Source organism: Nuphar pumila, chromosome 8, assembly GCF_984573655.1.
Source record: "Nuphar pumila chromosome 8, dmNupPumi1.hap1.1, whole genome shotgun sequence".
NCBI lineage: Eukaryota > Viridiplantae > Streptophyta > Magnoliopsida > Nymphaeales > Nymphaeaceae > Nuphar > Nuphar pumila.
In genome coordinates this window covers 17,676,422-17,733,447 of record NC_143256.1, presented here as the reverse complement: position 1 = coordinate 17,733,447, position 57,026 = coordinate 17,676,422, and the positions used below count along the sequence as shown (strand labels likewise).

The 57,026-nt window shown below is 39.8% G+C and overlaps 1 protein-coding gene across 1 annotated transcript; it reads right to left on the bottom strand.

Annotated features, from left to right (window-relative positions):
* Positions 1-19,061: 19,061 nt before the first annotated feature.
* Positions 19,062-37,871, bottom strand: LOC149829697 (actin-interacting protein 1-2-like). Its single transcript, XM_090015258.1, has 6 exons — positions 37,628-37,871; positions 36,446-36,462; positions 35,833-36,255; positions 23,133-23,246; positions 22,527-22,934; positions 19,062-19,319 (listed from the first exon to the last, which is right to left on the bottom strand). Exons 1-6 carry the CDS (start codon positions 37,869-37,871, stop codon positions 19,062-19,064), a joined length of 1,464 nt encoding a protein of 487 aa, XP_089871384.1.
* Positions 37,872-57,026: the final 19,155 nt, after the last annotated feature.

The following is a 57,026-nucleotide window of genomic DNA, read 5'->3' as shown; positions in this document are numbered from 1 at the left end:
CAGTTAGGTGACACATTTGGAGCAGTTGGACGCGGTTCATGAGTTTTTGAACGTCTTTCCCGAGGACTTGCCAGGTTTGCTACCTCACAGAAAGATCAAGTTCTCAATCGAGCTAATGCCTGGCATGACACCAGTTTCCTGAATACCGTATCACATGGCACTTGCAGAGCTGGTTGAGTTGAAGAAGGAGCTGGTTCTGTAAGATAGATCTTTGTTTCGGGTACCATCAGTTGTGAATCAGGGCAGAGGATGTTCTAAAGACCACATTCAGGTCCAGATACGGGGACTATAAGTTTTTGGTGATGTCTTTTAGACTTACCAATGCCCCTGCAACATTCATGGACCTGATGAATCGGGTCTTCAGTTTATGGTTGGATTCTTTTGTCATTATATTCACCGATGGCATTCTTATCTACTCTGAGAGCGTGGAGGAGCACTGAGACCATCTGTGGATTGTGTTGCAGACACTGAGAGAACATCAACTTTATGTTAAGTTCTTGAAGTGTGAGTTTTGGCTCCACAGGGTGATGTTTCTCAGCCACGTGATCTCTAAGAAGGGCATTGAGGTCGATCCAGCCAAGGTGGAGGCAATGTTGTCTTGGAAGCAACCGAAGACAATTTTAGAGATCAAGCGTTTCTTGGGATTGGTGAGCTACTACTGTCAATTCATTGAGAACTTCTCTCGTATAGCGGCTCCAATGACTCGACTTTTATAGAAGAAGATAAAGTTGGTTTGGTCACCTCGATGTGAGGAGAGCTTTCAGAAGCTGAAGAGGAGGTTGACCACGGCCCCAATATTAACTTTACCTTTTGGGACAGGTAGATTCATTGTGTACAATGATGCTTCAGGGACCGGACTGGACTGTGTCTTGATGCAGCACAGAAAGGTGATCGCGTACGCTTCTCGACAACTAAAGGTGCATGAGAAGAATTACCCCACGTATGACTTGGAGTTAGCGGCAATTGTCTTTGCACTGAAGATCTTGTGTCACTACATGTATGCGAAATAGTTTGAGGTCCTCTCTGATCATAAGAGCCTCAAGTACATATTCACACAATGTGATTTTAATTTGAGGCAACACAAGTGTTTGGAGTTCCTGAAGGACTACAAGTTCTCCATCACCTACCACCCTGGTAAGGCAAATGTAGTGGCAGACACGCTTAGCAGAAGGCTTTAGTCATGAAACTTAGCTTAATAGGGCATATTTGGGATATGATCAAAGAGTTTGTGAGATGACAACCATTTGCAGATGATTCTGGATGCATCCTTTATGCGGGGATGCAGGCGTAACCTAAGATTATAGACCACATTGAGGAGCTTCAGTCAATCGATCTAGAGTTTGAGAGGTTGTGCATGAGTGCCCAGAAGCATGATGCATAGTTTTGTCGTGAAGAGGATGAAACCATCATGTTCAAAGACAAATGGTGGGTTCCAAAGGCACTGCAGAAGGAGCTGATGAGTGAGGCATACCGGTCGAGGTATTTTGTTCACCCAAGTTCTACTAAGATGTTCAAGGACCTCCAACGGATGTATTGGTGGAACAAGATAAAGCAGGACGTAGCAGAGTTTGTGTCTCGGTGTCTACCTACCAGTAGGTGAAGATCAAGCATTAGAGACCTGGTGGACTTCCTCAGTCATTAAACATTCCAGAGTGAAAGTGGGATGACAACTTAATGGACTTCATCATAGGGTTGCCGTGGACCCATTGTCAACACGATGCCATCTAGGTGATAGTGAACATGTTAACGAAGAGTGCCCACTTTCTACCGATCAGGATCAGTCAAAGCTTGGAGAGTCTAGCAGACCTCTATGTGGATGAGATAGTCTGGCTTCACGGGGTGCCACATTCGATCATGTCAGATCGATACCCTCATTTTATGTCTCATTTTTGGCACCAGTTGTAGAAGGCCCTTGGTGCCACATTGAAGTTCAACACGACTTTTCACCCACAAACTGATGGTCAGACAAAGCGCATGATACAAACACTAGAGGATATGCTTAGAGCATGCGCGTTAGATTGGGCAATAGAGTGAGATAGGCTGTAAAGCTTGTAGAGTTTTCATATAACAATAGTTACCCTGCCAGCATTGGTATGGCCTCATACGAAGCTATGTATGGCAGACCATGTAGATCCCCAGTGTGCTGAAATAAGGTTGGAGTGAGAGCAGTGGAGTCACCGGAGGCCATCAAGAACTACTCAGACCAGGTACGGTTGATCCGACAGAGGTTGGTCGCAGCACAAAGCAGGCAGAAGATCTATGCCAATCAGCGGCGTAGGAAGCTCAACTTTGCCATGGGTGACCACGTGTTTGTACAGATCTCGCCCACGAAGAGTGTCTTCCGGTTCGGGAAGAAGGGGAAGTTGAGTCCTCAATATGTTGGACCCTTAGAGATCCTTGAGAGTGTTGGGTAGACCGCATACCGTGTGACACTTCTCCCTTAGTTTTCTTAGATTCATAATGTCTTTCACGTCTCGATCTTGAAGAAGTATGTGACTGACCCCTCACATGTGATCCACTATGAGGCGGTTGATGTACAACCTGACTTGATGACATAGGAGAAGCTGATGAAAATTGTGGATCGCCAGGAGAGGACACTGCACAGTAGGACGATTCTATTCGTGAAGGTGTGTTGGCAACATCACAGATTGGATGAGTGCACTTGGGAGCCCAAGGTCGATATGCGTGAGCACTACCCACACCTATTCAGTACGTTCTAATTTTGTGAATGAAATTCTTTTAAGAAGGTAGGGATGTAATATCGTGTGTTTTTACACAGTCAAATTCAAAGATTTTGGTTGTGTTGCAGAAAAATTGATAAATCCTCAATTTTAGGTGGTGTCAATTGAGTTTGGGTTTGGCTCGTCTCATTGACAAGACCTGAACGAGCTAAACAAGATATGATAAAAACTTTTTTTTTTTACCTTTAAAATCAAGTAAAATTTAAGCAAAATTTGAGTTAAATTCATGTGAAAATCGGAGGCAAAATTCAAGTTATACATCATTGGATGCACCTTGAAATATTGAATTCAATGATATTTTATTTTCCTGAATTCGAACTATAGTTCGCCCAAAAATTACATTTTTTTAAAAAGTGCCCATCTCGATAGGATCGGGTTCGGGTTGGATCAGACTAGATCCGATCCGCATGATCCAAGTTAATATAGATCTAGACTCAGTCGAAGACCTATATTAATTAGGATCTGATTCAATTCAAGATCCATATGAATATTGAATATGGATTTGGATCTTGGATCCAAATTCAGATCCAAAATCTAGGTCCAACGAAATCAAAGCTTTAAATTTAGTATAAAGGTTTAATTTAAGAAAATTTAAGGTTAAAAACACTCCTAGAGGGATAAGACACCCTCTAGATTTTTTGAATAATTATTAATTATTAATTATTAATTATTAATTAATTATTAAAAATTAATTAATTTGAAATTTCAGTTAGATATGGTAGTTACCAAATAGTGGGGTCTCTATAAGAGCCCCTTTGGTTGCTTTAAAAAAAGTAAGTAATTAGAAAGAGGAAGGAGTTGGAAAAGTCAACAAAAAAAATCTAGAAAGATTAGGAAAGGAGGTTGGAGATAGAATCCCATATGGAAAATTCTATCTCCTGTCCACGTGAGGAAGCCCTAGAGGGGCGTCACCCTCTAGAGGCCCCCTCTGATATAAAACTTGAAAAAGAAAGAAAGAAGAAACAAAGAGAGAGAGAGAGAGAGAAACCGTGGGAGAGAAAGAAAGAGAAGAAAAAATAAGAAGAAAAGAAGAAGGAGAAGAAGGCTCTTTTTCTCTCCGATCATTCGATCTTTCTCCTGGTCTCTTTTGAGCTTCAAAAAAAGGTACAGGCTTCCTTCTTGATTCAAATGCAGAGAAATAGCACAGATGAGGTTTATGTAATGTTTTTGGTGGAATGAAAAAAGAAGAAAAAAATGAGAATATGATTTTACTAGGTATATATATATAGAGAGAGATTGATAGATAACATTACATTAGTTTTATATATATATATATATATATATATATATATATATGGTTATAATATATATATATATATATATTATAACCATCCATAAATTTTATTCTTTTACCCTATGCATGCTGTTTCGATTTTCGGTGCATATAGTTAGATTTGTTCCACTGTTCACAAGGATAAATCTGTCCTACCATGGGTATGGACAAATGTGGATAGATCTGCCTATTGTAATGGTGGACAGATCTGACAAGCCTCATAAACGTGCAAATTTGGTCCGGATCTACGGATGTCAATGATTGTTTTTTTTTTTTGGCCTGTTATGCGATAGATTTTCAACATGTTACATAACTAGATTTTTGGTCTGTTACATGATTAAGATATTGGTCTATTATATGGCTGGTTCTTGGTCTGTACATGATCAGTTCTCGGCCTGTGGCATGATAAGTGTTCAGACTGGTCATATAACATACTAATATAATTGTTTAATGCATTATATAAGACTGTTCATGTTTTACATTATGTCACCAAAACCCAAATTTCGTAAATTATGGTTTTAGGATTGATTTTCAAATTTATTTCATTTTTTTTATGAACTGTGAACAATCTAGATGACAAAAGTCGGCTGAGCAGTTTCTCTAGTACACAGGCCCATCCAAGTGTTGTTAGCTGAGCAGGGTTCAAAAAATAATACGAGACACTAATATGCCCAACCAACTGCAATCGACTAAGTATAATTCAAACACTTCTGTGCCCAACCAACTACAGTTGGCTGATCATATTTTATAATCTGTCATGCCTAGCCAACTGTAGTCGGCTGAGCAGTTTCTAAGCCTGTCAAGCCCAACTGACTGTAGTCAGCTGAGCAGATCTCATGTGTTACACTCCAGCTGACTGCAGTCAGCTGGGATAGACTCAAACAAAAAAAATGATGAAATGGAGCTGATGTCAGTGGGTTTTAGCCCAGTCAATTATCATCGTCTAGGACCCATATCCAACTTTGTTTGATGCTGCCATTTAGGCCAGCATCAAAACAATCTTTAAAGTTTCATCTTGAACTCTAAGTTAAGATCAGGTATGCTGCCACTGTTAGATTGAATATGGCTTGTTTTGTTGCTGCCACATGAACTGTAGTAAGTCTGATTTTTTTTTGCCTATTATATAGTTGATTTTTTGCATGTACATTACCGAATTCTTGGCCTGATATATGACATATTTTCAGCCTGTCATATAGCCAATTTATGGCCTGTTACATAATAAAAATTTCAACCTATTATATAGTCAGTTTATGGCCTGTTTCATAACAAAAATTTCAGCCTGTCATATAGTTGATTTTCAGCTGGTTACATGACAAATTATCGGACTGGTTAAATACATAATCATGTGACTGTTCATGTATGTCATGATAAGACTGTTCATGCTTTATAAAACGTTACATAATGTGTGCTTCTATATGACTGTTATGCACACTTTTACAGGATTGTCATGCCTTATGAATATTACTAAAAATATGTTATGTGACTGATTATGCATGCCTTTATGTGACTGTTCTTGTATCAAAAAATGTCACAAAATTTTTATATGGTTGTATCGTAAAGAGACACCACATACGTGGAGAAATTAATATGAGACTGCATATGGTTATCGGTTGAGGCTGTGATGGTTTTGCCTAAGCCTAACCGATTGCCAATGAGGTCTTAGTGTTATGCCGTGTATGATTAACATACCTTCGGGCTCAGTATGTTTTGATTGGTAACCCGAGCATACTCGAATTTGGTAAAGATGTGGTTGTTTACATATGCTCATGAACTTGAGTTTTGTGTTGGCTTAAATATGCGTATAGTGAACACGTGAATTCTGAAATTACAATGTTGTTGCATCAGCATGATCATGTGTACGTCTGTATATTATGCATGAGATGAATCATGAAAATAAAAATGTATATTGAAAGCATGTGTTCATATGCATATGTAAATTGTTTATTCATGCACATTCGTATTGTGTGTGAATGAATGTGCATTTGTGAACATGTTTGGATAATTATGTGATCACATGTTCACTTTGCATAAGATGCACCAGTGGTCAGATGTGATCCACTGTAGGCCATGTGGACCATGAGCAGGTGTTGCTCTAAGTTTATTCTATGCATTGCAAAAATCCATTTGAAACTATTGATTTCTGAATTAATTGCACTGTTAAATTTTGTAACGGGCCAAGGTCACATGTTGTATTTTGCATGTTGATTTGTAAAATAAATCTTTTGAAAAGAATGTCTTTTGATAAAAGATAAAAAAGATAAAATAGTGTAATTAATGTTTCTTCTTGAATGTTCCTTTTACATTATGGGAATCCTAGATGGCGGTTTTGGAGAACCGTAAGGATACTAAAACTCTGTGTGCGATTGTGCTCCTAAATATGATATGGTGGTTCACCTCTCAGCCACGATTTAGGGAGTTTCTGTCACTTTGCCTGAGGGTGGTGTGCAAACATAGTTATTATTGGTATACCAAGAAAGTGATATCAGTAGATGTTGATTTTCCTGGTGTTCCGACATTAAATGTTGATTTCTAATGTTCTGATGTATGACATTGATTTTTGATATCGGTCGAGGGCCAAATCTGAAACCCATTAATAAAACACAAATTATGTGTTAAGCTATAACTAGGATATCTTGAACTTCGGGAATTATTGTGCCCATTTTTTCATATCCGCAGGTTTTAATGAAAAGTGAAACTAAAATTGTGTACATTTAATAGCGACATGCATACAAAAGAAAACTCTGACAAGAATTTAATAAGCTATTCATGCATGTGCATTGATATCATGCATATTTACTATTCTGAAATTAGTTTATGCACCTTTACCTATTTTCATTTCATGTGAGATATTGTTGTTGCATGCTAATTGTTATTAAATGCATGATTGGTTGTTTGGATTATGAGATAGTTGTAGTCATGTTCCTCTAAAAATGTTATATGAATTGATTTATACTTCTCTTACCTATTTGTATCTTTAGAAAAATTCGTACACAGGATCTTTAATTTTGACCCTGTGCTCTTTATGTTTTTCATAGGTCCTGAAGCCCAATGATGAGGACATCTACTATATGGGGCTTATGAGGCTTCATGACTACTTTCTGATATTTTGTTTGGGACAGTGTGACTCTATAATTAAGGACATTTATTTGATTATGTTCTTAAACTTTAATTATTGATGAATAAAGTTAATTAGTCGATTGTTGGGTTAATGTAAGATCCCTTGTGGTTTGGATTGTGTTATATCTGTAAGGCTCCGGATCTCTGGGTAGAGTTTCCACAATTATAAAAAAAAAAAATCTACTTTTCAATAGGGATGAGTTTGGTTTGTTACAGATCTCTGGATTGAAGTCAAATTCGACAGATGCCAAATCCTTTTTTTTAGAAAGGCAAGATGGGGTTAGGCATAACCCCACCAGTTATTGTTCAATGTACCACTAAGGTTTTTTAACCTGCAACATCCCACCACAAGGAGACGTACACTGATAGCTCTTACCAACCACGTCGAGCCCCATTGGTAACTCATGCCAAATCCTCCAATTACTAAAATGAGAGATCTCAAATCCGTGGATCTAAAATCTTCAAAACTGCCAAAAATGCAAGGCTTTTTGGCAAGGGGGTCAAGCTAAAAATCCTTTGAGGATCCCAATTTCATAAGATGTTAGAGCAGTATTTCAAAGAATGGCTAAGTGCCATGGCTATTTGACACAGGCAAACACATGACAACATTTCACGTGGGGTCTAAACTTTGTAGTTGTGGGCCCCATGCAATGCTGTCATGTGATTGGCTAGTGTCATATAGTCATGGTTGTTAGCTGCTCCTTTAATCTCAAACTCAAAGAGACTTGTGCACACTTACATATTTTTATTAGTTTTTTTACACCTAATGGTGGGTTTGACCGATTAGATTGTGCCTTGCTGGTGATTGATTAGATCTTGGTACTAGCCCTTGTGTGTGGATGTAGAATTATTATGGACCAGCAACTCGAAAAATGATTTTGTGGATGTGCAATCATGTTAAGGGGGTGTTTGATTCACCGAAGAATCTCTTGGAGGAACACCACACTCCCTGCTGAGGTGTTGTCCCGCATTTGATTCACCTATCATGTGTGTTCTGTGCTCAATTTAATTGAGGGGATGCAAAAGTCCAAAACATTTGTCTCTCACTCAAGATTCTTATATCCAGAACATTTGTCGCTTTGCTTGTTCGACCGACAAATGTTCTACATGGCAAACACTTTTTAAGAGTGCATTGATGCCAATATGTTTTAAGAGGGGCAGAAAGGGAGATAATAAAAGTATGAAAAATTATCATAAGTATTGTACGACAAAAATGATGCATTTCACGAAAAACCTTATAATTTTCAAAAATTTGTTTGATGTCCAAAATTGCAAATATCTGTCATTAAAAAGACCATTTTAAAAAGACCATTAAAAAGACCTTATCACTGATTTTTTAACTAAAAAATAAATGATTTCAAAAACACACACAAAAGAACAAAGAAATTAGACACAAATACCATTTCAACGATACCTAATTCGCTGAAAAATTGTGAACAAATGTTGAGATACAACCCTTACAACATTTCTAAACAGGAGATGAAAAGGCACGACTGTGGTTATCCTTATTATTCTATGCTAATGACCACCTGCAGTAGAAATCTGAAAAAACAACAAAAGGGACAAAGACAAATCGAGGCATTAACTTTCCAATACCATAAAGATCACCTTAATCTAATGAGTGGTTGGGGAGAAATATCCTTTGAAAGATAGACTGTTTGGTTATTCTAGTCTGCAGAGCATGTTTTTGTTTCAGTTTTAGAACTCAAAAACGAGAATCCTAAAGGGGTTTTTAGTTGTAACACAAAACAAGAAAGTTACATGCATGTATCTCATTTTCAACAACTATAAAAATGTAAATTTTCAACATCATATCAGAGAGATACATATCAGAGAACAAAGACTGTCATGCAAAAAATATGCAAATTTTCTTTAAAATATGTGAATTTTCTCCTAAATATATGAATTTCCTCCTAAATATGTGATTTTCTCCTACATATGTGATTTTTTTTCTAAATATGTGTCAAAGTATTGCATTTAAGATATGTGTTAAAATTTGCCATTAATTTTTTACTTAGAAAATGAAGGATTTTTGAAAAATACATAAAAAAACAAAGAAACTTGACAAAACACATTTTCAACGATTCCTAATTCGCTAAAAAACAATGAACAAGCATTGAGAAACAACCCTGACATGATTCCTAAAATAAGAGATGAATAGGTGTGATTGTGTTTATCCAGATTATTCTATATTATTTTCTACCCACCTGCATCAAAAATCCAAAAAAATAATAAAAAGAAAAGAGACAGATTGAGGCCTTAGCTTTCCAACACCACCAAGATCACCTTAATCTGATGAAAGGTTGGAGAAAAATATCCACTAGAAGATAGATTGTTTGGTTGTTTCAGTCTGCAGAATATATTTCTGTTCTGATTTTGAAACTGAGAAAGGGGAACCCTAAAGGGCTTTTCGGTTCTGACTTAAAACAAAAAAGTTACAGTCTTGTGTTTTCGCTTTCCAACTATTATAAAAATATAGGTTTTCAACTTCGGATATGAGAAATAAAGATTTGAGAACAAAAACTATTCTGCAAAAAATATGTGAATATGCAAATTTCATCCTAAATATGTAAATTTCCTTCTAAACATATGAATTTCCTCTTATATATATGATATTTTTCTCTTAAATATACAAATTTCCTTCTAAATATATAAATTTTCTTCCAAATATATGCATTTTTTCTCAAATATACAAATTTTTTTCCAAATATGTGAATTTTCTCTTAAATATGTGATTTCTCCTAAATATTTGAGAAGAAAATCATATATTTAAGCAAAAAATCGCATATTTGAAAGAAACCCACATATTTATGAAGAAATTCACATATTTAGGAGGAAAATCATATATTTGAGAGGACATTCACATATTTGGTAGGAAATTTGCATATTTAGGAAGAAATTCATATATTTGAGAGAACAAATAAATATTTAGGAGAAAATTTATATATTTGGAAAAAAATTGCATATATAAGACAAAATTCACATATTTAAGAGAAATTTCTCATATTTAAGAAGAAATTCACATATTTAGGAGAATATTTTCATATTTGAGAGAAAAAAATACATATATAGGAGAAAATTCACATGTTTAAGAGAAATTTGCATATTCACGTATTTTCTGCAAAACCATTTTTTTTTCATATCTGTATCTCTCTGATCTAATAATGAAAACCTATATTTTTATAGTCGTTAGAAGAAGATATAGGCCTGTAACTTTCCTGTTTTTAGTAAGAACTGAAAACCCTTCTAAGGTTTATGTTTTTGAGTTTAAAAAATAGAACAGAAATATGCCCTACAAACTAGAATAATTGAACAATCTATCTTTCAAAGAATGTTTCTTCCCCACCACTAATCTGATCAAGCTGATCTTAGTGGCATTAAAAAGCGAACAGCATGATCTCTCTGCACTTTTTATTATTTTTTTAGATTTTTGGCACGTGTCTAGAAAATAGCATAGAATAATCAGGATAGGCACAATCACATTTGTTCATCTTTTATTTTAAAAATGTTATCAGGGTTGTATCCCTGCATCCGTTTATCATTTTCTAGCAAATCAAGTATCGTTGGTAATGTATTTATGCCTAGTTTGTTTGTTCTTCTTTATATTTTTTCATAATCTTTCATTTTTTGGGTAAAAAATAAGTGGTAAAGTCTGTAGCAAATCTTGGATGCAATACTTAGACACATATTTAAGAGAAAATTTAAATATTTGAGAGAAAAATCACATATTCAAGAGGAATTTTGCATATTTAAGAGGAAGATCGTGTATTTAGAAGAAAATTTGCATATTCGCATATTTACAAACTTTTGTTGAACATTCATTGTTCTCAGATATGTATCTCTCTGATTCAACGTTGAAAACATATATTTTTAAGTTGTTGGAAAGTTAAGATACATGTCAATAAGTTTTCTATTTTGAGTCAGAACTGAAAACCCCTCTAAGGTTCTCGTTGGAGTTACAAAATTGGAAACGAAACATGCTTTGTAGACTGGAACAACCAAATAGTCTAACTTTTAAAGGATGTTTCTCTCCAACCACTCATTAGATCATGGTAACCTTGGTGGCATTGGAAATATAACACCTCGATATGCCTCTATTCTTTTTATTATGTTTTTGGGTTTCTAGTATAAATGGCTAAAAAATAGTATAGAATAATTGGGATAGGAATAACCATGCTTGTTCAGCTCTTGTTTTAAGAATGTTGTCAGGGTTGTATCTCGTTCGTAGTTTTTCTGCAAATCAGGTATCATTGAAAAGGTATTTTTGTGTAGTTTCTTTATCCTTTTATTTAGTTTTATGGAATATGGTGCACACCGACAATAAGTCAGTTCGTGATCAAGACATCGAAATAAAATTCTATTGCAAAAGCAGTCAAAGTGAAATTTTATGGAATATGACAATGACTGATACTACTAGAATTTGACTTAGTAGGTCACTAAATTTGAAAAAACTGATTAACAGAGAAAACACAGAAAACAAAAATATCTTTCCAACGAATCAATAATTGTAATTTTTTGATATCGGGGTGCCATGATATGGTATGAATAACCGGTCTGAATGATGCACCAGAAATACAGTCACTCGAATGACTGTACTCTTTGTTCAGATCTATTTTTGGTGACTGCAAATACAAAATCTGTCAGCGGACTGAACACTGGAAATATAGGAGAGTTTATTAGATTTTCAACAAATCTAAGTAAGCACAAAAGAGACCTATATCTACGAAGATACACTCTGATTATCAGGACTGGGTCAGACAAACCAAAATGCATAAACACACATCAAGCACAAATGCACAAGTTTTGATTTTCGATTTTAATTTTTTGGTGGTTAAAATTTGACCTGCACAAAAAATATACTTCCAATGGTGATTTATCAAATTTTCAACTGCCCTTTCTCTGAAACCCAACTCCGGTTAGACAATGCTCAACTCAAACACGAAAGATAATCAACCACACAAGCTTTCAAGAAAATAACTTAACAAATCTCTATTCATTCAAAAGACATGCATGTTTCAAATATGGTGCAACACAATCCAACTCTAACAATGAGATGACAGTTTTAAGAAGCAATAACAACATCCACAACACAAATTTAATAGAGCAATTGGGTTTTAGCCAAACTGATGGAGACAAAAATTGGCCAGTTCAAGCCACAAACATGTTTCTTCAATCCTAGTGGTCACAAGATAAGAAGTGTAATCTAAAATTGCCACCAAGGAACACATGCAACATTATGGGTCACGAACAGTAGCAGAGATGCACTTAAAACAACAATGGTGGATGCCCTTCATGTCCATCACGATACCATGAGGATGGAAGGCATCCTACTCGGTTCCTCCAAGCTCGAATACTCCAAGTTTGGCTCAAAACACAAAAATTGCCATTCTTTCTCCAAGTTTCTTCTCAAAACTTTTGCAAAATTCTTCAAATTGTTGTACATATATTGTATTTGAATCGTTATACCAGATAATGTCCTTAAGTGATTTACACAATGACATCTATGTTGGAGACAACGATTTACCTTTGCTACAAATAATAGTCCAACTTATTGACGTGTTTAGTAAAATTAATTTTTATTTCAACCCAGAGAGATTTACATAATTTGTCTGTTATATGTTCAAACCACAAACTCATCATTTATAAAGAAAATGTCACTTCGTCTATTCTTTACTGACGAAGCAAAGCGAAGCGACACCCTCCTAAACTTGTGCGACCTGTCATTCATTTATAAAGGAAACATCGTTTCACATACCGCTCATTTTAAAAAAGCGCACACAAATAAATTGCATTGCACATTAATTAAAAAACATCATTTCATTTGCCTTTTGCAAAAATGAATTATAATTGATTGCAAGTCAATCAATATCAAGCAACAATATGCCTTTGTTTGTCTTTCTCAATGAAATCGATTTGTATTTATGAAGTTACCTCGATTTGTATCGCTGAAGTTACCTCAATTTATACTTTACTAAGTCTAAACATTGTGTCGATTTGTTTGTTGTTTTTCTTTTCTGCCTTTTATGAATCAGTCATTTTGTAAATCGCGATAGGACATATCATTCATATAGACAAAGCTCGTAAAGGCAAATCGTAATAGGATATTCAAATGGATTTGGTGGGATGAGATGTATTTGATTGTCAGATGGGTTTAGGTAGGGGAGTGATTGGATTGGGTTGGATGTGAGACCTATTTAGCTCTCATCAAATTTAAACCCAATCTAAACTATTATATATAGAGAGAGATACAAATTTACATATATATATTTTAATTAAATTTATTTGGGTCTCAAATGAACCCAAAAGTTATTATATTTAAGTATGATCCATTTGGAATTTAGATAGATCAAAAACTTATTATATTTTAGTAAAATTCACAGTACACTAAAATGATTCATTTAGATCATAAGTGAATCCAATTCTTTTTTTCTTAAGTAGGAGTTATTTGGACCTCGAATTGAATTCAGAACAAATTCATTTTACCTTCATGAGAACCATTTAGGTCTCAGGTAGATCCAAAAGCCTTATTTACTTACTGGAATCCAATTGGATCTCCAAATGGGTCTAAATGTTAATATACATAATGAGATCAAATTGAGTCTTTAAGTAGATTCGATATCTTATTTTCTTAGTAGGATCCAATTTGGTCTCTAAATGGATCTAAAATACTTTTACATTAGATTAGATTTATTTGGGTCTTAAACGGATCCAAATCTCTTATAGGTCCAGTCCAAACCCTGATCTGAGTCTAAACTATTTCCATATCTATGATGGTCATGTATTGTATCTAAGCCAAACCATTGATTATGATGTATTATAACTAAATACTCATATTTTTTGTAAATGAATGTGGTTGTAAATCACATCGATTTGTAGTTATGAAGTTACCGTGACAATGATATGTCTTTGTGAACGAAATCAATTTGTATTTATAAAGTTACATTGATTTGTATCATTGAAGTTAACTCAATTTGTTCTTTACTAAGTCTAAACATCGTCTCGATTTGTTTATTGTTTTTTTTTTTTTACCTTTTATGAATCAGTCATTGTGTAAATCGCGATATGACGTGTTGTTCACTTAGACAAAGCTCGTAAAGGCAAACCCAATCTAAACTATTATATATATATATATATATATATATATATATATATATATATATATATATATATATATACATTTACATATATATTTTTTAATTAAATTTATTTGGGTATCAAATAAACCCAATTTTTTTTTATTTAAGATGATCCATTTGAAATATAGATAGATCCAAAACTTAAACCCTAAACCCCAAACCCCAAACCCCAAACCCCAAACCCTAAAGCCTAAACTACAAACCCTAAAACCTAAAACCCTAAACCCTAAAACACTAAACACCAAACCCTAAACCCTAGACCCTAAACCCTAAACCTTAAATTCTAAAACCCTAAACCCTTAAAACACAAAAACCTAAACCCTAATCGTGATAGGGCATATCATTCTTATAGACAAAGCTCGTAAACACAAATCACGATAGGACAAATCATTTTTGCTTTATGTTCATGGGTGTACAGATCGTGATAGAACACTTCTTCTATAAAAAACAAATCGCGATCTCTTATAGAACTGATTGCAAGCCAATCGGTATCAAGCAAATCGCGATAACATGTAGCCTTTATACGTACAAATCCTTTCAGCCTTTTATCATTTTTTGTGTAAATCACGCTAGGAAGAAAGGTCGTAAAAGTAAATCATAATTTCTGTAGTACACAACGCTAAATGCTTCTTCAATTTTTTTTTATGAAGGCCGAACATTACAACAATTTATTCAGTAGCACTTGTGTGTTGAACTTATTAAAAAAAGAATTATATATTTATAGAATGTCACATTACAAAAAAGAATTATAGAATTACAACAAAGAATTATAGAATTACAATAAATAATTATCGGGATACAAAAATCACATAATGTTTATTCAGTAGCACTTGAAGACTCAGATGGACTATGATATACAAATCGTCTCTTTCTTTTCCTTGGTGGACTCTCTTTTCTCGGTGGCCTCTTGGTTTCCTCGAACTTATTCAAACCACTGGTAATCATCTCTACCAGTGTACCATATTGTGATCGCATTTATCTCTCCAAATTCTGCACCTACTTCCGTAACTCCTTATTCTCTCTCTCCAACATCTCTAACCTTGTGACAGAGACTACCTTCTTTTTTGTGAGTTGTGTTTGCTCCTCACCGTGTACTACAACTGAGGGAATCGTTGTTGTAGGCAGAGGGACACGATGAACATTTTTTCTATGCTGGGAGATGACATGTTGGGGGACGGGAGGGATGCATGGGTTCCCAATATTTTCACGTTGCTTCTTCTCAATCTCCAGATTTTGATGCATGGGTTCCTAATATTTTTTAAAATAGTTGAGGTCATATTGTCGTTCTTTATAATCATATGCTATGTTACAAACACCTCATTTGTTCCAGCTATCCAATTGTTTCCTAAAGCGTTCGTGCTAATTCTCGTTCCTGACCCCACCACTATTCATCTTCCTTCTCACTTCCACAAGCTGCTTTGGGGTAGACTGTCCCAAGCCAGCTTACAGGAGAACTTGACTACCATGCTGCAACTTGGCTTCAGATTTGCTAAATAGCCAAATATTGCAGCCAGACAGTCTCGCAGCCTCAGCAATAACCTCTTGGTCCTCGTCCTCCCCATCTTCATACAGTCTCCACACAACCTGTACATTGGAGATTATGGTTTAGGTATAGGCATAATTATTCATGCTAATGAATGCTAAATATTAAAATGATTTATAATAACGAGTGCTAAATATATTACAACGATTGTTGCTAATGAATGTTTTGTATTAAAATGATTTACACTAATGAATGCTACATATTACAACAATTTACAATAATGAATGCTAAAACGATACCGCTTTGTACTAACGAAGACAAAATCATTCAACGATCATTACTTAAGAATGCTAAAGATTATAACAATTTACACTAATAAAAGTTAAATGCTAAAGCGATAACGATTTATACTAAGGAATACAAAATCCTGCAACGATCATTACTTAATAATGTTAAACATTAGAACGATTTATACTAATGAATGCTAAATGCTAATACGATAATGATTTGTACTAACGAAGACAAAATCCTACAGCGATGATTACTTAAAAATGCTAAACATTTCAAAGATTTACACTAATAAAAGTTAAATGCTAAAGCAATAACGATTTGTACTAAGGAATACAAAATCTTATAAGCAATCATTACTTTAGAATGTTAAACATTAGAAAGATTTATACTAATGAATGCTAAATGCTAATGCGATAATGATTTGTACTAACGAAGACAAATTCTTGCAGCGATGATTACTTAAGAATGCTAAACATTTCAACAATTTATACTAATGAATGATAAATGCTGAAACGATTATAAACGATTTTAAACCATTTACCTCATTTAATTGCAGACCATCTAAAATGAACTTAGCATTATCCTCCTTGACATTTATTGTAGCCTATCGGTCGATCTTGGAAAAACCATAAATCGCAGGGCCACACTGAGGACAAAAGGCGACAATATGCTCTCATGCTCAGGCCTACAAAAATAATATATTAGTAAGACTATAACCTTCAACGACATTAGTCTATAACTACCAAGTATGTAATAAATATTTACCTTAACAAATGGCTAAAACCCTTCGACGGTTTTTGTACCCTTACTCACACGGTAAAGTTGACTGCATAAGAATGCAAGAATAGTAGCACCCCATGCATAGTTGTCTACTTCATCGAAGTCTTTCAAGAACTGCAGCCACAGGTAACTTAACCTCGAACCAGACAAATCCGAAAATAGAGTAAGTCCAAAAAAATAAAGAAGGAAGCTGCGCAACTCTTGGTCAGCTCTTTCAGATGCACATGTAGCAGACCGGCCTTCCCATTTATTACGAAAAGAAGAAACTTTCATTAATGTGAAATTTCTTTCACCAAAAATACATTGACCCCAATCCTCCATCGACATTCCTAGAAGGGTCGTGCACTTGTCCCTTGCATTATAGTTTGAATCTCATGCTAGGACAACAATTCTATGGCACTTAAGACCCGTAATTTGTGGCACATCTTCTAGGGTCATGGTGATCTCAAAAGAATCAAACTGGAATGTGTTCATCTTATGATTTCACTTATTGACCGGGTGGGTCATAGTGTTCCAATACGAGAAAGCCACTGAAGTGCATATTTCATAATTGATCATTCTGATATTCACTCAGATGTCCATATTACGACAGAACTGCAGGCCACTGACACCGCCCTTTGAGCTTTTCACCTGGTGCTCTACTTATCTTCTGACCTCTGTGTAGCACAAAATAACATATTATTTGTATCAAATCAAAATTACTCTCATTTGTACTTTTACATGTCGCTATACACAGTAATTCCTATATATAATAATCGTTGCACACTCGCTATCACTGTAATCATATACACAATAATCAATATCAAAGTAATCGCTATACGTACTAATCGCTATACATAGGTCACAATAATCACTATACATAGTAATCGCTATCACAGTAATCACTGTACATAATAATACCTATCACAATAAATCATTACGTAATCGCTATATGTTACATATAAACAGATTCATATATCCTTCAAATTTGGATATTTATCAGATTTGATAGCAAAATCAGAATCGAATTATACTCGAATAGTTTTAGCTTATCAAATGCAACTGAACAATCAAATTTGGTCGGATATAGGATCAAAAATATGATTCACTGAGTGGCAGTTGTGCCAGAGAATGATGTTAAGGCACTTTATGCATTTGAGAAAGGAGGTGAGACGGCCTTTGTATTTGCATTGAAAACTGGATTTAGCAACTACCACCTCATAAAATGGTAGATGCCAAATCCAGAAATGGATTGCTGCCACTTTGTCAAATGCATAAACTCCCTCCAACTACCAGTTCCCATATGGAGACTTATTTCATATTCTTAAGATCGAAATATCATCAACAGGGCGTTTATTGCATCCCCACCCAAGGGAAGCCACTTCTTGAAGGGACGCATGAGAAAAAGTTCTTTCCCATGGGGGGAAGGTGTGAACCAGTGTTGTCGATATTGGCCTGAATGTCGATGCACCAGAAAATACTGACCTAAATTGGCTATTTTTTAATAAAATGTAAAAAATAGATTAAAATTAATTTTTTATATTATTTTAATGGCTTTAACATGTGTCAAGTTCTGATTGACACAATATTTTTTAATTATTTTTTGGCCAATTCAGAATAATTCACTTGAGAATGGATATTGGAGGATTCACCTGAATCATTGGGCCAAACGATACAAGTCCGATTCCGATACAGACAACAGTGGTGTGAACCCATTTTGACAGGAAAGATGCTTGTTTGCCTTTATTATGTAAACACCACCACATGTTTTCCATGGAGATGTTTGTTTCACCTCCCTTAGTAAAAGTTCTCTTTCCTACGAAAGAGTGTCTCTTTCATCCCCCCCCCCCGAAAAGAAAGCAATATCCATGCGTGAACAAAGAAGAGAGTGCGAATAGGCCAAGGGATTAAGCATTCTATTATTTCATCACAATTCCAGCAATGAACATTGCATACACAAATATGATCATGGAAAATATTTAGGTGTATGCATGGCTGATCAGACCGACAAAAGGAGAAGGAAAAAAAAAAACACCCAATATAACCCAAAAAAGGCGAAAAACTCACATAAGCAAAATCATATCAAAACACGAGCCATTCTGCTATGTTCTTCTAGTCTTCAATCAAAGACAAACTGGAAAGGGTTTTCCTACAAACAAAACAGAGAATTCTTTTGACGAAGACTGCACAGAGCAAGAAATGTAAGGCCACACAACTTGCTTCCAAAACCAAATCAACCATCAATTGCAGTTACGATCCCGTTACTGCTGCACTAATCTCCACACACGAATGCATGCATCTTCACCAGAGCTTACAACAGTGCAATCATCATTGAAAACTAATCCATAAACACCTCCCAAGTGAGCACCCTTTATGGTTATACGACTTGAAGCTGGCTTATCAACTTCATATATAATTATGCTTGTGTCTAGAGATCCCGTAGCAACCATTGTGCTATCAGGAGACCAAGCCACACAATTTATACGAGCAGTATGGTACAACATGTTCTTAAGCTTAACCTGCAGAAGATAGTCAACTGGTTAGTGAGACAAATGTTCAGGAAGTTAAAAATCAAACCTTGGTAATTAACATTACATTTCTAAAAAGGATTAATGCGGAAGGGAAAGGAAGAAAGAGAGATGGACTATGCAAATGGGAACCAAAAAGTTAGAAGTATGAACAACTTAAATATAGTGACAAAATCTATCAAAAATAAAGAAAAAAAAACATGGATGAAGCATGACAGCCTTCCACTACTTTAATGTGTGTAAAAAGAATTTAGGAAACAAAAAGAAAATTAAAAAACCATATAGGATTTACATTGTGCCTGATAAATTGAACCATGGCATTTTGCTATGTCACATGGGTGCGGGTGCGGGTGCGGGTGCGACACGGGTGCGGCGCAATTTCAAAAATTTTGGACACGGGGACTCGGCTATATATATATATAATTCTAGTAAACAATTAAAATTAAGTAGCCAAAACTATGACCTTAATTTTTTCGAAAGTTTCAATTTGGCATTCCCATTTCTTTATGGTACTTCTTAAGCTAGCTTTTCTAATACTTGTGAAACTAGTATTTTTTGAAACTGGAAAAGCATTTATTTAGCTATCTCAAATGGTTGGGTTACCTTTTATCGTGTTTTATACATATTTTTACATAAGTTGTGACTTGTGAAACAGTCACACAGACTGTGCACACAGTCTGTGCAATGCAGTCTGTGACTGTGCAGACTGTGCACAGTCACACAGACTGTGTGCAATGACTGTGCAGTTGCAGTTGCACAGTCTGTGACTGTGCAACTGCATGCATTGCACAGTCTGGTTATATATTAAAAAAAAAGATATATAAAAATTGTTTTTTTTTGTTTTTTGTCTTAAAAATGGACATTTTTGGACTCGGTCAAAGTTGACCGAGTCCAAAATGTGGACGGACGTGGCCTGGACTCGTTGACCGAGTCCGACTCGGCGTTGACCGAGTCCGGGCCGAGTCCGAAGCCGCACCCGTGTCCGCACCCGTGTCGGGGCGTGTCGACTCGGGTGCGGCACCTCCCTAGCCGAGTCCGTGTGACATAGGCATTTTGTAGTCTAGGAAAACAAGGGTAATTATAATACCGCACACAAGGCCATAAATGCTTAAGAATTTTCAAGGTTTTTGGATCTAGAATGCCATTGACATACAATAGAATGAATGTCTACTACATTTTTCATAACAGGGATATTGCGCCGAATCAATTCATTCTAGGTCTTGATTGCTTTGTCACCTTCTCATGAAAATCCAGAACATGCAATTAATAGCAAAGTACACCATTATTATCAAAACTGGTATTTGTCTTATGCACCACAATTTGCTTTGTAATCCCATTGTTGCTTAAAGCTAAACTTATGGTCCCCAATAGTAATATTCCTGCTTATTGCTGATCTCCAATCTTTACTGGGCTCCTCCTTTTCCCAGTTCCTTCAACTTGCTTCATGTCAAATTTTTTGTGTTCTGTAATTTCAGACAGCTTGTAACATGCCCATTCTATCCCTGACAATGCTCATCTTTCTGTTTAATTAACTCTTAAGGACAAGATGTAAGGATACGTGGCATTTCTTCAATATGTGTTTTTATTTTTGCTTTACGTAACATGCATTAGTATTGTATCATTGTCATCAATGGCTCGGGTAATTGATTTGTAGTACCAGTTGGAGTCACACTATCTCAACCGGGCCATATTCAGGCAAACCTAGCTTGACTAATAAAAAAAAATTAACTCAATCCTAGTGAGGATTAATCTATTATGAGAGATCATCCCATGTGATTAATGAGTTGGGACATCAACCTGTTGTAGTTGGAATATTCATTTTCTCTTTCCTATTTCATTGAGTCAAATTGAAATGACAAAAATTGACACAGAATTAGAGCAGCCATGACGAAGTGATCTATTAATCTCATCTTCATGCTTTTTCCTCTAATCTTCTAACCTCTTTCTTCTCTATGGATTTAATATTTTTCAGAAGATTTCTTTGTTTTGAATGTTAAATTTTAAAACACTTACTTGGATCATAGGCAGATCTGACTGTTAGCTTTGAACAAATCTGGAATCTAACTTGTTTTTTGGTCCCATAGGCTTGGGTGAAGGGATAAATGGATTGGTACGTGGAAATGGTAGCTCTATCTCAGCTGGTGGTGTGGTTGGCTGGAACCAAATAATCAAATCTTCAAGGGAGTACGACCTTGCAAAGGGGGGTGATTGAATTGGTAATTAAGTTTATGGTTCAAATCAAGCTTGCAAAGGGGTCAAGCTGAGGTTCCAGACTGACTTATGGTCCAGGGATGTAACTCTTGCTGAAAGATATCCACCGTTTTTTCACATAAACAGAGATAACAGCATACTTGTAAGTGAATGTTGGAAAGGAAGAGCTAGTTAGTTCACTGAATTCAGAAGGAATTTCAAGGTGCAAGAGGTAGAAGATTGGTTTTGGTTATGGCTATTGGATTTTTAGGCCCATGGAAAATTTCTGACAGCGAGAATTCCTTATATGGAAATGTGACGGATGTGTTATGTTCTCTATAGCTTCATTTAGCCATGCTTTTGGCTGTAAAGATGTAGACCACTTTCCAAATGACACCGTCCAGGGTTTCCATCCCTCCTACAGCCAAGATATTTGTGTGGCTCTTAGCACTTGATAAGGTTAATAACCAGTGCAAATTGAAAGACAAAAGTTTCCAGCTTGCAAGTACTTGCTACTTCTGTTTCGATGAGAACGAAACAATTGAGCATTTGTTTTGGTTTTATCCAGCATTTCAGTGGTTGTTCAAACAAGCTTTGGATTGTGCCAATAAAATGGTCAGATGGGGATTTAGCTTGGATTGGTCGGAATAGGACTGGTGGTTAAGAATCTTAATTTGATCTATTCTGTAAGCTTGTTGAAAGATTTCTTATCCCCTGGCTTAAATTATTTCTCTTAGACAAAAAAAAAGGATTTACATGGTTTGCAAAGTGTTATAATGTGCATCTCCCTCGCATACTGTCTGTAGACTCTGTACATACACCAATTCTTGTTTTCTTTTTGTTATGTGTGTGTGCTTGTGTTCAAGGATTGATACACACACACACACACACACACACACACACACATATATATATATATATATATATATATATATATATATATATATATATATATATAGAGAGAGAGAGAGAGAGAGAGAGAGAGAGAGAGAGAGAGAGAGATGGTACCTCTCGAGTGACATGGTCCCATACAACAGCTTCTCGATTGAGATCACCAGAAATAAACATAGAGGCATCTGGGGAGAAACGAATGACGTTAATAGCACCACGATGCTTCTCAAGGACTGACTCTTCAGTGAGAGTGTCCCCATTGACAGAATAGACGTGGAGTTTCCCATCTTGGCCACCAACAATGGCCTCACTTCCATCAGGTGAAATTGCAGATGCCGTCACAGCAAACCCAAGATTCAGAGTTGACAACACTTTGGATCCACGAAGCATGATTACTCTTGAATCAGTTGAAAGCAATGCCAGCTCGGGCTTATCAAGTGCAATATTTAAGTCCTTTGGTTGTGCACCAATATCAATTTGTTCTTCATCACCACACAGATCAGCATGCAGCGGAATTCTCCTTACCTGTAAAATTTTGGGAAAAGGATCATCTCTTGTAGCAAAAGCAAGTTGAACATATTGTACATAGCTACAGTTGTTGTACAGTCAACAAAATATAAGCCCCACAGCAGGATATCATCAATTGGAATTTGGCAGGTAGATTAAGAAATTGTTCCTTATTAAAGGAATATGCTATTCATCAGACTTGGTGAGCAATACTACCGTGTATTGAACTTTTATAATTGGCTGGAAAGCTTTCCAGACAAGAATATATGGACTATCCCTAATATTTACTATCCGAAGATCAAAGAAGAGGACCAAATATTTGGAGAACACCTGATAAAATCATCAAATTGGACTAGGACAATATAACTTAAAAACGAGGAGAAAATCTCCAACCGAATAGCCTTTGGAAATCTTTCACATGTTATTGCCATTAGACATACTAGCGAGCACAGACATGCTCCCAGTCTATGTCACAGGGACTCACCAAAGAGGCCTCTGCACCCACGTCGACGCGATGCGGGTGTGGCACCCAATTCGGTCAACCCGCACCCAAGGTTATCATTGTCCAAAATGGACTTGGTTAACTTTGTCCATTAAAAAAAGGGACAGGGCTCGATAATGGGTAAGGGTACCTCGAGCACCCCCTCCCCCCCCAATTAAAAAAATAAGGGGGTACCTCGAGAAGGGGTAAAGAGGGATGGGGCTTGAGAATGGGGTACCACGAGAAAGGGTAAAGGGGTGGTGTTAAAATATATATATATATATATATATATATATATATATATATATATATATATATATATATATATATATACCCTCCCGCACCCCCACACCCAAGTTCTTTTAAAGTGCCGCATCGCCGCCCCCGCATTTGCACCCGTACCTATGTGACATAGCTCCCAGTTTATCCAATACATATATGCACATGTATGAATACAAATTGTAGTTAGTTGCCTGTTTATAGAGAGCGTGAGAGAGGTTGACTATACCATGCACGTGCGAAAATCAAATTCCACTTGTACAACTTACATAATGAATAACAAATAGTGTCAACTGTCACATACAAATCAATTCCTTATGCTGTGAACATTGGATCAAGAGAATTTCTGCTCATGACATTTTATATGTCAAAATTACAACTGGCACGGTAACAATGTCAGAACAAAACAATATCCATAGTGCTATGATTAGGCCAATGAAGCACTGCTCGTCATATTATATCATTACATGGCAAGGTGTACCTTTCAAAAGGTATATGTGTAATTAGGTTAACCTAAAGTTAGACATAACATACAAGAGAGTTGACTGCGACATCACCCACCATATGAGGCACTTTACAGCCCTGTGGTACCTCCTGTTATCTCTTCTCTATTCTTCGTCTTCACCACATGAACATAAAGTTGAATTACTTGCTTAAAAGATGTAGTACTGCTCATTTCAAGCATGGGCGTGAACAAATCTCAATTCATTTTTTATTTCTTCTCAAGGAGTATTGAAAATGATATTACTTGCATATTTTGGTCAAACTATTTCAATGAAATATTATATAGAATTTCAAAGGCTATTTAAGTTTCTAATTCAAGAATTTGACATCAAGAAATTGGTCTCATTTACGTACCTCTTAGAGATTGAAGTTACAAGAACAACAAAGAGTATATTTATCTTTTAGAGAGAATATGTTGGAAGATACTGTTATTAGTCAGTTTGGAGCCTTGTGAATTAACTAACATATCTGTTATCCGATTAGCCTGATTAATCAATTCATGCACAATGAAATGATACTGAGATGGGCCATGAATATTCAAAAAATTGAAGGCTACTCATCAAAAAGGAATCTTCTATGCCAATTCCTTTGAAGTACAAAATAGATGACCTGCATGTATGTGCATAAAAGAACCGCCTCTGGTTTTATTTTCTTTGAGAGTGAATTCCGTACCATTGAATAGAAAAGAGACAAATGATCATAAGCTTAAATGTTGAAGCCAAATTATAAAGCCATGTCTTTTGGGCCATTTGAAAAGAATTCATGTAAAAGCAATATTACAAAAGGCAGAGATTCAGGTGAAACTTCTAGGAAGCTTTATGGTGATAAATAATATCTATGAAAAGAAGCAACCATATATTGGTGACTTGCCACTTTAATAAGAAAGAGTTGCATTCAAGATGTTTAGCACTTCAAATTTTCTGAATAGAATTGCAAATTCTCCAAGAGAGTTCAAGGCTTGACTTCATAAATCAATTCGATAGATATCTTTGCAACACCTCAAGATGGAGCATTGTTGCCTATCTCAATTAGGGGTGGCAATCGGGTCGGGTTGGCAGGTCGACCCGGCGGGTTGGCTGGTCAGCATACCTCAACCCGACCCGTTTATTAAAAGGGTCGGCTGTGGCAAACACGAACCCGACCCGTTTATTAAACGGGTAACCCGACACGACCCGCCAACCCGTTTATAAACGGGTTGGGTCGGGTAAACGGATTGGCAGGTTAGCAGGTTGACCCGCCCGCCTAACCCGTTTATTAAACGGGTCAGCTGGGTTGGCATACCCCTAACACGAACCCGACCCGTTTAATAAACGGGTTAGGCGTGAAAAGATACTGTCATTTAGTATAAAGTCTGGATCTCAGGATCCAGACCCAATTCCTTTCATTTTAAACACATGCTCATTAATGTTTCATTAATGACATGCTATAATTTTATCATAACATGTAATGGGTATTTTCGTACCCTAGCTATTGTATCTGTGTGTATTTAATCAGAGAAGCAAAAATGAATACCCTGATTAGGGATTTTTGCTGCAGCCTCGTTCTCTCTCCCCATGCTGTGTTGTTGCTTGTAGATGAAGAAAGGAACCCATGATTTCTATCATGGTATCAGAGCAGCAGGTTCAATATTGAAGATCGGTTCCTTCTATGACTGATTTGTCTCCTTCTAAGGTACCTGTTTTCTCATTTTTCCTATCGATTTCTCTTGTATTTAAATCTGCAGTCCGGACTGAAATCTCTTCTTCGTACTCTCCTCTTTCTTTTTGCTCTTTTGAAATACATCATTAATCTGCTTATTGTCTTCTTCAAGTACCTCCTTTTGATTCCCCTTTTTTATTTAAGCCAACGTGTTTCTCTTATTTCCAAAATCCAAAACTGAAATTTGGTCACGTTGGCATATTTCCTCCTTCTTTCATTCCCTGTTGTTCTTCTGTCATATCTACTACTTCTTTCACATTGCTGCACGTGATCTTACCCATCCATAAGCAAAATAATCAAGCAAGATCAATTTTTTTGATCTATGTGTGATTACAAGAGTTGAAAAGGATCACTCCAAACTCATTTGCATATTGACGTCAGATCAGATTATGATCTGCACGCCCAGATCTATCTTGATTAAAATAATTTCATCTTCGAATTCATTTTCATCTCTGTTTTGCCTGTTTTCTCATTATTCTAAAAGGAAAACACAATATTTTCAAAATAACGTACCTATTACTGATTGAATTTTATTCAGAACAGATTCTTTACTGTGCAGTCCTGTTTTTCTGCCTCGTGTTCATCAGTTAAAAAAAAAAACTAGTCTGGTCTTTAGACTTCTCTGATATTAAAATTTACGTTCTGAATTATACTAGAATTCAATTGTGGTTGGGTCTTTGTCGTAAGGCCATTTCTTATTTTTTATTCCTTCTCTTGGTTGGATCTTATTCCTTCTTGTTTTTGGCTTCAAAAGAATATGGACTCAATCCCTCATTCTCAGTCTGGTCTTTCCTCAAACTTTCTCAGCCAACTCGTGTCTGAGAAACTGAACAATTCCAATTTCCTAACTTGGAAGCAACAAATCATACCATTCATAAGAAGTCAGGACCTTTCTGGACATCTGGATGGTTTTGTTCCTGTTCCTCCAGAATTCATACCACAAAAAGAAAAGAATGGTGAGAAAGATCTTTCTATTACCTATGTTAGAAATCCTGAGTATGTATCCTGGATGAAGTGAGATCAGGCGTTGGTTGCCTATATCACTTCTACATTGTCACAAGAAGTGCTTGTGGCAATTCCAGATGACTGCTCTGTTAAAATATAAAACTGTGCAAATGTTTCATATTTACTGACAAAAATGATAAACTTTCTCCTCGTGTGATTCCCTGTGCCTTTTTAGGATATGCTGAAAACCAGAAAGGTTATAGATGTTTTGACTTCAAAAATAATAAATTATATGTGTCTAGAAATGTTTCCTTTCTTGAAAAGGAGAGCTTCTTTGATTTTAGAAAATTAAAAGACGTCACTGAGTACTCCTTTTTGCTAGATCTAATATCAACATCTGATGAATATGACCTTGATTGTAACTTTGATGATGATCAAAGAATTATTGATCTTAATGTTGAAAATGAAGAAGTTCATAGAGATACTAGTATTCAATATTCCAGGCGACAAGAGTCTAATCCTCCATGTGCACTTGAAAAATATTCTAACATTCCAACTAGACAATCATCCCGAATCTCGAGGCCTCCAGGAAAGTTTATATCAGTGGCGGAGCCAGGGGTGGGCATGGGTGGGTGGCCGCCCACCCTAAAATTTGAAACCGAGTCGACTCATGACTCGGAAAACCGAGTCGAATTGGGACTCGTGAAACTGAATCGACCGAGACCCGGGCTCTCGATGAGTCTAGAGCCTGCCAAAAGAGGCGAGGGGTAAAACCCTAGCCAGTTTTCTAAAGCTCTGCCCCTCCGTTCCAGCGTTCCCCTTCAGTCACAGGCAAGACGACCACCCCATTCGCCGGCAACCCTTGTGCTCTGCAGTGCCGCCGGCCTCCCTTCGGTGAACCCGCGGTGGCAGTGCCCCCCTCCGAGCTTCTCCCTCTCGGCTGCAATCTCCGGCGACGCGAGGCACCAGTGTCACAGTCAGTCGGACCTTTGCCAATCTCCGGCAACCATCGCTAGCAGTTTGAAGAAGACCCTCTTATCTCCTAAATTTGAGGGTGGGTTTTGTTCATGTTCAGTGGCTCTGGTGATACAGTATCCAGTTATCCATTCTACAGGAGCAATACAGGCCAATCCTTCAATTTGGTTCTTGATCCTTTCTTTTTGGGGCACAACTGAACGTGGGTCTAGTTTCTTTCCTCCTTTTTGGGTGCAACCTCATTGAAAGAGTCAATCTTGCTATCCTTTCTTGGTCATCGTGCGTGCATAGGACTCTCCTTTTGTGCCTGCTGCTAAAACAAGGTATGGATGTCTATCAATGTAACGAAGGCAACGGATAGCGTATCTTTATCTACCAGATAGTTGGTGAGTGAATTGCTTGTTCTCGATTGTCTAGGATTCTTGTAGTGAGTAACTGTGGCCATTGACAGATTTTAATAATTGGGCGTCTGTATTTTTTGTCTAACAGGCATTTTTATACTCTTTTTGCTTGAATTCTGCATATGGTGCATGTTGGTCATCATCGGTGTCATAAAAAATGTATTCATTTTTTAGCTTAAAGCTTTTTCGGGGTTCTACGGCCAATCTTGGTGGTCAGAGGCGGAGCTGGGGGGGGCGGGGGCAGGAATGGGCTGTAGCCCAGTCCTGCCTCTCGAAACAGTTAAATTATTTTTTTTTTAAAAGCCCAGTCCTAGCCCAGCTCAGCCCTGACTGCAGCAAATAGTTTGATTTGTCCATATAAAATAGATTTTTATTAATAATTGTAGCCATTTTTTATTTTATCTCAATTTTTTTTTCGGGGGCGCTGCCCCTGAGCCCCCGACTATCACGCCATTTTTTTTTTTGCTACACCCCTGTTTGCCCATCCCCCACGTCAATCCTAGCTATGCCACTGGTTTGTATCATACGAGTCTTTCTCACCCACATATAGGGCAGTTATTGCATTAATTCACTCATATGAAGAACCATCCACATATTTTCAAGCAAAAAATGATATCAAATGGATAGAAGCCATGAAAGTTGAATTAGATGCACTTGAAAAGACTTCTACATGGAATATTCAAGATCTTCCTTCAGGGAAGAAAACTATAGGATGTCGATGGGTTTATAAAATTAAAACCAAGAGTGATGGTACTCTTGAAAGATATAAAGCCCGTTTAGTAGCCAAAGGTTATGCCCAAGAATATGGGATTGATTATGAAGAAACCTTTGCTCCGATGGCTCGTATGACTACTGTCCGAACCTTAATTGCCTTAGCTTCTATCAAAAAATGGTCTATTTTTCAAATGGATGTCAAAAATGTTTTTTTAAATGGAAAGCTAGTTGAAGAAGTATACATGGAACCCCCTCCTGGTCTAAGTATTCCTAAGGGTAAAGTCCTTCGCTTAGAAAAAACTCTTTACGGACTTAAACAAGCACCAAAAGCTTGGTATGATAGGTTTAGTCGTGTTATGATTGATATTGGTTTTCAATTCTGTTTAACTGACACTGCTTTGTTTATTAAGAATTCTGATGCAGGGATCATTGTGCTTCTTCTCTATGTGGATGATATGATCATCACCGGAAGTGATAAACAGGGAGTTGAAACAATCAAAACACTTCTTAAATCTCATTTTGAAATGACTGATTTGGGCTTGTTGAGATACTTTTTAGGCATTAAAGTTGCTTATTCTCCTAGAGGATATTTATTATCTCAGACTAAATTTGCTTTTGATATTGTTTTCAGGTCTGGTATTACTGATGATAAGAAAGTTGACACTCCAGAAGTTGTTAATGTTAAAATGAAGATTGATGATGGAGAACTTCTTGCAGACCCTACTCCTTATAGACAGCTTGTCGGGGCACTTTCCTATCTATCCATTACCAGACCAGATATAGCACATGTTGTTCATACAGCAAGTCAATTTCAACATGCTCCTACTTCTGTTCATATGGGAGCAGTCATGCGTATTATCATATACATCAAGTCCTCTCTTTCACAAGGACTTTTCTTATCTTCCTCCTCTTCTCTTGATTTAATTGCATATACTGATGCTGATTGGGGAGGTGATCCCAATAACAGACACTCAACCACTGGCTTTTGTGTCTTTTTAGGGGAATCATTGATCTCGTGGAGGTGTAAAAAGCAGCAGAAGGTATCTCTCTCATCCACTGAAGCTGAATACAAAGCCATGGCAACCACGACCATGGAAGTAGTTTGGCTCCGACGACTGCTTGCTGACATGGGAGTTGAAGCAACAAAGGCTTCACAAATGTGTTGTGACAACAAAAGTGCGATCTACATTGCCAGTAACAGAACATTCCACGAACGCACCAAACACATTGAAATGGATTGTCACTACGTCAGAGAGGAATATCTACACGGGATAATTGATCTGCCATATGTCACTTCAGAATATCAGTTAACAGACTTCTTTACAAAGCCTCTCGCTGCTCCCCGATTTCACTTTCTCTTAGACAAACTTTCGCTCATTGTACCGTAAGTTTGAGGGGGAGTGTTAAAATGTAAAACTGTACACATATGTATATATAATAATATTATATTATTATTATATATATATATATAAATACATTTTTCATTTCTTTTTTTTCTGTATTTTTTTTTCTTTATTTTTATTTTTTGTCTTTATGTCATCTAGTTCAGTTTGAACTAGAATGACTGTTGCTAGTCAAGTCCTGTCCAGACTTGACTAGCAATAGAGCTGTTGGACTGACACATTCCAACAGCTCTAAATAGAGCTGTTGGACTGTGTCCAACAGCTCTATTGAGTCCTCTTTCAGCTGTGTATATAAAGGGGTGCAGCCCCTCTTGTATTTCATTCCAATGCTTCTTAAGCAATTGGTTTTTCATATCAATAAATAATACATTTTTGTTTTTATTTTGTTTCCGGTTATACCCTTTTTAAGGGTTATGCTTTAGTGTCATTCTTGACACTTGCCCTTGTTAATCTAAGCTCGTGTTTCGAAGATCCCCATTTCATTTCATGCTCAACAATGCAATTATGGCATCGACTGGTTCAGACATATTCTCAAGTTTCTCAGGCCAGAGTATTATTTTTAAAGAAAGAGTTTCAAATGCTAAGAAAGGACTCCATGACTATTATGGAGTATTTGAACAAAATGAAGACTATTACAGATCAATTGGCCATTGTGGGATGCCCTGTTAGTGACAAAGATATGGTGCGACAAACTTTGAGTAGGCTGGGGTCGGACTATCATATGATGGTTACTTCCTTATTGTGTTTGCCAGATTTACCTACATTTGAAGATCTTCGTGTCAAGCTTTTACAGTATGAGATGACGTTGAAAGGATTTTCTGAAGATACTCATGCTCATGTTGGAGCACACAATGTTCTTGCCACAGGAGTTGCCTATGGGCGAGGACGTGGTAGGTATGATTTTTGAGACAAATGGGGTCAAGAAAGAAATGGACAAGGAAGTCGTGGAATACTACCTACACCCAATGTTCCTCCCAATGGGCAAAGGCAAAGGACAATACCTACCTGCTTTCTCTGCAACAAAAAGGGACACATAAAGGCAAATTGCTGGTTTAACCCGCAAAATAGAGGAAAGCAATTGGAGACAAGAAAGGGAACAAATACATTGAAAAATAGTGGAGAAGTCAAAGAGTTACTATTATTTGCCTTAGCTGAATTGAATATCAAACAGAATAATCAAGGTACTTGGTATGTTGATTCGGGTGCAGCCACTCATGTCACTGGTGATGCTGGTAAGCTCCTAAATCTTGTTTCTTATGTTGGTAGAAATAGTATAGTCACTGGAGATGGGTCTCACCACCATATTTCGCACATTGAAAATTTTGTAATCCCCATGTCCAACTATTCTCTTGCACTTTCAAATGTCATTCATGCTCCTAATATCAAGAAAAATATTGTTTGTCTCTAAACTTGTAGATGGCATTAATGCTTCAGTTGAGTTTACTCCTTTTTCTGTTTGTGTTAAGGGCCTTCAAACGAGAGAAACATTCACTGAAGGAAAACGTCAAGAAAATATGTACGTGTTCCAAGAGAATCCTTCCTCTCGTGTTCAACCTGTTGATTCCATCTTGAAGCTCACATCATCATCTTCAGTTTCTACTGAGAGTGTTTTTAATCTTTCTGAATGTATTGAGTCGAATCTTTGGCATGGTCGTCTGGGTCATTGTAGTAGTCGCTTTATTGATAAGCTTGTTTCAAGTAGTCTTATTCCCAAGTCAAGTCTAGACTTAAGTGTCGATAATAAAAAGTGTTCTAGTTGTCTTCAGTGTAAGAGTCATGTTCTTCCTTTTCATTCCATTAATAAAAGAGCTTCAAGACCATTTGAAATTATATGTTCTGATGTTTGGGGACCGGCTCCAGTTCCTTCCATGTATGGCACTAGATATTATCTCATATTTGTTGACAGTTATTCTCGATATACATGGATCTTCTTTATGAAAAGTAAATCTAAAACCTTCAAGTTATTTCAGAATTTTCATTCTTTTGTTCAAAACCAATTCTCTCAGAATATTATTTGTTTCCAATGTGATGGAGGGGGTGAATTCTCTTCAAATGACTTCATAAATTTCCTCCAAACAAATGGAATAAGTAGATATGTGTCTTGCCCTCACACACCTCAACAGAATGGGATTACTCAACGGAAGCATTGTCATATTGTCAAGAGTGCAATGAGCATGATGCATGATAGTAACCTTCCAGTTACCTTCTGGGCAGAGGCTTTTCACACAACTGTCTATGTCATAAATTGATTGCCTATGAACATCTTAGAGAACAAATCACCCTATTTCTCTTTGCATGGTGTGCATCCAAATTATCACGATTTGCGTGTATTCGGGTGTATGTTATGTTCATGTTGACAGTTCAATGCGGCACAAGTTTTAGGATAAGGCCTTAAAGTGCAGATTTGTGGGGTATGCTGATGATTACAAAGGCTACAAATGCTATGATCCCGTGAGCAAGCGCATAAAAATATCCAGAAATGTTGTGTTTGACGAATCAAATTTTGGTCATAATGCTAGCACTCCTCCTGAAATTGAAGTTTATCACCCTTGGTTGAACTCAGATCTCTTTTCTAGTATTGATAATGTATGTTCTTCTTAATGTAATCAAAGAGACTAGGGAAACGTATCTACTGTTGCGCAAAGAACTCAAGAAAGTGTAACGTCTGAATCACTATTGGCCCCCGAAAGGTATAAAGGCATTGGTTACTCTCGACGTGAGAAGGAGATACCTCCCAGCTTTAATCAGGAGCATAATTCTCCTTATGTTTCCACTCAATCACTTGCTCACAGAAGGTCTACCCGACCTCGGCATCCTATTGATAGGTGGGTCAGTTATGAGAACTTCACGATGGATTTTCAACTTTTCTTAACCTCTTTGGGCAAGGAAGATCAACCGACAACACTTTATCAAGCAATAAATTCTAAGAGATGAATTGAAGCTATGAACAACAAAATGGCGGCTCTTCATGAGTCTGGCACTTGGGATATTGTTCCCAGACCACATAATCGGAATGTGGTTGGGTCAAAATGGGTCTATAAGATAAAGTATAAGCTAGATGGTGCTATCGAGCGATATAAGGCAAGGCTGGTTGCCAAAGGATTCACACAGGAGCAAGGACAAGACTATGATGAGACCTTTATTCTAGTTGTGAAAATGGGAACTATCCGCATCATAGTATCATTGGCTGTTGAGCACCAGTGGACTCTCAACCAATTGGATGTGAAGAATGCGTTTCTACATGGAACTCCGAAGGAAGAAGTATACATGGAGCAGCCCACTGGGTATGCAAAAGGGAACTCTAAAGAATACGTGTGCAGGTTAAAGATAGCTATATATGGTCTAAAGCAGGCATCTCGATCTTGGTTTGACAGTTTCGCTCTTGAAGTAGAAAAATATGGGTTTAGTCGGTCTCTTCTTGACCATTCTTTTTTCATATTTAAATGCAAAGATATAATTACCCTGTTATTGATATATGTTGACGACATTATCATTACAGGTAACTCTAATGAACATATTGAACAGGTTAAAGAACTTTTGAATCATAAATTCAAGATGAAGGATCTTGGTAAACTGCGATACTTTCTTGGAGTAGAAGTTGACAGGACTCCTTAAGGCATGACGCTTACTCAGCATAAGTATACCATTGATGTTCTTAGCAAGGCAGGTATGACAGATTGTAAGCCCCTCAGCACACCCAATGTACTTCATCAGAAACTCAGTTGCTAAGATGGAGATTTGTACGAGGATCCTACAGGATATCGCAGGATAGTAGGAATGCTTCAATATCTTACCTTCACTCGGCCTGACATTGTCTATTCTGTCAATCAGGTATCTCAGTTCATGCATGAACCACATATTGGGCATATGAAAACCGTTCAAAGCATTCTTCGATATTTGAAGGGTACTATTGGAGATGGTCTTCTATACAGAAAGAGTATGCCTGGTCATCACATGCATGAACTCCTTACTTACACAGATGTAGATTGGGCAGGAGATCCAGATGAACGTAGGTCTGTCTCAGGATACTGCATTTTCATTGGGCTAAATCTTGTCTCCTGGAGCAGTAGAAAACAAAAAGCCATAGCCAGGTCGAGCACAGAAGATGAATATAGATCAATGTCAGCTACTACAGCCTAAGTAACATGGATCAGACACCTGTTGACAGAAGAGAATCGATTTCTAAAAGTATTCTCTTGTGTGACAATCAAAGTGCTATCAACATGTCATTCAATCCTATCTACCACAGTCGTGCCAAACATATTGAAATTGATCAACATTTTGTAAGACAAAAGGTTGAAGAGAAGGAAATTGAACCAGAATACGTGCGGACTGCTGATCAAGTTGTTGACTTGTTTACAAAAGGACTTATCAAGGACAGATTTTGGATGTTCATGGTCCAAAACCATGTACAACTGGAGGGGGGGTGAAAAGATACTGTCATTTAGTATAAGGTCTGGAACTCAGAATCCAGACCCAATTCCTTTCATTTTAAACACATGCTCATTAATGTTTCATTAATGGCATGCTGTAATTTTATCATAACATGTAATGGGTATTTTCATACCCTAGCTATTGTATTTGTGTGTATTTAATCAGAGAAGCAAAAATGAATACCCTGATTAGGGATTTTTGCTGCAGCCACGTTCTCTCTCCCCATGTTGTGCTGTTGCTTGTAGATGAAGAAAGGAACCCATGATTTCTATCAAGGGGGGTCGACCCGTTTATTAAACGGGTTAGTTTAAGCCCAACCTGAACCCGCCTAAAAGGCGGGTTGGCGGGTCGGGTTGGGAGGTCGTGTCAGGTTTTGCCACCCCTAATCTCAATATTTGTCATATTTTATGACAAAATCTTTGCAGTTTGTAGTTCTACTTTTAAAGGCAGTGACATTTTTTATTGATAAAAATATAATTTACAATCAAGCTCCTTTACCACAGGAGAAAATTATTAACACTATCACAGTTCACTATACATGGAGTTCACAAAACTATACTAGTCATCAATAACTTCACTTTTCATATTCTTTATATATTTTATATTTTTCACTCCATTGTTCTCTAAAATGCCAAAATTACTTCTGTAATATCACATAAGGGCATTTTGTGAAGCACATTCTTGTACCATTTCTATATTGAGGGATCTAACATTTCTCCATCAACGCAAGATTTCATTTTCTTGTTATTCAATTGCAATGAACATCTAGTCAGTCTTTTCCCTCAAGACATGTTTTATTTAGAACACAAGATCTTGTTGGCTTAATATGCCTGACTCAACATTGAGTAGTAATTTTAGCTAGTGTGTAAATTGCCTACCCCATCAAGGTGCAAGATTGAATTGAAATATATTCATTTCAGTGATCATATTGGATAATAGAAAGACACATCATCATGTTCTCCAGCCTAGTTGCAATCATAAGTCATCAAGAAAATCAGCTTCAAAAAGATGGTGCAAGCACACAAACCACAAGATATAAAAATAAAGGCAACTACTACATGTACATGAAGAAATGGTGCTACCTTGTTATCAAAGGCAAATGTGGTGAGCTCTCCTTCCACCACTGCAAAACATTTAATTTGAGAGTTCTCCCTTCTCTGTAACCTTCCTGCACATCCAACTCCTTGCATCCATCGGACAATCACCCCATCATAACTGCTAGATAGAATAATATTCTGGCTGCCTTCAGAGGTGACTGCCAAACCAGTGACGCTCTTCATGTGCCCAGAAAATGATACTGGCATCTTTTCTAGGTCATTGGTTGAATATATACTAATAGTGCCACCAAGGGAAACAGTGACAAGATGATTATTCTGCCACAGGCAACCAACTAGCATTCCATCCAGTCCAGAATCAGATGAAGTAAGTGTCTTCTTCACCTTACCGTTTCCATTTTCATCAATCTCCCACACTTTTGCAGTTTTATCTGCAGACACTGTTAGCACCTGAAACAGCAGGATAAGCTTTCGCAGTAAGATATGAGAGTTGGCTACTAGAGAAATAAATATATAAAACAAAGAATGAATAGGTATCTTTCTGTTGAGTCACACCAAAAGAAAAAATCATAATCAGCAAGTGCATTCTCTTTGAAGACCTAAAAATAAGAAAAAACAATGTATCAAATATTGCATTAACACTTTCCTTTAATCCACCTGTAAAATTGCAACAGGCAATTCAGTCAAAACCAGAAATCCAGCAGTAGCCGATGTGATTCGAAGCTAACAAGGAAAATGAAGGGTTTTTCACCATCTCTATTTCTTATAGTGACATAATCACTTCAACAGATTAAGTTTGCAAACTAAAGGCTATTAAGATACAGCATACAATGCAAACTACTTGTCTTAGATGTTCAAATGATATAACCCAAATATTGTTAAGATATATATATATACATATATATATATATATATATATATATATTATATACTTTAAAGTTAAGTCAACTGTGGTTGACTTAGACTAGTTGTTGGACTGCTGGTCCAACGGCTAGAAATCTAGTCATTGGACTAGGTCCAACAGCTAGTCAAACTAATGTGGACTCCCTTTTTCTCTCCTTTAATCTCTTTTCTTCCTCCGTTTCTCTATAAATATGGGTGCCTTTATAAGGTAAGAGAGTGATGGGTAGTTTTAAGCTTCTTGTGTGTTTTTGAGTGTATTGTAATGATGATTAAAATGTATTTTTCTTTGTATTTTTAATGTTCTTTATTAATGAAGTTATTCATTCACATTCTATTGTGTTTTATTTTAGTTATTATGTTTTTATCCAAATGCATTGTGTTTTTATTCTTGGAGTTCATTATAGAGTGCATTGAGGTCCATGCCATTTTGTGACATGGTATCAGAGCAAGGCATCATGGTCTTGAAAAAGATTCGTATTAATGAATAGCATGGATTCGAGGATTTTGCATTCCGGTATGTATCTTTAGCTTTTCTATCTTCATATGTATGGTAGGTGTTTTGAAAGGGTTATATTAAAAATGAATGTCTTCTTTTGAAATTAGAATATGTAGAAATTGTTAGAAGTCAAGCACCTTCGACCAGATCTTCATCCACAGCAGAAGAGAAAGGGATTTGCAAGAAGGAGAGGTGGCAATGACTGACATGATTCTCAATGAGAGGTTGTGCCCTATATTCAATGTTATATATATGATACAAGTTGGATTGGGTCTGTCAACCCAGACCCGATAATACCAACCATGTAAATACAATACAAAAGAATCATTTTGGGTCTAGAACTAGACCTGTACACTACATTCTCAATACCCTCCTTCAAGTTGTGCATGGTTTTGCAACATGGACAACTTGTTCTTCAAGAACCAAAACGCATATTAGTACGGCCCTTAGTGAACAAATCTGCCACTTGGTCAGCCGTAGGAACATAAGTAGGTGCAACTTCTCTATCTTCAATCTTTTGCCGAATGAAGTATTGATCAATCTCTATATGCTTTGTGCGACTATGGTGAATAGGATTAAAAGCAATTTGTATGACACCTTGATTATCGCGCAAGAGAGTGGTGGGTAGCATAGATTCTCCAACTTCAGTCAAAGATGTCTCAGCCATGTGGCCTTTATTGTAGCAGCCACCATAGATCGATACTCAGCTTCAATACTAGATCGTGCAAATGCACGTTGTTTCTTGTTACTCTACGCCATCAAGTTCCCATCAAGAAAAGCACAATATCCAGAAACCGACTGCCTGTCATCTGGAACTCCAACCCAATCTGCATTTGTGTATACATCCAGTCGATGTTGCTCCCCTTTAGTCTTGGATTGATGATAAACTAGACCATCTCCAAGAGTTCCTTTTAAATATCGAAGGATTCTCTTGACAACATTCATATGCTTTGTTCGTGGGTCATGCATGAATTGTGAAACTTGATTCACTGCATACACAATGTCTGGTCTAGTGAAGGTGAGATATTGGAACATACCCACAAGACTCCGATATTTCTTGGAATCTTCATATGCTTCCCCATCCCGGGATCTGAGTTTATGATTAAGGACACTAGGGGTGGATAGAGGTTTATAATCCTTCATGCCTGCCTTATCCAACAAATCCAAAGTATATTTGTGTTGGGTTAGTGAAGTGTTTCATCCTGTCGATCCACCTCAACCCCTAAGAAATAACGCAAAACCCCCAAATCTTTCATCTTAAACTGTCGACTCAATAAGATCTTGGTAGCTTCTATGTGTTCATCGGAGTTCCCAGTAATAATAATATCATCCACATATATAAGAATTAAGGTGCGTACCTGACAATCTCGAAAAATAAAAAACAAATGATCAAGATGAGATCGAACCCATGTCTCTGAACTTCAATAGAGAAACTATCAAACCATGAGCGGGAGGCCTGCTTTAGCCCATAGATGGCTCTTCGTAGCTTGCAAACATGCGTGTTGGGGCTATGTTTGGTATAACTAGAGAGTTGCTCCATATACACCTCTTCCTTGAGAGTGCCATGCAAAAAATACATTTTTGACATCAAGTTGACTTAGAGTCCATCCATACTGAACTGACAAGGACAGAACTAATCGAATAGTTTCCATCTTGATCACAGAACTAAATGTTTCGGCATAATCTTGCCCGTATTCTTGAGTGAACCCTTTCGCTACTAGCCTCACCTTATAGCGTTCAATGGATTCATCGAGTTTATACTTGATTTTATAGACCTATTTAGATCCTACAACATTCTTGTTCGATGGTCTAGGAACAATCTCCCAAGTCCCACTGTAACGCCCCGGATTTCCAAAACAAAGCTAAGTTAAAATTTTCAAGAATTTCTTTTTTTTTTCTTTGCAGCAGAACTTACAAAAGCTTTTAGCAGCGGAATCAGACGATAATGAGTTGTCAGTTTTAGAAAACTCCGAGCACGTTGCAGGTATGTGGCCAAGCAACTCATTGACCACCAAAGTGTTCCATTTTATCAAAAACATATGTTTATTACAACACTACTGCTTAGAAAAGCAGTGTAGGTTCAATAAAAAGGAAGCAGTACAACTCTGTCTAGAGAAACCCTGGAACTTGATGCCGCCTTGCTCCGCATATCGCCACGCAGGTTCAACACCTGAAATCCCCATTAAACGGGGTCAGGCACCACTGATGGTCTGGTAAGTAGGCAAACACCTATCTGTTCAACTCAAGTAAATGCATAGACCACTCAGGGTCGCAGTTCGTAATACGACGCTCAAGCCTCCATGACTTAGCGTATATCGCACAAGCCTCATCAGGGCTATGAGTTGAACATCCACGCAAGTCGTCATGACTTCGCATGAGCCTCTTCAGGGCTGTGAGTTAGAATAACCTCTCAAGTCTCTACGACTTAGCCTTGACTTCCTCAGAGTCACGAATGGATGTCTAGCTCAAGCCTTTATGCTTGGCACATCCGTATCCTACGAATCTAAGGACAGCTCTCCGAGCTTCACTTAGTCGTACGGATATCAATGGGGTTCTTTCCCAATCGGTCCAGTAGTATACCGACCATGACACCTTCACAAAGGTTATGCAGGACTGACTCAACAACGTCATCCACTCATACATTCAAAGTGGCGCTGTACCTAAGCTAATGCTTTGTTTCGATAATTGCACCTCCTCCTGGGCTTAGGGGACTCATATTTGGGCGACAACGCGACGATCTGGGGGTTGATTATTCTATGTATTTTAGATACCCCAGAGGCCTGTTGACCCCATCCCCCTAGTAGGACGGTACAGCATACCGGAAGAGATCCTTACTAGGTATCCGAATGCATTCTGCTATTGCAGTAGTTGGGTTCAATCCTTAGATATTTAAGGATAACCACGACCTCCATACCTCTGAGTGACGAAGGCCATCAATGAACTCTATCAGGTTCGGGTGAAATATATGTCACTCAAGGCTGCGCCATCACCGTCTTCCTCGGTGAGAAATTCTGAAAGGGGCCTGCCGGTCTTACAATTACTTGACGAACATTGCATGCCTATAGGGCAGCCTTTGAGAAGTATGTACCCGACCCCAATCAACCACACGGTTTTCACCGTGGAACAAAGGTTTTATTCATATGCATGCTTAACTCTGCTCTCGGCACTTCGGCCTTGACGAGCACTTCACCTCTTTCGGTGGAAACAACACACTCCGGCTCAGCGGCCCTTACGAGTCTGGTTGTCTGATAATTCTCAATGAGCATGCACATGACTCGATCTCTACGGATCGGCTACTCGGCGTATTTTTACGCAACGAGCTCAGGACCTTGTCAAGGCGCTACCACTACTTTGGCGCAACGGCTCTTACAAGTATGATACCCTTGCAGGTGTCAGGGAGACGAGTCATTCTGACATTGTTCCAACAAAGGACATCATTGTGCCACTTAACTGGTTTTGGCAGCTCTTCTGCCAACCATTCTGTCAACACCTTCTCTGCTCTACCGGCAGTGGTGCGATGAACCTTTCTACATCGTAGAAGGCGTTCCATAACTGGGTAGCACTTCTGCTACGTTCTTTCTGAGCTATTCTTAGCCCTTCAGGAATTTTAGCAGCACTTCCTCTCTTTTACGAAGAAAGCGTGCGTTTCTTTTATCCATTTCAGCGGCATCTCCCCTCTTTGGTGGGAAATCGCTACGCTTAACTTGGGAAATGGATGCGCACCGTTGTGCGTACTTTGCATCCATCAAGGTTGCAGGAACCTTGGGCCATAGCCAGGCCATACGTAATTGATTTAGTCTTTACGTAAAGAGCATTTTGCCAAAAGGGGAAGCCTTTCCAATAGGGGCTTCATTCGTCAAGCAGAATCTTGTACGAGGAGCGGTAAGGGAATCGCATGGGCGATTTTGGAGTTGATCTCCATTTGAACGCTCACTTACGCGCCATATATGTAATATAAGCAGAAGCCTGTGCTTTATACAGCGGCGGCGTAAAGGAAATGCATATACTATTGTTCAGGGTGTGTAACTGAACGAAATATTCTACATATATAACAAAGCAGAAGCCTTGGCATCGTTCGACGCGACGGCGTAAGTCAATACATTGCAGAAAGCAGGAGCCTTGGCATCGTTCGACGCGACGGCGTAAGTAAATGCATAATCGGAAGTGCAGTAATCGGAAGTACAGAAAGCAGGGAGCCTTGGCATCATACGACGCGACGGCAAAGGTAAATTACATGGCCTGTGCGATATAAGACGCGTCGGCAGTATCAGCAGATATACACCTAGATCTGTATCCAACGATAGTTACGAAGCGAGCGAGTGAACACCGAAGTGTCCTAGAGGGCTCAACCAAGAACTAGGGTGAGATACTATTTTGAAGAACGCATATACTGCGTATTCGAACATATATATCCGACGATAGTTACGAGGCGAGCGCGTGAACACCGAAGTGTCCTAGAGGGCTCAACCAAGAACTAAAGCAAGATACTACTTCAGAAAGTATATGCTATATACAAACAATCAAATACTTGAGAGAGATGGTTTAATGAAGCGAACTTACTTCAATTTGAGGAAGAAACGACTCCGATTGCTTCAAACGCTTCGAACGAGGCTCGACTTCGAAAAAGGATCAACTTCGAACTTTGGACGAAAAAGGACTTGGACTTTGACTTTGAACCAAACCAGGTTCAAGTCAAGTCAACTGGGTTCAGACTTAGGTCAAGTAGGTTCAGACCTAGGTCAGGTGGGTTAGGACCAGGTCAGGCAGGCTTAGACCAGGTCAAGCAGGCTCAGGCTAAGTCAGGCAGGCTCAGACCAGGTCAAGCAGGCTCAGGCTAAGTCAGGCAGGCTCAGTCCAGGTCAGGTGGGCTCAGGTGGGCTAGGCTAGGTAGGGGAGGTTTGGAAAAGGAGGAGAGAGAGAGGGGTTGGCGATTTTCTAAAGGAGGGGGGGTCCTCTATTTATAGGTTCTGAAACTTGGGCCCCAAGTTTCAGAATCCCCTCTTTACCCTTGGGCTTTTCTGAGAATCCCTTCCATGGAAGGTGCTGGAAGGAGCTGGAAGGCTCTGGAAGGTGCTGGAATATTCTAGAATCTTCTAGAATATTTTCTGAGAAATATTTCTGTGGGTCCCACCCATATTTCTGTGGGTCCCGCAAGAATTTCGGGTTTTCGGCGATTTTTTTCCGAAAAATTCTGAGTACGCCATTATCTTTGTATTGATGCCACTAAGAAAGTTGGCTCGCAGGAATCCTTTGATTTTGTTCAGATAGGAAGTTATGGCTTCCAGAGTGTTTGAGCATATATTCGCGATTCGACGAATATCCTAAGTGTAACTGGCTCGCAGGAATTGATTCGTTTCGCATTCTGAGAAAAATGTCATTTTTACCGGTAAATGCCTCATGAATTTTATTCAGATATTTTCTGAAAAATTGCGGGTCTTACATCATTACCCCCTTAATGGAATTTCGTCCGCGAAATTCAGCTAAGAGTACAAGGTGAATAGTTCAGGATATTTATCCCGCATATCCGATTTGGGCTCCCAAGTGCAATCATCGACTCCGTGATGTTGCCATCTTACTTTGACAAGTGGAATGACCTTTGTCCTTAGCACTTGCTCCCGTCGGTCCATGATCTCTACTGGCCTTTCTTCCACCGTCATATCCTCTTGGATGTCAATATCTTCATGTTGGATGACGTGGGAAGGGTCGTGAACGTATTTTCTAAGCATTGACACATGAAATACATTGTGTATCTGTGTATACTGCGGTGGCAATGCTACTCTGTAGGCGGTCTTTCCTATCCGGCTCAAAACCTCGAAGGGACCAACGAATCTGGGGCTGAGCTTCCCCTTCTTTCCGAAACGAAACACACTCTTGGTTGGGGAGACCTTGATCAAAACCTTATCTCCAACCGCAAAAGTGAGTTCCCTACGCCGCTGATCAGCGTAGCTCTTCCGTCGACTCTGAGCAGTCAGTAGCTTCTTCCTGATCATGTGGACCTGCTCAGTATAATGCTGCAACACTATGGGCGAGTCCAAGGTTCGCTCACCCACTTCACCCCAATGGATTGGTGATCTACAGGGTCGCCCGTACAAGGCTTCATACGGTGCCATCCCAATTCTAGCATGGTGGCTATTATTATAAGCAAATTCAGCCAACGCTAGGTGGGAATCCCAATCACCTTTCCATTCTAGCATACAGGCTCTTAGCATATCTTCGAGAGTCTGTATGGTTCGTTCTGATTGCCCATCTGTTTGGGGATGGAATGCTGTACTGAACTTGAGTTTCGTCCCCAGGGCTCTTTGAAGCTGCTCCCAAAAGTGAGAGGTGAACTTCGGGTCACGATCGGATATGATCGAAATCGGCACTCCATGGAGTCTAACGATTTCCCGAATGTAGATCTCCGCCAATCGTTCAGTTGAGTATCGAGTGTTGATTGGCAGGAAGTGAGCAGACTTGGTGAGTCTGTCTACGATCACCCATATTGAGTCGTGTTGTCTCTTGGACCGAGGCAATCCAACGATGAAATCCATCGTAATGCCCTCCCATTTCCATTCTGGAATCTCGATCCGTTGCATTTTTCCACCAGGTCGTTGATGCTCAATTTTTACTTGCTGGCAGATTAAACACCTTGAGACAAATGTAGCCACATCCCGTTTCATACCCCTCCACCAGTACTTTCTCTGTAAGTCCTGAAACATTTTCGTACCTCCAGGGTGAATGGTGTATTTGCTGTTATGAGCCTCCTGGAGTACTTCCTGTCTTAGCTCAGGGTTATTTGGGACCCAAATCCTTTCTTCCATCCATATTCCTCCATCTTCTTTTAAATGGAAGAAAGTGTCATCTCTTTCGGCACGAGCTTTTAATTCCAAGTACTGGGGGTCCTTGAACTGTTCGGCTACAATGCAATCGAGGATCTCGATATGGATTGTCAGGCATGACAATCGAATTTTTCCTGGGTCAGCCAGGAATGGCTTCCAACTGACAAAATCCTCCATCAGCTTCCATTGTCCGGTGAGGCTGGCCAGAGTGCCAACAGTCTTGCGACTAAGGGCATCTGCTACAACATTCGCCTTTCCAGGGTGATAGGAAAGCGTGAATTCATAGTCTTTGAGGAATTCCAGCCATCGCCGTTGCCACATATTGAGTTCTTTTTGAGAAAAGAGGTATTTTAGGCTTTTATGGTCCGACATGACCTCAAATTTCTCTCCATACAGGTAGTGTCGCCAGATTTTAAGCGCGAACACTACCGCGGCAAGCTCCAGATCGTGGGTTGGATAGTTTTTCTCATGAATTCTTAACTGACGGGATGCATAGGCGATTACTTTGCCATGCTGCATCAATACACAACCCAGACCCGTTCCCGAGGCATCGGTATAAGCAATGAAGCCTCCCTGACCAGAAGGTAAGGTAAGGACAGGGGCAGTGGTAAGCCTCTGTTTGAGAACCTCAAAGCATTCCTTACACTGGTCAGTCCATTCAAACTTGACTCCCTTTTTCAGTAATTTCGTCATTGGTACGGCGATTCGGGAGAAGTCCTGTATGAACTTCCGATAATATCCGGCAAGTCCAAGGAAGCTTCGGACCTCAGTGATATTTTCTGGCTGCTTCCAGTCTATCACAGCTTTGACCTTCGCAGGATCTACTGCGATTCCATCTTTTGAGATCACATGGCCAAGGAACATTACTTTGTCTAGCCAGAATTCACATTTTGAAAACTTGGCATATAACTGATTATCTTGAAGGGTTTTCAAGACGATTCTCAAGTGCTCCTTGTGTTGTTCCTCATTCTCTGAATACACGAGAATGTCATCAATGAAGACGATGACAAAAGTGTCTAAGTATGGTTTGAACACTCGGTTCATCAGGTCCATAAAGACAGCAGGCGCATTTGTAAGTCCGAAGGGCATTACTACGAACTCATAATGGCCATATCTCGTTCTGAAGGCAGTCTTAGGTATATCCTCCTCCTTAACTCTGAGCTGATGGTATCCAGACCTGAGGTCGATCTTGGAGAACACTCTCGCTGTTCTAAGCTGATCGAACAAGTCCTCAATCCGAGGCAACGGGTACTTATTTTTAATGGTTGCCTGGTTAAGCATCCGATAATCGATGCATAACCGAAGGGATCCATCCTTCTTCTTTACAAATAGTACCGGGGCTCCCCATGGTGACATACTTGGTCGGATGAACCCTTGTTCCATCAGTTCTTCCAACTGACACTTCAACTCACTGAGTTCAGCTGGTGCCATACGATAAGGGGCTTTGGATATTGGCGCTGTTCCAGGTAAGGATTGAATTCCAAATTCAACCTCACGAAGTGGCGGAAGTCCTGGCAATTCCTCAGGAAACAGATCAGGAAACTCCCGCACTACTTCCAAACTCTCAAGGGGTTGGTCGTTGGATTTTTCCGCCGAGAGGCTCAACAGGAAGGCCACACAACCCTTCCTAAGGTATTTTTGTACCTTAAGTGCTGATATGAGCCTTTTTTGTGGAACTGGTTTGGATAACCGGTATTCCATCTTAGGTAATCCGGGTCGAGATAGAATCACTCTGCCCTCGCGGCACAGAATCTTGGCATTATTCTGAGCCAACCAATTCATTCCCAGAATGACATCGTACTGTATCATATCGATCAGGATGGCGTCAGTAGGCAAGTGTTGCCCTGCTATCTCAATATCCAAATTTTTCACACACCGGATACATTTGGTGCGTGAACCCAACGGGTTATATACTTCGATCATTTTATCAATCGGTTGCACCGAGGCGTGGAGTTGTTCGGTGAAATCGTCGGAGATAAACGTATGAGTAGCACCACAATCAAACAAGACGTAAGCTGCATGTCCATTAACAGGTACGGTGCCTTCAATGAGGTCACCGGTTTCGACTTGTTCAGTCGTTACAGCGTATACACGACCTGCAGTAGGCCTTTGTTCTACTCTAGGTGGGGGTCGTTGGACTTGTGTTCGTTGTGGTACTTGTTGAGAGGGTCCGGCAGATCCGGCATTCCTCCTCTGCTCATCAATAAGCTTCTTCCTGCATTGTCTTGCAATGTGGCCCACTTTGCCACAGTAGAAGCATCCACCTGTGTCACTGTAAGACCCGCAATTTTTCAGAAAATATCTGAATAAAATTCATGAGGCATTTACCGGTAAAAATAGCATTTCTTCTCAGAATGCGAAACGAATCAATTCCTGCGAGCCAGTTATACTTAGGATATTCGTCGAATCGCGAATATATGCTCAAACACTCGGGAAGCCATAACTTCCTAACTAAACGAAATCAATAGATTCGTACGAGCCAACTTTCTTAGTTACGTCAATACGAAGAAAATGGCGTACTCAGAGTTTTTCGGAAAAAATCGCCGGAAACCCGAAATTCTTGCGGGACCCACGGAAATATTGGTGAGACCCACAGAAATATTCCTCAGAAAATATCTGGTGGGACCCACAAAAATATCCCATGGAATATCCAAGTGGGCCCCACACCAAGGAACCTCTTGGAATTAAAAAGAAGCCAAGGGGGTAGTTTGGGCATGAGAAAACCCAAGAGGAGGTGGGCTTGGGCTATAAATAGCCCTCCCCACTCTCTCTCTTCTCATAAAAATCGACCCCCCCTCTCTCTCTTGCCTTCTCTCTCTCTCCTAAACCTCCCCTACCTAGCCTAGCCCACCTGAGCCCACCTGACCTGGTCTGAGCCTGCCTGACTTAGCCTGAGCCTGCCTGACCTGGTCCTAACCCACCTGACCTGGGTCTGAACCCACTTGACCTGGTCCAAACCCAGTTGACTTGACTTGAACCTAGTTGGGTTTAAAGTCAAAGTCAAAGTCCTTTTTGGTCCAGATTCCGGTTTGGATTTCTGAACCCAGACTTAGCCTACTTGAGCTGAGTTCGAACCTACTGAACCCAGTTGACTTGGATTGAACCCTGTTAGGTTCAAACCACTTAGGTTGAGTAGCTTGACCTGCTCTACCTCTTTCTCAACTAAGTCAGCTTCATCTGACTTAGTCTGACCTCTCGAAGGAAGGCTCGAAGCCAAAGAAGCAACCCGGAGCCGTTTCTTCCACGATTTGAAGTAAGTTCGCTTCATTAAACCATCTCTCTCAAGTATTTGATTGTTTGTATATAGAATATACTTTCTGAAGTAGTATCTTGCTTTAGTTCTTGGTTGAGCCCTCTAGGACACTTCGGTGTTCACGCGCTCGCCTCGTAACTATCGTCGGATATATATGTTCGAATACGCAGTATATGCGTTCTTCAAAATAGTATCTCACCCTAGTTCTTGGTTGAGCCCTCTAGGACACTTCGGTGTTCACTCGCTCGCCTCGTAACTATCGTTGGATACAGATCTAGGTGTATATCTGCTGATACTGCCGACGCGTCTTATATCGCACAGGCCATGTAATTTACCTTTGCCGTCGCGTCGTATGATGCCAAGGCTCCCTGCTTTCTGTACTTCCGATTACTGCACTTCCGATTATGCATTTACTTACGCCGTCGCGTCGAACGATGCCAAGGCTCCTGCTTTCTGCAATGTATTTACTTACGCCGTCGCGTCGAACGATGCCAAGGCTTCTGCTTTGTTATATATGTAGAATATTTCGTTCAGTTACACACCCTGAACAATAGTATATGCATTTCCTTTACGCCGCCGCTGTATAAAGCACAGGCTTCTACTTATATTACATATATGGCGCGTAAGTGAGCGTTCAAACGGAGATCAACTCCAAAATCGCCCATGCGATTCCCTTACCGCTCCTCGTACAAGATTCTGCTTGACGAATGAAGCCCCTATTGGAAAGGCTTCGCCTTTTGGCAAAATGCTCTTTACGTAAAGACTAAATCAATTACGTATGGCCTAGCTATGGCCCAAGGTTCCTGCAACCTTGATGGATGCAAAGTACGCACAACGGTGCGCATCCATTTCCCGAGTTAAGCGTAGCGATTTCCCACCAAAGAGGGGAGATGCCGCTGAAACGGATAAAAGAAACGCACGCTTTCTCCGTAAAAGAGAGGAAGTGCTGCTGAAATTCCTGAAGGAGCTAAGAATGGCTCAGAAAGAACGTAGCAGAAGTGCTACCCAGTTATAGAATGCCTTCTACGATGTAGAAAGGTTCGTCGCACCACTGCCGGTAGAGCAGAGAAGGTGTTGACAGAATGGTTGGCAGAAGAGCTGCCGAAACCAGTTAAGTGGCACAATGATGCCCTTTGTTGGAACGATGTCAGAATGACTCGTCTCCCTGACACCTGCAAGGGCATCATACTTGTAAGAGCCGTTGCGCCAAAGTAGTGGTAGCGCCTTGACGAGGTCCTGAGCTCGTTGCGTAAAAATACGCCGAGTAGCCGATCCGTAGAGATCGAGTCATGTGCATGCTCATTGAGAATTATCAGACAACCAGACTCGTAAGGGCCGCTGAGCCGGAGTGTGTTGTTTCCACCGAAAGAGGTGAAGTGCTCGTCAAAGCCGAAGTGCCGAGAGCAGAGTTAAGCATGCATATGAATAAAACTTTTGTTCCACGGTGAAAACCGTGTGGTTGATTGGGGTCGGGTACATACTTCTCAAAGGCTGCCCTATAGGCATGCAATGTTCGTCAAGTAATTGTAAGACCGGCAGGCCCCTTTCAGAATTTCTCACCGAGGAAGACGGTGATGGCGCAGCCTTGAGTGACATATATTTCACCCGAACCTGATAGAGTTCATTGATGGCCTTCGTCACTCAGAGGTATGGAGGTCGTGGTTATCCTTAAATATCTAAGGATTGAACCCAACTACTGCAGTAGCAGAATGCATTCGGATACCTAGTAAGGATCTCTTCCGGTATGCTGTACCGTCCTACTAGGGGGATGGGGTCAACAGGCCTCTGGGGTATCTAAAATACATAGAATAATCAACCCCCAGATCGTCGCGTTGTCGCCCAGATATGAGTCCCCTAAGCCCAGGGGGAGGTGCAATTATCGAAACAAAGCATTAGCTTAGGTACAGCGCTACTTTGAATGTATGAGTGGATGACGTTGTTGAGTCAGTCCTGCATAACCTTTGTGAAGGTGTCATGGTCGGTATACTACTGGACCGATTGGGAAAGAACCCCATTGATATCCGTACGACTAAGTGAAGCTCGGAGAGCTGTCCTTAGATTCGTAGGATACGGATGTGCCAAGCATAAAGGCTTGAGCTAGACATCCATTCGTGACTCTGAGGAAGTCAAGGCTAAGTCGTAGAGACTTGAGAGGTTATTCTAACTCACAGCCCTGAAGAGGCTCATGCGAAGTCATGACGACTTGCGTGGATGTTCAACTCATAGCCCTGATGAGGCTTGTGCGATATACGCTAAGTCATGGAGGCTTGAGCGTCGTATTACGAACTGCGACCCTGAGTGGTCTATGCATTTACTTGAGTTGAACAGATAGGTGTTTGCCTACTTACCAGACCATCAGTGGTGCCTGACCCCGTTTAATGGGGATTTCAGGTGTTGAACCTGCGTGGCGATATGCGGAGCAAGGCGGCATCAAGTTCCAGGGTTTCTCTAGACAGAGTTGTACTGCTTCCTTTTTATTGAACCTACACTGCTTTCCTAAGCAGTAGTGTTGTAATAAACATATGTTTTCGATAAAATGGAACACTTTGGTGGTCAATGAGTTGCTTGGCCACATACCTGCAACGTGCTCGGAGTTTTCTAAAACTGACGACTCATTATCGTCTTATTCCGCTGCTAAAAGCTTTTCTAAGTTCCGCTGCAATGAAAAAAAAAAAAAAAAAGAAATTCATGAAATTTTAACTTAGCTTTGTTTTGGAAATCCGGGGCGTTACAGAATTGGTATCAGAGCATGAGTCTGAGAAACCTGGTTCAAGATCCGTCATGGTACCGATATCGCACTGTAAGTATATGTTTTTATACTTTTGTTCTGATCTGGGTGCATCTTTGTATAGATGGCAACTCATGACTCGCGTGGATATTGCTATCGCTGCAAGGTCATGCACGATGAGTGGATATGCCCGTATGAAGTCCAAGACTGCCAATACTGTGGCGAAGATGGGCATTCCGCCAACGAATGCCAAAGGAAATATACCGCCGATATGGGTCGGCGGGCTTCAAAGGGTCTCAGGGATGAGACTTCGCGTGTCAGTGGACCGCATCACTCTAGTGTTGGGAGCAACCATACCCCAACATCTTTTGATGAATTACCAAGGATGAGGGATTTTGATTTGAACTTCCCTGCAGAAGTCTATCACTCGCCAAGCTACCATCCGGCATCACATATGCCGAGCTTAAATGGCAGGAACAAAAGAGGAGATTCTTTCTGTTCGCCAATCCTTATTCCAGACTCCCAGAGTCTTGATCTTGCTAACTGGGAAAGTGGACTGGAGTCTCTCATATATCCCCAGTATTCGCTTGCTAGTGCGGAAGTGCCGCCCAAGCCAAAGCTAGTAGTGCCTGCACCAAGGCCATGTGGCAATAGATGGACCTTTTGGAGTTCGTCTTCATCAAAGAAATCCAAGTCTTAAAGAGACTGGTGATGTTTTGGAGTCAGTAGACTCATGTATATAGTTTCTCATTGCCTAAAGTCTGCCAGTGCGGCATGACGTTTTGTTTAAGGCAATGCTTGTGTAAATGTGATGTATATTAAGTAAATAAAGCTTTTACTTCCTCATATACATCGAGAAACTAAAAACAAGTGCTTGTGTGTGCATAGATAAATGGCTCCTACGACGAGGAGAACCATACCAAGCGAGGAGTCTCATACGCAAGGATTCCTGTTAGAGACACTCAACAACCTGGTTACCGCCATCCGTGAAACGAGGCCAGAACCAGTCGCACCACGAAACGAGCACCTGGGAGGAGTAACTTATGAGAAGTTCCTCAAGCTTGACCCGCCAGTTTTCATTGGCAGAGCCGATCCTGAGCTCGCGGAGAGTTGGATCGAAGAGACGGAACGTGCCTTCTTAGTACTGGGAGTACCAGAGGAAAAGAAAACCAATTTTGGCACGTATCGGCTGAAAGACAACGCACGGAAGTGGTGGGATACCACTAAGATTATCCAGTTCTCGGAAGTTGAAGTCATTCCTTGGACTGACTTCCGGAGAGCTTTCATGGATAATTACTTTCCATTACACTCCAGGAACAAGAAGAAGATGGAGTTTCTGGAATTGGAGCAGGGTGGCATGAATCTGATTGACTATACCACCAAATTTCAAAATCTTGAACGGTACTGCTCCCGGTTATTTGAGACCGACCAAGAAAGGGCCGACAAGTACATCAATGGACTGCGAGAAGGGCTAAGGTCACGGGTTATCACCAGCATGCCCCAAACGTTTCAAACGGCTGTGGCAGCAGCTTCAAAAATACAAGTGGATTGGGAGCGATCAAAAGTGATCATAGCAAAAAGGCCCATAGTTGATGGTGGGAACAAGAAGAGAATGTTTCCAAGTGGCCAGGGTTCACGACAACCCTTTCAGAAGAAAAGGTTCCAAGGTGGGAACAACACTCAACAAGTTGTAAGGCCAAGGCAGAACATGGCTCCAAACAACCTGCAGTTCAACCCAAAATGCCATGTTAATCACGCAAGAGGACCATGTCCACGTGACACAGGTGGATGCTTCTACTGTGGCAAAGTGGGCCACATTGCAAGACAATGCAGGAAGAAGCTTATTGATGAGCAGAGGAGGAATGCCGGATCTGCCGGACCCTCTCAACAAGTACCACAACGAACACAAGTCCAACGACCCCCACCTAGAGTAGAACAAAGGCCTGCTGCAGGTCGTGTATATGCTGTAACGACTGAACAAGTCGAAAATGGTGACCTGATTGAAGGCACCGTACCTGTTAATGGACATGCAGCTTACGTCTTGTTTGATTGTGGTGCTACTCATACGTTTATCTCTGACGATTTCACCGAACAACTCCACGCTTCGGTGCAACCGATTGATAAAATGATCGAAGTATATAACCCGTTGGGTTCACGCACCAAATGTATTCGGTGTGTGAAAAATTTGGATATTGAGATAGCAGGGCAACACTTGCCTACTGATGCCATCCTGATCGATATGATACAGTACGATGTCATTCTGGGAATGAATTGGTTGGCTCAGAATAATGCCAAGATTCTGTGCCGCGAGGGCAGAGTGATTCTATCTCGACCCGGATTACCTAAGATGGAATACCGGTTATCCAAACCAGTTCCACAAAAAAGGCTCATATCAGCACTTAAGGTACAAAAATACCTTAGGAAGGGTGGTGTGGCCTTCCTGTTGAGTCTCTCGGTGGAAAAATCCAACGACCAACCCCTTGAGAGTTTGGAAGTAGTGCGGGAGTTTCCCGATGTGTTTCCTGAGGAATTGCCAGGACTTCCGCCACTTCGTGAGGTTGAATTTGGAATTCAATCCTTACCTGGAACAGCGCCGATATCCAAAGCCCCGTATCGAATGGCGCCAGCTGAACTCAGTGAGTTGAAGTGTCAGTTGGAAGAACTGATGGAACAAGGGTTCATCCGACCAAGTATGTCACCATGGGGAGCCCCGGTACTATTTGTAAAGAAGAAGGATGGATCCCTTCGGTTATGCATCGATTATCGGATGCTTAACCAGGCAACCATTAAAAATAAGTACCCATTGCCTCGGATTGAGGACTTATTCGATCAGCTCAGAACAGCGAGAGTGTTCTCCAAGATCGACCTCAGGTCTGGATACCATCAGCTTAGAGTAAAGGAAGAGGATATACCCAAGACAGCCTTCAGAACGAGATACGGCCATTATGAGTTCGTAGTAATGCCCTTCGGACTCACTAATGCGCCTGCTGCCTTTATGGATCTAATGAACCAGATATTCAGACCATATTTGGATAGCTTTGTCATCGTCTTTATTGATGACATTCTCGTATATTCTGAGAACAAGGAACAACACGTGGAGCACTTGAAAATCGTCTTGAAAACCCTTCAAGATAACCAACTCTATGCTAAGTTTTCAAAATGTGAATTCTGGCTAGATAAAGTGATGTTCCTTGGTCATGTGATCTCAAAAGATGGAATCGCAGTGGATCCTGCGAAGGTGGAAGCTGTGATGGACTGGAAGCAGCCAGAAAATATCACTGAGGTTCGTAGCTTCCTTGGACTTGCCGGATATTATCGGAAGTTCATACAAGACTTCTCCCGAATCGCCGTACCGATGACGAAATTACTTAAAAAGGGAGCCAAGTTTGAATGGACTGACCAGTGTAAGGAGTGCTTTGAGGTTCTCAAACAGAGGCTTACCACTGCCCCTGTCCTTACCTTACCTTCTGGTCAGGGAGGCTTCGTGGCATATACCGATGCCTCAGGAACAGGTCTGGGTTGTGTGTTGATGCAGCATGGCAAAGTAATCGCCTATGCATCACGACAGTTGAGGGTCCATGAGAAAAACTATCCAACCCACGACTTGGAGCTTGCCGCGGTAGTGTTCGCGCTTAAAATCTGGCGACACTACCTGTATGGAGAGAAATTTGAGGTCATGTCGGACCATAAAAGCCTAAAATACCTCTTTTCTCAAAAAGAACTCAATATGCGGCAACGGCGATGGCTGGAATTCCTCAAAGATTATGAATTCACGCTTTCCTATCACCCTGGAAAGGCGAATGTTGTAGCAGATGCCCTTAGTCGCAAGACTGTTGGCACTCTGGCCAGCCTAACCGGACAATGGAAGTTGATGGAGGATTTCGTCAAGTGGAAGCCATTTTTGGCTGATTCAGGTAGAATCAAAATGTCATGTTTGACGATCCACATTGAGTTCCTCGATCGCATCGTAGCCGAACAGTTCAAGGATCCCCAGTACTTGGAATTGAAAGCTCGTGCTGAAAAAGATAACACTTTCTTCCATTTGAAAGAAGATGGAGGAATATGGATGGAAGAAAGAATTTGGGTTCCAAATAACCCTGAGCTAAGACTGGAAGTACTCCAGGAGGCCCATAGTAGCAAATATACTATCCACCCTGGGGGTACAAAGATGTTCCGAGATTTGCAGAGAAAGTACTGGTGGAAGGGTATGAAGCGTGATGTGGCTACGTTTGTCTCGAAGTGTTTGATCTGCCAGCAAGTTAAGATCGAACATCAGCGACCTGGTGGAAAGATGCAACGGATCGAGATTCCAGAATGGAAATGGGAAGGCATTACGATGGATTTCATCGTTGGATTGCCTCGGTCCAAGAGACAACATGACTCAATATGGGTGATCGTAGACAGACTCACCAAGTCTGCTCACTTCCTGCCAATCAACACTCGATACTCAACTGAACGATTGGCAGAGATCTACATTCGGGAAATCGTTAGACTCCATGGAGTGCTGATTTCGATCATATCCGATCGTGACCCGAAGTTCACCTCTCACTTTTGGGAGCAGCTTCAGAGAGCCCTGGGGACGAAACTCAAGTTCAGTACAGCATTCCATCCCCAAACAGATGGGCAATCAGAACGAACCATACAGACTCTTGAAGATATGCTAAGAGCCTGTATGCTGGAATGGAAAGGTGATTGGGATTCCCACCTAGCGTTGGCTGAATTTGCTTATAATAATAGCCACCACGCTAGCATTGGGATGGCGCCGTATGAAGCCTTGTATGGACGACCCTGTAGATCACCGATCCATTGGGGTGAAGTGGGTGAGCGAACCTTGGACTCGCCCATTGTGTTACAGCATTACACTGAGCAGGTCCACATGATCAGAAAGAAGCTACTGGCTGCTCAGAGTCGACAGAAGAGCTACGCCGATCAACGGCGTAGGGAACTCGCTTTTGCGGTTGGAGATAAGGTTTTTATCAAGGTCTCCCCAACCAAGAGTGTGTTTCGTTTCGGAAAGAAGGGGAAGCTCAGCCCCAGATTCGTTGGTCCCTTCGAGGTTTTGAGCCGGATAGGAGAGACCGCCTACAGAGTAGCATTGCCACCGCAGTATACACAGATACACAATGTATTTCATGTGTCAATGCTTAGAAAATACGTTCACGACCCTTCCCACGTCATCCAACATGAAGATATTGACATCCAGGAGGATATGACGGTGGAAGAAAGGCCAGTAGAGATCATGGACCGACGGGAGCAAGTGCTAAGGACAAAGGTCATTCCACTTGTCAAAGTAAGATGGCAACATCACGGAGTCGATGATTGCACTTGGGAGCCCGAATCGGATATGCGGGATAAATATCCTGAACTCTTCACCTTGTACTCTTAGCTGAATTTCGCGGACGAAATTCCTTTAAGGGGGTAATGATGTAAGACCCGCAATTTTTCAGAAAATATCTGAATAAAATTCATGAGGCATTTACCGGTAAAAATAGCATTTCTTCTCAGAATGCGAAACGAATCAATTTCTGCGAGCCAGTTATACTTAGGATATTCGTCGAATCGCGAATATATGCTCAAACACTCGGGAAGCCATAACTTCCTAACTAAACGAAATCAATAGATTCGTACGAGCCAACTTTCTTAGTTACGTCAATACGAAGAAAATGGCGTACTCAGAGTTTTTCGGAAAAAATCGCCGGAAACCCGAAATTCTTGCGGGACCCACGGAAATATTGGTGGGACCCACAGAAATATTCCTCAGAAAATATCTGGTGGGACCCACAAAAATATCCCATGAAATATCCAAGTGGGCCCCACACCAAGGAACCTCTTGGAATTAAAAAGAAGCCAAGGGGGTAGTTTGGGCATGAGAAAACCCAAGAGGAGGTGGGCTTGGGCTATAAATAGCCCTCCCCACTCTCTCTCTTCTCATAAAAATCGACCCCCCCTCTCTCTCTTGCCTTCTCTCTCTCTCCTAAACCTCCCCTACCTAGCCTAGCCCACCTGAGCCCACCTGACCTGGTCTGAGCCTGCCTGACTTAGCCTGAGCCTGCCTGACCTGGTCCTAACCCACCTGACCTGGGTCTGAACCCACTTGACCTGGTCCAAACCCAGTTGACTTGACTTGAACCTAGTTGGGTTTAAAGTCAAAGTCAAAGTCCTTTTTGGTCTAGATTCCGGTTTGGATTTCTGAACCCAGACTTAGCCTACTTGAGCTGAGTTCGAACCTACTGAACCCAGTTGACTTGGATTGAACCCTGTTAGGTTCAAACCACTTAGGTTGAGTAGCTTGACCTGCTCTACCTCTTTCTCAACTAAGTCAGCTTCATCTGACTTAGTCTGACCTCTCGAAGGAAGGCTCGAAGCCAAAGAAGCAACCCGGAGCCGTTTCTTCCACGATTTGAAGTAAGTTCGCTTCATTAAACCATCTCTCTCAAGTATTTGATTGTTTGTATATAGAATATACTTTCTGAAGTAATATCTTGCTTTAGTTCTTGGTTGAGCCCTCTAGGACACTTCGGTGTTCACGCGCTCGCCTCGTAACTATCGTCGGATATATATGTTCGAATACGCAGTATATGCGTTCTTCAAAATAGTATCTCACCCTAGTTCTTGGTTGAGCCCTCTAGGACACTTCGGTGTTCACTCGCTCGCCTCGTAACTATCGTTGGATACAGATCTAGGTGTATATCTGCTGATACTGCCGACGCGTCTTATATCGCACAGGCCATGTAATTTACCTTTGCCGTCGCGTCGTATGATGCCAAGGCTCCCTGCTTTCTGTACTTCCGATTACTGCACTTCCGATTATGCATTTACTTACGCCGTCGCGTCGAACGATGCCAAGGCTCCTGCTTTCTGCAATGTATTTACTTACGCCGTCGCGTCGAACGATGCCAAGGCTTCTGCTTTGTTATATATGTAGAATATTTCGTTCAGTTACACACCCTGAACAATAGTATATGCATTTCCTTTACGCCGCCGCTGTATAAAGCACAGGCTTCTGCTTATATTACATATATG

Excerpts from the sequence above, each read along its gene's own strand:
- LOC149829697 (XM_090015258.1), bottom strand. The coding sequence starts at position 37,871 with ATGGCTGAGACATCTTTGACTGAAGTTGGAGAATCTATGCTACCCACC. Across the intron at positions 23,247-35,832 it reads CATTTGCCTTTGATAACAAG|GTGTTCTCCAAATATTTGGT; the intron begins GTAGCACCATTT and ends TGATTTTATCAG. Across the intron at positions 22,935-23,132 it reads TTATAAAAGTTCAATACACG|GTAAGGAGAATTCCGCTGCA; the intron begins GTAGTATTGCTC and ends AAAATTTTACAG.